The following is a 59,631-nucleotide window of genomic DNA, read 5'->3' as shown; positions in this document are numbered from 1 at the left end:
TTTATAGGAATCCAAATTCGAGCGGGAACATTTGCTCATACATAATAGTTAACGGGTAGTTTTGATTTAGATCTCTCAGACAGGTTTAAACTGAGAATATGCATCTTTGTCAATTTGCATCTGTATGGTGTGTGTCCGTGTTGATGAGATTATCTGTGCTTGCTCCGGTGTCCCTCCCTTGTCAATTTGCATCTGTATGGAGTGTGTTCGTGTTGATGAGATTATCTGTGCTTGCTCTGGTGTCCTTCCCTTCTCTAATGTGTTTCCCATTATCTCCCTGATGTGTCTCCTTAACTAAATCGACCTCCGATGTCTGTGGCTGTGCTATGCTTTTGTTTCTGTGTTTGCTAGATGAGGTGTTAATGTCATCTTTGTCCTGCTGTGTGTGTGGGGGACGCTAATCTAATCTATACATTTCTTTTATTCCTTTTATTCTGGTTTCTTTGCCTGCCTTGGCCATTTTATTAATATATTATTTCATTCTTTCATGAGTCTTTGCAATACAGTTGTGCCATATATCCCACTGCCAGGGCCTTGACTCGCAGATATCCCGATCTCCTGGCCATGGGGCCGTTTTAAGATGCAGCTTTGTGCTATTGCTGGGCAGAACAAGTGTCTTCCATCAGTGCAGAAGGGGATTTAAACGAATGTCCATCCGGGTGTCCCCTTCTGCATTGTGGGCACATTATATTATAAACGGTGCCAAACAGTCCAATAAAACAATCCAATAAATGTTAAACGGTGCCAATCAGTCCAATAAAACAGTTTCATAAATGAAGAATGTTTGATGAAATGAGATAAAAATATGGTCTTGGAAAGTGGCCTACTTCAGAGGTCAGTCATCTCAGTCCCAGGACATCACTGCAGGAGTTCCTCAGGGTAGTGTCCTAGGCCCACCATTCTTCAGCTGGTTCACCAATGACTTTTCCTCCAACATAAGGTCAGATGTGGAGATGTATGCTGATGTTCAGCACCATTGATGACTCCTCAGACACTGAATCAGTCCACGTGCAAATGCAAGAAGACATGGACAGACAAGTGGCAAGTAACATTCGTGCCACACAAGTGTCAAGCAATGACCACCTCCCATAAAGGAGAATCAAACCATCACCGCTTGACATTAAATGGCACTACCATCACTGAATCCCTCACTATCAACATTATGTGGGTTACTATTAACCAGAAACTGAACTGGACTAGCCATATAAAAAATGTTGCTACAAGAGGAGGGCAGAGGCTAGGAATCCTGCGGCAAGTAGTTCACCCCCTGAATCACCAAAGCCTATCCACCACCTACAAGGCACAAGTCAAGATTGTGATGGAATGCTCTCCACTTGCCTGGATAGGTGCAGCTCCAACACTCAAGAAGCTCAACGTCGGCCAGGACAAAGCAGCCCTAATTGGCACCCCTTCCACAAACATTCACACCCTCCACCACCAATGCACAGTAGCAGCAGTGTGTACCATCTACAAGATGCACTGCAGGAACACACCAAAGCTTCTTGGGCAGCACCTTCCAAACTCATGATCACCTTGAAGGACAAGGGTAACAGATACCTGGGAACACCACTCTCTGGAAGTTCCCCTCCAAGTCACTCACCATCCTGACTTGGAAATAAACTGCCATCGTTGAGTCAAAATCCTGGAACTCCCTCCCTAACAGCACTGTGCGTGTACCTACACCTCAGGGACTGCAGTGGTTCAAGAAGGCAGCTCACTGCCACCTTCTCAAGAGAAATTAGGGATGGGCAACCAATGCTGGCCGAGCCACTGAAGCCCACATACCTGTAAATATGTATCCAAAAAGGCTGATTTTGAATCTCATGATGGTAAGAATTATTACTTCGCAGAAGGAGGCCATTCGGCCTATCCTGTCTGCACCGGCTCTCCAAATGAGTAGTTCACTTAGTGTGATGCTCCCCGTAACCCTGCACATTCCTCCTTTTTAGATAATTGTCTTTAATTCCCTTCTGAATACTTGAAATGACTGCCTCCACCACACTCTGGGCAGTGCATTTCCAGACCTTTAACTTCTTTTACCAATTATTTTAAATCTGTGTCCTCTCATTCTCGATCCTTACATGAGCAGGAGCAGTTTCTCCCTCCATATTCTGTCCAGACCCTTCATCATCTTGGATACCTCTAATAAATCTCTCAGCCTTTTTAATCCCAAGAGAAACAATCCTTTTTAAAATAAATTTAGAGTACCCAATACATTTTTTTCCAATTAAGGGGCAATTTAGCGTGGTCTATCCACCTACCCTGCACATCTTTTGGGTTGTGGGGGCGAAACCCATGCAAACACGGGGAGAATGTGCAAATTCCACACGGACAGTAACCCAGAGCCGGGATCGAACCTGGGACTTCGGCGCCGTGAGGCAGCCACCGTGCTGCCCCACAATCCTAACCACTCCAATCTATCTCCACAACTGAAACTCAATCATTGCAGGAACAATTCTTGGGAATTTTTTCCATCCTCTCTCTAATTACTTCACATCCTTCCTAAAGTGCAACACCCAGAGCTGGAAGCAATATTCCATCTGAGATCAAACTAGTGCCTTATACAAGTTCAACATAACCGCCTTGCTCTTATACTTTATGCCCTGATTAATAAACATGTAATTATTTTTTTTAAACATTTTGCCTATTGAACATTTACTATCTATCCTGCTTCTTCCCTTCCCCAGAGAATGGAGAAAGTATAAAAGAAAATATGAGAAATTATTAGACAGCTGAAGAAAAACAAAACTCACTCCCATCCAAGTAGATTGCATCAAACACCTGAATGATAAATGGGAAGTGATGGGGAAATGACTGATATCAGAAAAAATTGCTTATCTTGAGAATTTTGTTGTGGAAGACAAATTGTGAGTTATTGAAAGGAAGTTTTCTCTATTGACGACTGAACCACTTAATAATTGTGTTTTTGTATTTTGTTATTTTCTGATTGCTGCCAATGATGAATTATTTACTAGAATTTTAATTTCCACTGACTGCTTGGAAGCAATGTTACAGCTGGAAATTCCAATTCTCCTATTGCATTGATTCTGCCAATTTTCAGATCCATTCTCTGCATCAAGAATGAGTCAGCTGGTGATGCCGGTGTTATTAGTTTAAGTCCAAATTGAGCACATCAGCAAATTATTTCTTTGGCAGGGAGTTTGGGTCAGGAGGTGAGGGTAATGTGGTGGGTCCCTTGGGGGATTTGTGTGTGTGTGGGGGGCATTTCCTGTGCGAGGCTTGGTCTGTTTTTTATAAATAGTTATTCTGAAGTTAAAAGTGATTTTCTTTTCATCAAACTCTTTCAGAGTAAGTATCAGGGTAAAACTGGCAGAACCAGCCGAAGTTAGCGATTTAAATCGCTTCTGTCGGATAGTTCCCAGCATAGTTGTCCAGAGGAAATTACCACTTCCAGGCAATTGCCGGTTAAACCATTATGCGTGAACTTGCGAGAGGGATTCCCCAGGATATCACTGGGGACCCCCTAAATGCGACTCTGACGAACCAGGAAGTTATGGGCCATAGGAACAACTGCCAGAGGAACTGAACAGCAACGTAAACCAAAATTTCTGCAATCCCTGCCTGTTTTAATGATGGGGATGCGAATAGGGCCCACCAATCTCCGCTGGTTGCCAGAAGCAAGTACTTGCAGAACCTATTCACTGAGGAAGAAGCCACTCCCAGTCAGGAACAAGCGATGGAGGGGCAGCACGGTGGTGCAGTGGTTAGCACTGCTGCCTCATGGCGCCGAGGTCCCAGGTTCGATCCCGGCTCTGGGTCACTGTCCGTGTGGAGTTTGCACATCTTCCCCATGTTTGCGTGGGTTTCGCCCCCACAACCCAAAGATGTGCAGGGTAGATGGATTGGCCATGCTAAATTGCCCCTTAATTGGAAAAAATGAATTGGGTACTCTAAATTTATTTTTAAAAAGGAAGAAGCGATGGAGCTGACAGGTGTACCCATCAGGGAAAATCAAATGCTATAGTAACTATTGTGATGATAGGTAGACTATCATCTGTATATAATATGGGTAGTTCATCATCACTGTAAATTCTATGATCTATGATGAGTGAGTATTCTAAGTTATATGTTTTACTGTTGTAGTTCTACCATCCGACCAGCAGGCGAGTATGGAGTCCCAGGACCCGGGATGCACCATGTGTTCCTACAGAAGGTGTTTGTCAGGTGTTGATTGCAGTCGCAGTTTAAAGTAGCTATGTTGTATCTTAGTGTAAGTTGGTGCTAGACGTTTATTTCCAACTGTATTCATCTTAGACATTTTAGTTATTCATTCATGCAGTGTTCGTAATAAATAGCTTTGTTTATAAAACAAAGCCTAATGTTCTTTGTTCACATCAGCCCGATCAAAGAACATCACAACTATGTAACCAAAATTACTTTCCAGAATTTTAATCTGCTTGTCTTTCCCGTCCCTTTATTCACTGTGCAATAAGAGCCTTTTACCTGTTTTGTTTCTCCTGAAGAACCTCTTATTAGTGTTTTTTTAACTCCCATTTCAGGAAGCACAGTGTGATTTTGCTGTGCTTTTTTTACCATAGTGTGTATCACCCACTGACATTTCTGATGTCCAAATTAGCATCCTGTCCAGTTACAGTAATAAAAATTTATAACCAAAACAAACTTGTTGTGTTGCCTAAAAATTGGCCAATGACTACTTTTGTAAGGGCCACGAAGAATCCAGCACGAGTTTTAAGGATACAAAGTAATAACATTTATTTACTATAACATATATACATAACAGTAGCAGTAACTTCCCTTGCTACATACACATTCCTGCTGGTTCCTGAACTGGCCAGCTTTATTTATACTAGGAGTTTACTAGTGGTTTCTCCGCCCCCCTCATTGGGGAAGCTCATACTCCCACAGGATTGTGGGATAGTCATTAGTCCCCAGCCAATGGTAAGTAGGCAGGTTATAACATCCCTCCCCCCCAAAGTCCAAGGAATCCACCGAAGACCCTGGCAAAGGAGGGCGTCGGACTCGTTTGGCCGCAGGCCGGACACCATTTGCACGCGGCGCTGGATCAGGCGGCGTGTAACGAGACGGAGACCAGCGCTTCCGTGATGAACGGCGCAACGGTTGTACATCCACGGCCCGTGGACCCGAGGATTCCCCCTCTGATGCCTCCTGTGTCTCCATCTCGGAGTCAGAGTCTGCTGCCTCCGTCATGTCAGCGTCTCTATCTCCATTCGGTCCCGTAACGACCTGCGCAGGCTTCGAGTGAGGCACCAGTGGAAGATTGTGAGGACTACCTTCCCTTGTCTCTGGTCTCTGCGGCTGTAGAAATGAGCTCCGGGGGCGGGGAATCTTTTGAGGGGATAGTCTTCTGGACCGAACGTGGTCTACATGCTTTCGCTGGAGACGACCCTGGGCTTGCACTTGGTAAGATATAGGGCCCGTTTGGCGAAAGATTACACCAGGAACCCATTGGGCACTACCAGCAAAATTCCGAACGAACACTGGGTCACCGGGTGCAAACTGCCGAATCGGCCGATGCCGAGAAAATCCCTGTCCCTGCCGTTCTTGTGTGCGGCGTACTTTTGCGCCAATGTCCGGGAAAACCATACTAAGGCGGGTGCGAAGTCTCTGGCCCATTAGGAGTTCTGCGGGAGCTACCCCAGTCACTGCATGGGGGGTGGTCCTGTACGTAAACAAAAAGCGAGCCAGTCTCGTGTCCATTGATCCGGAAGACTGCTTCTTTAGGCCTCTTTTGAATGTCTGCACTGCGCGCTCTGCCAACCCATTTGAAGCCGGGTGGTAAGGGGCAGTGCAGATATGGCGGATGCCGTTCATCTTCGTGAACCTCGCAAACTCCTCACTCGTAAATGGAGTGCCGTTATCCGTGACCAGCACCTCGGGGAGGCCATGCGTACTAAACGATAAACGCATCTTTTCAATTGTTGCGCAGGACGTTGTCCCCTGCATCTTATGCATCTCTAGCCATTTGGACTGGGCGTCAATTAGTAGAAGGAACATGGATCCTTGAAAAGGGCCTGCGAAATCTGCATGCAAGTGTGCCCAAGGCCGCCCTGGCCATTCCCAGTGATGTAGGGGCGCGGCCGGCGGAAGCTTCTGATGCTCCTGGCAAATGGAGCAGTTTTGGGCCACCTTCTCAATGTCGGTGTCGAGGCCTGGCCACCAGACATAACTCCGGGCCAACATTTTCATTTTGGTCACGCCTGGATGCCCATTGTGCAAGTCTGATAGTATCAGCTCCTAGTATCAGCTCCTGGCCTTTTTCCGGGACAATCACACGCGTCCCCCACAAGAGGATGCCGTCTTCCACGCTGAATTCTGACAGCTTGGAGGAAAATGCCCGCAACTCGCCTGGGAGCTGTCTATGCTGCCCAGCATACAGGACTATGTGCCGTACCTTTGACAGGACTGGCTCCGTCTGGGTCCACTCACGGATCTGTGATGCCGTGACAGGCAAGGTGTCCATAAAATTTAGGGTTGCAACCACCTCACCGGTCGTGGGGGGTCGACATGGGGCCGGTCGATAAAGGCAATAGGCTCAGAGCATCGGCATTTGCTATCTGCGTACCTGGTTTGTGCTCCAGAGAATACTCGTATGCAGCAAGCAACAAAGCCCAGCGCTGGATCCGTGCAGAAGCAATGGGCGGTATTGGCTTATCCTCTCTGAAAAGTCCCAGCAGGGGCTTATGATCAGTCACAATAGTGAAATGGTGGCCGTACACGTACTGGTGGAAGCGTTTCACCGCATAAACCACTGCCAGGCCCTCCTTCTCGATCTGCGCGTACTTTTTCTCCGCTGCAGTCAATGTGCAGGAGGCAAAAGCTATCGGTCGCTCGGCCCCGTTCTCCATCTTGTGGGACAGGACGGCCCCAATACCATACGGGGATGCATCAAATGTGACGAGCAAAGGCTTTCCAGGATCATAGTGGGGTAGTAACCCAGACGACGACAATTGTTGCTTTACCCGCCGGAAAGCGGTTTCTTGCGGCTGACCCCAAACCCAGGTGTGATTTTTCTTTAGCAGAAGGTGCAAAGAGGCCAGCGTAGTTGCCAGATTGGGGAGGAACTTCCCGTAATAGTTTACGAGACCGAGAAAAGAACGAAGATGCGAAGTGTCAGTCGGGGCGGGGGCATGTTGAATTGCACGCACCTTCTCTGCGACAGGGTGCAGACCTTCACGGTCCACCCGATAACCTAGATAGACTACTTCCTTTGCCTGAAATACGCACTTTGTGCGACGTAAACGGACTCCAGCCTCCGAAAGGCGTCTAAGGACAGCCTCCAGATTTTCCAAATGTTCCTGCTCCGACGTCCCTGTAATCAAAACGTCATCTAGGTAGACAGCCACACGTGGTAAACCTCTCAAAATGCCCTCCACAACACGTTGAAAAATTGCGCAGGCAGAGGATACTCCAAAGGGCAACCGTGTATATTCATACAGGCCCCGGTGTGTATTAATCGTTACATATGGTCGGGAGGCAGGGTCCAGCTCCAACTGCAGGTAGGCGTGACTCACAGCTAATTTTGTGAACGAGAGTCCACCTGCAAGTTTTGTGTAGAGATCCTCTATGCGAGGCATTGGATATCGGTCGAGTCGGGAAACCGTATTCACTAAGTTTATAGTCGCCACACAAGCGAACTGTGGCATCTGGCTTCATTACAGGTACAATTGGTGCTGCCCAGTCAGCAAAACGGACGGGGCCTGATAATACCCAAACTCTCCAAACGAGTGAGCTCCCCTTCTACCTTCTCGAGCAAGGCATAAGGCACTGGGCGCGCCCGGAAATAGCGCGGCGTGGCTCCTGGTTCAACTTGTATACGGGCTACGGCACCTTTTATTTTCCCCAAACCAGGCTGGAATACATCTGGGTATCGTCCTAGCACCTCAGTCAACCCTTCAGAAACTGTTTGGAGGATGTGCTGCCATTTCAACCGCAAATGGCGCAACCAGTCCCGACCCAACAGGCTGGGCCCATGGCCGCGCACCACGATAAGTGGGAAACGCCCCTCCTGGCGTCCATAGACAACAGGGGTCATTGTAGTTCCTGCAATGTCCAGTGGTTCCCCCGTGTAGGTGGCCAACCTGGCCTGTGAGTCGGTTAATGTAAGGGTCTGTATACCCTGCTTGATGCGGTCGAATGTCCTCTGGGCGATCACGGAGACCGCTGCGCCAGTATCCAACTCCATCTCAAGCGGGTGGCCATTGACCCGTACTGTCACCTTAATGGGGGCCACACGGGGAGCTGCCACACAATGCAGCTGCAGGCAGTCGTCCTCCGTCTCCATGTCCTCAGGAGTAGTCGCCGCAGGTTCATCCACATGGAAGGTACAGCCTCTGGGCTGGTCCCAGTTACAGCCCCTGGGCTGGTCCCAGTTTCGGTCGGAACGACGGCGCCTCTGGCGCCCCCGGGACCGCCGTCCGCGACAAGGTCGGCGCCTACAAGTCTGACACTGGCTCCTCATCCATTGGCTCTGGAGAAGGAGCCCTTCGGGGAGGAATGTCCGACGGCCACTGGCGTCGGTCCGGACGTTGCCTCGCCCAAGGTACCGCAGGAATGCGGGGGGACGTTTTCGGACGGAAGAGGTTGCGCCCCAAGGCATGCACTTCCATTCCCTGTAGCTCCTGTACTCCTCGCTCTGCGCTCTCTCGGGACAAGACTATTTGTATTGCCTGTTGAAAAGTCAATGTTGGCTCCGCTAACAACTTTCTCTGGGTGGCCGCATTGTTAATACCGCAAACCAAACGGTCGCGTAACATTTCTGTCAAGGTCTCACCATAGTCACAGTACTCCGCAATCCTGCGTAGCCTGGATAGAAAATCGGCAAGGGATTCTCCAGGGGTCCTCTCAGTGGTATTAAACCGGTAACGCTGGACTATCGTGGACGGGGTTGGGTTAAAATGTTGCCCCACTATATTCACAAGTTCATCAAACGTTTTGGTGTCCGGCGCAGCTGGGTACGTAAGGCTCCTAATCACCCCAAACGTATGCGGGCCACAGGCGGTGAGCAATATGACCACCTGGCGCTCATTTTCGGTGATATTGTATGCCCGGAAATAGTAACGCATCCGTTGTGTACTGGTTCCAGCTTTCCAGCGCAGCATCAAAAACATCCAAACGTCCGTACAGAGGCATGGTATAATAGAAAACAACTTCCAACCTGTATCCAACAAAAATCCAGGGAGGTGGCTTCAGCAGTGTAGACAGCTATTCACTTTAACCTTCGTCGCCAGTTTTGTAAGGGCCACGAAGAATCCAGCACGAGTTTTAAGGATACAAAGTAATAATATTTATTTACTATAACATATATACATAACAGTAGCAGTAACCTCCCTTGCTACCTACTCCTTCCTGCTGGTTCCTGAACTGGCCAGCTTTATTTATACTAGGAGTTTACTAGTGGTTTCTCCGCCCCCCCCCTCATTGGGGAAGCTCATACTCCCACAGGATTGTGGGATAGTCATTAGTCCCCAGCCAATGGTAAGTAGGCAGGTTATAACAACTACCAAAATGGGAGGGATGTTGTAAACCCTCGCGCACCAGTGTGAAATCATTGAGTGCATGCTGTTCTGTTTGATATTTAAGAGACACCTGTGCCTAAGTGCAGCAATTTATTGAGATCACATAATTGGTGCCCCATGCAGGTGCAGGTTTTATTTTCCTGCCCCACATATACTGCAAGACACTTTCAGAGAGGCCAAGAGGGAACATTAGACTGAATTCCCCAGGTCTTATGCGACTCACCTACTTTTATAGAGGCCTATGTGCTGACTAACCACCCTTCTAGCCACAGTTATTGTAGCGTAAGGAGAGTAATGGAGAAAATGGCTTGCCTGCAAGTGAAGCAACAAAATGTGCTTTAGTTTTGCATGTGGAAAATGTTGTTCATGCAGCTTGATAACCACCAAGTGCACAATGTAATCATTATAAACTTTAAATATGGGCTAGTATTTCAATTTGGGGATTATATTCTCTATGTTTAATATAAAATGGGGGACATGCGGTTTAAAGGTAACAAAATATTTGCCGTGAAATTAGCATCTTAATTGCAACAGTGCTCCTTTAAATCTGTTTACAGAGCCATCCCTCTCATAGCAGTCCACCCCCCTCTTTTTAAAAAACTTTTTTGCACAGTGCTTTGTTTGATGGGGTTGTTCTGCAAAATGCCATTGTTCTGCACCTGTGGGATGGCAAAGGGTCAGCACGGCAGCGCAGTAGTTAGCAGTGCTGCCTCACGCCGCCGAGGACCCGGGTTTGAACCCGGCCCCAGGTCACTGTCCGTGTGGAGTTTGCACATTCTCCCCGTGACTGCCTGGGTCTCACCCCACAACCCAAAAATATGCAGGGTAGGTGGATTGACCACGCTAAATAACAATAAAAAAAAAAAGAGTACCCAATTAATGTTTTTTCCAATTAAGGGGCGATTTAGAGTGGCCAATGCACCTACTCTGCGCATCTTGGGTTGTGGAGGTGAGACCCACGCAAACACAGGGAGAATGTGCAAACTCAGGGCAGCACATTGGTGCAGTGGATAGCACTGGGACTGCGGCGCTGAGGACTCGGGTTCGAATCCCGGCCCTGGGTCACTGTCCGTGCGGAGTTTGCACATTCTCCCCGTGTCTGCATGGGTTTCATCCCGACAACCATAAGATGAGCAGTTTAAGTGGATTGGCCACACTAAATTGCCCCTTAATTGGGAAAAACAAAATTGGGTATTCTAAAACAAAAGAACGTGCAAACTCCACACGGACAGTGACCGGGATCGAACTTGGGGCCTCAGCGCCATTGGCCACACTAAATTGCCGCTTAATTGGAAAATTTGTTTCAAAAAGTACCCAGACAAGACCCACCAAATAATCCCCACTAACAGATGCACCCTTTAAACTGATCAATCAAATCAATCCAAAAAAGGCAACAACTAATTGTTATAGTTTCTTGAACATCTCAGACTGGTTTATATCAAATGTCTTTTTTGACTTCCATAAGACATAGGAGCAGAATTAGGCCACTCGGCCCATCGGGTCTGCTCCGCCATTCAATCATGACTGATATTTTTCTCATCCCCATTCTCCTGCCTTCTCCCCAATAAGACTTCATATGCAGATACATTTTTGTTTCCTTTCAATTTAAAAGCTCAATGTGCAGAATTAGCTTAATCATAGAATCATAGAATTTAGTTCTGAAGGAGATCATTCGGCCCATTGGGTCTGCACCGGACCTTTTAAAGGGCACCCTAGCCCACACCCCCACCCTATCCCCATAACCCAGTTACCCCACCCAGCCTTTTGGACACTAAGGGCAATTTAGCATGGCCAATCCACCTAACCTGCACATGTTTGGACTAAGATTAATCTAAGATTTGAGCAATTAAAAAAATATACATAGGTAGGCATCATTTCATTTTGGTCCAACATGGTCTAAAATGTAAATTTGCTTATAAATTAAATTTGTAAATCAGAAAATTATATTGAATGAGCATAGCTTACGTTATTAAACAAGAGGAAATAGTTCAACTTCCAGGCCATAATTTTGGCTTTATTTTGTAAAAGACACAACTGTTGGAATGTCCTGCTCTTTAACTGCTACCAATACATTCTGGAATGTGATAAAACTATCTCAGTATCATGACCAACATTGTATTTTATAGCAGGCAAAGCAAACAATGCTTCTTAGTCTATTTTTAAAAATAAATTATCTCCAACTGCAAATAACATAACTCTGGTGTTACATGTGTGGTCTGTTTTTGCAAATTTATTTTGAAAGTTTTGACACTTAATAGTTTGTGCGTTTCTAAATAACAAAATGTGAACGTAGTTGCACTCAAAATTGACTTGTTTGTGTATTGCACCGCAGTATTAGTGACTTCCCTAATCAACTCTCAAACATGTCACAACCTCAATAATGACTGGCATATCAACAGTCTTATACGAGGTATGAATTTTGTTTTTCTTTTGTAAAAATGTTTTTTAATCAGGACATTTGGTCCGATATATCTAGTCCATGATATCCTATAAAGTGAAATTCTGTCTTTTAAGTTTGTCTGCATAAATTATCTGTCCATAGTCTGTATTAACTCATGGGAGGGGGGGACAAGACGTCTTGGTTTTGCGGCCATTACTGAAGTCTTGTTAAGATGATTTAGATTTGTTGTAAAATCCTGACTAAGCTGTGGAGGGAGTGGCAAATGGACATATGCAAATTTTCAAGTTGGATTGTGTGCATTTAAAAACAAATTGCTGCTTGCACACGTCTATCTTCTGACCTGTTCTGTTCACAGAAGGGTAAGGGCATTAGAAGCCAGAGAGAGATTCTGTGGGCAAAAGATGGGCAGTAGGAGTACGTGTGCTTAGTTGTCCCAGGTCCATACAGTGGAGCTTGATATCCCTCATCTTGGACTCCCCCTTGCCACTGGATCAAGACCTTGTTCTGTCAAGCCCATATGATTGCTGGGGTGCACAAACATCCCATGTTAAAAGAACTCTCAGACAGCCATCTTCCACCCCTTAAAGTGAAGTACTGGATCTGGAACGTCAGGACCCTCATGGACAATTCCAATAGCAACAGACCGGAACAGCATCCTGCTATCGTTGCCTGGGAGCTCAGGAGCTTAAGTCATCCTCAACTCCTGAGGAAGAGACAAGGGGCGGCAGAGTGTCCATTCCGTCGTAAGAGCCATCGCGTTATACTACGGCGTGAACGGGCCGACTAATTCTGGCCCTACAGGGGGCCAGCACGGCACAGGAGCGGTTCACGCCGCTCCAGCTGCCGATCCCGACGTGAACTGGGTGCCGCGGGATCCGCACATGCACAGTGGCGCTAGCACCAACGCGCGCATGCGCAGTGGCCTCCTTCAACGCGCCTGCCCCGACGCAACATGGCGCAGGGCTACAGAGGCCGGCACGTAGGAAAGGAGGCCCCCAGCCAGAGGGGCCGGCCCCGCGATCAGTGGGCCCCGATCGCGGGCCAGGCCACATCGGAGGCTCCCCTGGGGTCGGACCCCCCCTACCCCACAGGCTGCCTCCCGACTCTTCCACGCCGAGTTCCCGGCGGCTTGAGAGCAGGTGTGGACCGTGCCGGCGGGACTCTGCGTTTTTACAACGGCTGCTCATCCTACCCCGGGCCGAGAATCGGCGGGCCGGCCGTGTTGAGCGGCCCCTGACCGGCGCCGCGCCAACCACGCCGGCGCCAAATCTCTGCTCTGCAGTGAATCACGTGCCGGCGTCGGGGCGGCGTGGCGCGATTCGTGCTAGTCACGGGAATTCTCCGGCCCGGCCCCGGGCTGAGAGAATCCCACCCAAGGTCTTTAGTGAGACTGCATCTGGATAACTATATAGTTTTTCTCTCCTTACCTAAGGAAGAATATACTTGAATTGGAAGTAGTTCAGGGAAGGTTCACTTAGCTGATTTCTGGGATGAAGTGGTTGTCTTGTGAGGAAAAAGTAATCAGATTAGGTCTATAATCATTGGAAGTTTGAAGATTGAAAGGTGATCTTGAAACGTTTAACATTTTCAGGGAACTGACAGGGTGGCTATGCTGGAAGGATGTTTCCCATGTTAGGGAGTCTAGGCACTATGAGGCACAGCTTAAAAGTACGGGGTCTCCCACTGGTAGGAAAAACTAGAACTTGAGGGCACAGCCTCAGACTGAAGGGACTATTCTTTTAAAACTGAGATTTAGCCAGAGGGTGGTTAATCTGTGGAACTCAATGCCGCAGAAGGCTGTGGAGGCCAAATCACTGAGTGTCTTTAAGACAGAGATAGATCGAGTCTGCACCGGCCCTTGGAAAGAACACCCTACTTAAGCCCACCCCTCCACTCTATCCCCGTAACCCCACCTAACCTTTTTAGACACCAAGGGTAATTTAGCATGGCCAATCCACCTAATCTGTGTCATAATATACACCAGTATATCATAGTGCAGATACACACACCTGATGGACACACAGCGGGACCAATCAACATACACACAGCGGGACCAATCAACATACACAACACCGCAGCCAATCACCAGTTAGAGCACACGCACTATAAAGACAGGGGGCATCAGCGTTCCCGCTCATTCGAGCTGCAGTCTCCTAGTAGGACAGAGTTTACAGCACAGATCTTCACCATGTGCTGAGTGTATAGACTGGTTATGCCAAGGCATAGACCTTTAGTTTAATCTAACATCGTGTTAACCCACAGTGAAAGTATGTTCAACGGTTTCTGACTTAATAAAATAGTGTTGCACTATTTTAAGTGTTGGTGGCCTGTATGTGTTCCACGGATCCAGAGCACCCAACACATCAATCTGTACATCTTTGGACTGTGGAAGGAAACCAGAGCACTCAGCGGAAACCCACGCAGACATGGGGAGAACGTGCAAACTCAGCAGTGACACAAGCCAGGAATCGGGGGGAGGATTAAAGTCATGTTTGGGGAGGGAGAAGGAATAAAGTCATGGGGGGGGGGGGGGGGAAGAGAGAAGGAATAAAGTCATGGGGGGGGGGAAGAGAGAAGGAATAAAGTCATGTTTGGGGGGGGGGGGGAGAGAAGGAATAAAGTCATGTTTTGGGGGGTGGGGGGGAGAAGGAATAAAGTCATGTTTTTGGGGGGTGGGGGGGGGGGAGAAGGAATAAAGTCATGTTTTGGGGGGTGGGGGGGGGGAGAAGGAATAAAGTCATGTTTTGGGGGTGGGGGGGGGAGAAGGAATAAAGTCATGTTTTGGGGGGTGGGGGGGGAGAAGGAATAAAGTTCATGTTTTGGGGGGTGGGGGGGAGAAGGAATAAAGTCATGTTGGGAGTTACTATGACACTTTTGGAAGGAGGGGAAGGCACCTTTGAAAAGCCTACTTTTTTTTGGACTGAAACATCCGTGTGTTTACCATAACCTGAGAGGAATGTGAACTTTTACTGTTATCTTTTTGTTTGTGATGGGGGAGGGGGCAGCAAGTTGAGCAGACTCTCATTGCAAACTAGAAGATGCAGTTCACAGATCCGGGCACCCATTGACCCCGGAACGGAATGCGGGGGGCGGGGGGGGGGGGGTCCGGACAGCCGGCCTCTCACCCCCCGGCTCTCCTCCTCCTGCGGGCGGGCGGCCGGCGAGGATGACCAGCGCCGAGAATTATCGGGCCATCGTGCGCTACCTGACCCACAGGAAGCAGCCGTACGCGGCGGGCACGGCCGAGCACACCAAGCGGGCCATCCGCAAGGCGGCCGCCTGCTACGTGTTCCGGGACGGGCGGCTGCTCTACCAGCGGCGGCGAAGGGACAGCGGGCGCCTGGACGAGCTGGAGGTGGTGGTGGAGGAGCCGCGGCGCCGCGACATCTTCCGGCGCTGCCACATCGGCCCGAGCGGCCGCCACTACTCCCGAGAGATCACCGGCATCAATGTCAGCAGCGGCTACTGGTGGCGAGGTGGGCGGGGGTGGGGATTAAATCAGAACAAACCCATCAAGGGGGGCGATCAGGGATCGCCACCTCCACAGGTTCCCCTCATCCTGGCCGCCTCCACCCATCACCCCTGGGTCAAAACCAAGCCCCCCCATGATCTCCCCCCCCTGATCTCCCCCCCCCCATGATCTCCCCCATGATCTTTTCCCCCCCCATGATCTTTTTCCCCCCCATGATCTTTCCCCCCCCATGATCTTTCTCCCCCCCATGATCTTTCTCCCCCCCATGATCTTTCTCCCCCCCCCCATGATCTTTCTCCCCCCCCCCCATGATCTTTCTCCCCCCCCCCATGATCTTTCTCCCCCCCCCCATGATCTTCCCCCCCCCATGATCTTCCCCCCCCCCATGATCTTTCCCCCCCATGATCTTTCCCCCCCCATGATCTTTCCCCCCCCCCCATGATCTTCCCCCCCCCCCCCATGATCTTCCCCCCCCCCCATGATCTTCCCCCCCCCCATGATCTTCCCCCCCCCCCATGATCTTCTCCCCCCCCCATGATCTTTCCCCCCCCCCATGATCTTCCCCCCCCATGATCTTCCCCCCCCCATGATCTCCCCCCCCCATGATCTTCCCCCCCCCCATGATCTTCCCCCCCCCCATGATCTTCCCCCCCATGATCTTTTGCCCCCCCATGATCTTTTACCCCCCCCCATGATCTTTTACCCCCCCCCCCACATGATCTTTTACCTCCCATCCCTCTTTTTATTTATAAATTCAGAGTACCCAATTCTTTTTCTTCCCAATTAAGAGTCAATTTAGCGTGGCCAAGTCACCTACCCTGCACATCTTTGGGTCGTGAGGGTGAGACCCAAAGGATTGTAAAGCAGACCTCCACCAGACATAGCCACAAGCTCCACACAGACGGTGGGCCGGGATCGAACCCGGGTCCTCGGCGCGCGTGATACTCCCCCTCCCTCTTCGATAAGAGTAGCATTAATGACCACCTATGTGGGAGCGTTCACATTTTGGTTTGCAGCCTTTTTTATAAAAGTTTCTTTTGCTTTTTGTCTGAGGCGGTTTCTCTTTGAGGGACTGTCCCTTTAATTCGAACCTCGGTTTATTTGGTTCAGCTTTGCACTCGGTTGTTTGTGTTGACTTAAGATAGCTGGGAGCACTTGATGCAGCCCGAGGGGGCAGATAATGTCACAGGAGCCGAGAGCAAAGTAGAGCTGTACAGAAGGGCAAGAAATATGCATGACCTGAGGAGATCTGTAACAACAGGTACACTGGAGCTGTGTGTGAATTCCCATGAAAGGCTCACAACCAAAACTTGCATTTTCACAGATGCTGACACACCTGCTGCATATTTACAACATTAACAGTTTTAACTTCTGTGTTTTACCGAAAGAAGTATGTTTCCAAAATTTGCGATCTGGTTACTTGTGATGTGCAGGCTGTCTAACAATTTGTTTCCAAGACTGCTATTTGATTGATACTAACTAATCCACTACCAATCTAATTGTGATTTGTTGCTTTCACTGTTGAAAAATACTGGTTGGCCTTGTTTGAAGTATTTGTTTTTACAAAGGAGGTCTTTGTAACGTAATATAGTGTTCAAATACCTCATTGGCTAAATCATTTTCAAATCACCTCAATGCAGTATTTAAAAAAAAAATTTGAGCGCCCAATTCATTTTTTCCAATTACGGGGTAATTTAGTGTGGCCAATCCATCTACCCTGCACATCTTTGGGTTGTGAGGGCGAAACCCGCAGATATAGGGAGAATGTGCAAACTCCACACGGACAGTGACCCAGAGCCGGGATTGAACCTGGATCCTTGGCGCCGTGAGGCTGCAGTGCTAACCACTGTGCTGCCATGCTGCCCGCCATGCTGCCCCCTCAATGCAGTATTAATTGTTTGATAGAAAATATATAATTTTAACTTGAATGTGCAGAGGACCTGGGTTTGAATCCCGACCCTGGGTCACTGTCCGTGTGGACTTTGCACATTCTCCCCATGTCTGCGTGGGTTTCACCCCCACAGCCCAAAGATGTGCAGGTTAGGTGGATTGGCTATGCTAAATTGTCCCTAATATTGGAAAAAAAATAATTGGGTACTCTAAATTTATAAATAAAGAAAAAGGTATCTTGGCTGCATTCTAAAACAGGTGAGGTGAATGGGTGGATTGTTACTTGAATGGCTAACCATGCAATAGTTTTTCTTTTTGCTTAAATTGTAAATATTGTGATAAAATTCTGTTCTTTTAATAGGCATTTTGAGCCAAATCTCACAGTTTGTCAAACAATGCGAAGTGTGCAGGTCGGGTGCTGACAAAATCCGCCATCTGTCAGAAGAGCTGCCCAAAAACTCCGAAATAGACCAAGAGACAGTCAAAGGGGGAAAAGCTCCAGTATTAAGATCGAACCAGAGTAACCTGGAAGACCATGTGGGAGCACAACAAAATCAGGGAAATGAAAAGCACTTTACAACTCAACACTCAAACTGGGTGAGTACAGTTTGGGACAGGTGGTTTAAATCTCTTTCTGGAGGAAGTTTGCTACCTTAATTTTAACAGGGGTGTTTCAGAATTATAAAATGCTCCGGGTTCACATCAGTTTAATCATCTTTCAAGCTGGCGCATTTTATAACAGTGCCAGAGACAGATTTACAATTTGTGGGGTCCCGTAGTCGGCTTCGTCCCCCACCCTTCTCCTTCCTCCTCCTCCCCGTACCTCATCTGCTAATTCCTGGGATCTGAAGGCCAAAGCCCAGCCTTTGCACACACTCTTGTTTCCCTCTCACCCCTCCATTCCCCCTCACCTATTGCACACACTCTTGCTCCCCCCTCACGCACTCTCACTTCCTCCTCATCCCTCGCACGCACTCTCGCTTCACCCCTCGCACACTCTCGCTTTCCCCTCACTCCTCGCACACACTCCTGCTTCCTCCCTCACCTCTCGCTCGCACTCTCGCTCCCTCCTCGCCCCTCGCTCGCACTCTCGCTCACCCCTTGCACACAGTCTCGCTCCCCCCCTCACCCCTCGCACACTCGCTTCCCCCCTCACCCCTCGCACACGCACAAACTCTCTTTCCTCTCCCCTATGAAGCTAGTCAAGCAAAACTATTATCAATGGTCATAAGGGAAGGCCAATGACATAGTAATAATATGTTTAAAACGGTGGGTTTAATATACTCCATTCAAAGACTTCATAGGGTAAATAAGTATTTAGGACAAAAAGTGTGTGACTTGTTCAGTATTGGTTGTTGCTTATCAACTGTTCAAGCTGATATGAAATCAGTTGATAGTGGGATTTGAAGGCACTTTTTCTTATAGTCAAAGCCTAAATGTACACTTGGAAAATCCTTAGGCTGAGCTTCAGAGGATTGTAAAGCAGACCTCCACCAGACACAGCCAAGCCGTGCTAGATCAACTGAATGAGCAGCGGTGTCTAAATAGGTTTTGTGACATTGTCCTGCTTATTGAGGGAGAGGAGTACCGGGCACACAAGTCTGTGCTGGCTGCCAACAGCAAGTACTTCCAGGATCTCTTCACCGAGAAAGGAGCCACTTCCAGTCAGGAAGCAGTCGTGGAGTTGGCAGGTAAAGAAAAAACCTATTCCTGTGATGAGTTTATAATGTTCTTCCTTGTGATTCTTTCAAAAAAAGTTTGGGTAAAAATGCAACTTGATGCACCATCATTTTGATTTTGCACCATCTTTGTGTTGTGTTCGAAGCTGGTTGACGAAGACCTGACGTACTCACAAGTGTTTACAGTACATGCTGGGAGGGAGAGGGCAGGGCTTTCTGTACATAATTCCAATGGTGTACCCAAGCCGCGTGATTGATTCCTAGAGAGAGAAGACTGGGTTGGGGGACAAAAACTGTAGTAACTTGGGCTGTTCAGTCTTGGAAAGGATGTCTCCGACTGGTGATATCAGAGTTCGTTATACAGCACAGTGAATGATATAGAAATTATTAACAGGGCTGCAGGATGGCACAGTAGTGAGCACTACTGCCTCACTGCGCCAGGGACCTGGGTTCAATTCCAGCCTTGGGAGACTGGCTATGTGGAGGTTGCACTTTCTCCCCTTGTCTGCGTGGGTTACCTCCGGGCACTCTGGTTTCCTCCCACAGTCCAAAGATGGGCAGGTTAGGTGGACTAGCCATGCTAAATTGCCCCTTAGTGTCCAAAGATGTGTAGGTGAGGTGGGGTTACGGGGATAGGACGGGGGAGTAGGCCTAGGTAGGGTAGTCTTTCAGAGGGTCAGTGCAGGTTTGATGGGCTGAATGGCCTCCTTCTGCACTGTAGGAATTCTAAGGTTCTAATGCACAACTTCAAATTACATTATGGATAGTAGAACACAGGTGATACAAGCTCAAACTAGCAAAAGACTATTTTAGGACTGATATAAGTGAGATAGACTTTGGATAAAAAGTGATTGACATTTGGGGAATGGAATTTTTGTTTCAGGAAAGCAAAATGCTTGGAATCATTTCTGAACCAGTTGGCTACTGTGATAGAGTGCGTAGGGTCTTTCCAGTTGATGAACTATAAGTTCTTCCTCGTCTCAATCTATATTGTGAAAAGATTAGAATTGGCATTGGCCTGATTGCTTTAGTCGTCTAAAAGAGAAGTGACGTTGGTCGTTCGCTGCCTAGTCTTTTTGTCAGATTAAGTTGCCGGATGCCACGTTAACCCAGTCGCATACTGAGACTGAAATGAGTGTCTATGGAGGGAAAAAAGATTAGTCACACCAGTGAAAAGCTTGCATTTACATGGCTTCTTTCACAGCCTCACAATGCCCCCAAAGTACTTTACAGCAAACAAAGCATTGGTCACTTGTCATGTTGTAAACAATTACTTAATTTAGTTAGTACAATGTGAAGCTGAGATGCTTGTTGCTTTGATTGCAAGCCACAATTACAGGTGCAATTTCTGTTCTTCTTGGTCATGACTTAGTTGGATCGCTTGGGTTTGCACCAGTGGCTTCAGCTCCCAACAAGTTAGGTTTGTCAAGGTTCCTTTACCGGATAAGGGGGAAAAAAGGGATTGGTTATGATACTCTCCACCATAAAAATCATTTACAGATTGGGGTGATAACAGTTTATATTGAATGTTTTTGAATGAAAAAGCAGGAGGTTTACAGTAATGTGAAACAGTCACACTTTTGCTAATGTTTCAAATAATAGGGTGGCACAGTGGCTAACCCTGCGGCCTCACGGCACCAGGGACCCAGGTTCAATTCCGACCTTGGGTGACTGTCTTTGTCGAGTTTGCACGTTCTCCCCTTGTCTGCGTGGGTTTGCTCCAGGTGCTTCGGTTTCCCCCACAGTCCAAAGATGTGCAGGTTCGGGTTGGGTTATGGGGTTACGGGATAGACCAGGGGAGTAGGCCTGGGTAGGGTGCTCTATCAGAGGGTTGGTGTGGACTCCATGGGCTGAATGAGCCTTCTTCTGCACTGTGGGAATTTATAGCTCTATTCTAATATAGTTTTTTTGCCTCTTTGAACATGTTTTTCTTTCCTTTTGTCCTGATGTGGCAGGCTTTACGAAACCAAGTTTTTTACCTTTGTTGGATTTCTGTTACACATCTTGCTTGACAATTGAAATGCTTCACCTGGGTGACATCGTTAGTGTTGCTGAGCATCTCAAGATGGAGGAAGTTATCAGCCTGTGTCAACAAATTCAGCTGGAAATGGAAATTAAGGAAGAAAGCTGTGAAAACAGGCCATGCAATTCAGCCAGCAAAGCCCATGCTTGCTCTTCGAAGCAAATAAATATGACGACCAGCAAAGCTGCAAATAAAAGGGCCTTTGGGAAAGAATCTGCTCTTATCTCTCAACTCTTTGAACCTCCTATCAAAGCAGGCGATAAGTGCAGGATAGTTGGAGGTAATCAGTCGCACAGAGTTGTTGGAAGAGGAGGCATTGTCAACAAAGACCAGGAAAGATTTAGCTGGAGAGATTCAGAAAATGGAGATGCTTTGCGGGCAACTGATGGTGAAGTCTATTGTGCGACAATGAGTGATGGTGTAGATGCAAAAATGACTGTGGAAAACCAGTATGACAACAGTGCTCAAAGTCCAGAGGTAGAAGTTACGCTGGGGGTGGACTGCATCTCAGCAAATGACGACAACTTCATTACTGGCAGCCTGAAAAGATCGGGAGTGATCAGATCTATAAACCAGAAGGTGGGTGAGGCTAACTCTTTGATTCGGCAGTGGTGGGTACAGAGTCACCGGGCTATGTAAAGTTATAGTGAGTGTTAACATTAAAAGTGGTCACTGGCTGAGGGCGGCGCAGTGGTTAGCACTGCTGCCTCATGGCACCGAGGACCCGGGTTCGATCCTGGCCCCAGGTCACTGTCTGTGTGGAGTTTGCACATTCTCCCCATGTCTACGTGGGTCTCGCCCCCAGAACCCAAAGATGTGAAGGGGAGGTGGATTGGCCACGCTAAATTGCCCCTTAATTGGGAAAAATGGAGTTCTTTAAACTTAAAAAAAAAAGTGGTCACTGGCTGAAAAATAGAAAATAGAAATCATTGAGCAGCATAACTTGGCTTTCCTGCCGCATAAGGCCCTGACAGTGTTGTAGGTTGGGCAAAAAAGTAATCAGAATAGTGGAATTTGAAATCTTAATTTGAACATGGAAATGTTATTTTTGTAATATGGTGCCCACTACTAGTTTAGATTGTTTGTGCATCAAAAATATTGATTGATCAGAGCTAGTAGAATGTAGTTATTTGTCCTATGGAAGTAGGGTTGTCCCAAGATAGAAGAATATTCTTATTAGATCTTCGGTAATTGTAAATGAGCAGCCTACTGGTGAGGGATGATGGCCTGTTGCTTCTTGTTTTATTTATCCATTTTGTTATATGTGATCCGGTTTAACAATTGGATGTTTTAATACAGTATTTTATGCTGGATTTACAGAACCTGTAAGCTTCTGTCTTTGCTTGATTTCACTGTCATATTATGGAATCTATAATACATATTCTTGAGGAATTTCTATTTGCCTGTTCCTTTTATTAGGCTCATCAAAAACGACTAAAGCGATGGAAAAATATTGCCATCCAGTCACTTACCAAGTTAAAGGATGGAAGCAATGCCAGTTTTACCTGCACCGAGTGCGGTGAACCATTCCAGTCAGCATGGAACCTACAAAAGCATGTAGAAATACATGGGAAAACAAAAGGATTCAAGTGTGCAGTAAGTCCACCCTAAGAATTGTGACCCTATTCTTAGCAATGATCCACTGGTTGGTTTAGCACACTGGTTTAGCACACTGGGCTAAATCGCTGGCTTTGAAAGCAGACCAAGGCAGGCCAGCAGGACGGTTCAATTCCCGTACCAGCCTCCCCGAACAGGTGTCGGAATGTGGCGACTAGGGGCTTTTCACAGTAACTTCGTTTGAAGCCTACTTGTGACAATAAGCGATTTTCATTTCATTTTTCCCTGTGCTCCATTGTAGATCACTAATCGTCGGGTCAAGTGACCAAACGTGACCTGACATCTTGCACATTTCCACGTTAACTTCAAAAGGCATGAGGCAGTGTCAATGTGTAGACACTAACAAACAAGTGAAGAAGGCACTCAGAAGTGGTTTTTTTAACTCAATGTTATTACAATGAAGCAATAGGGTGTGTGTGTGTCCCCGGTGATGCTCTGCAACTGCAAAAGCTGGGGGAAAAAATATTTTCATTAAGAGCTTCCCTCACACTGAAGAAGCTTCAGGGCAATCAACATCAACAGCCTGCTTGGAAAACTCTGCTCACATTTTGACAGCTGTGACAAATTGCACCCACAGCAGCTGAGACAATCCACAACATTCAAAATAAAATAAACCATAACATTCTTAAGTCAATTCACCCTATCTCACATTATTAACAGATCCTTTAGGATCTGGACCGGATCCAGATCTCTGCGAAAAGCTAATCGGTTCTTCCTTCAGCTATAGCCGATCTGTGTACCAAGTTTCATGAAATCCATCCAGTACTTTTTACAGATAAACACATCTTCAGTGGCGGAGGTAATGACTTGTCCTACAGCTCCACCTACTGTGTTAGATTTCTCTTCTTCTTTGCAGTTGTATACAGTTTTGTCACTTGTGTCGCTACTTCGGTGGCCTAGGGTTGCCAGAATACCAGTCCAGCTGTGTAATTGCAGACACTCGGAGCCTGCAGAGTTATAATTTTTAAAATTTCAGTGACAATCTTTAATGAATAACTGTTCTCCGGTAACGTGGGAGAAATTTGGCCTATGACTTGGAGTGTGGAATCAACCATTATCCACATCTTTATTTTTCTTCTTCAGCAAGACCCCTAGGGCCGGCCATTGCATGTTCTAAACCCAGACTGCTGCAAATTCCTGGAAGAGACTGGACTCCTGTCTTGTATTAAATCAGTGACACTGGAAGTGGAGTCGGGCTGATATCTTGGGAGTGGGCTGAAGTTAATGCTGTCCAAATTCTGGTGCAGCTTCCAAGTAGAAAGTGCGACCCTTTGTGTGTAATGTTGAATCTTAAATCATCCTTCCCTATTGTACCGTGAAGAATATTCTTTTAAGCTGTTTGGACTGCCTCCCATATATTAGCATTTTCAGAATTTTGCATTTGCTTATAACGTGACCTAAAGATTGAAAATATATTGTTCCAAGTGTTTCTTAGCCAAACTGATGACTTGATCTTTGAATGTACTGCTGTGTCTGTTGACTAGGCACTTCCCCCGCTACCTGAAGTAACATATCATTCAGTTGATGTTATCCCCTGGCTAACAGTGCCCTGGCATGACAGTCAAATATTTTGTCAGATTGCTTTCTGCAGATTTAAGGATCAGAGAGTGGCAAAGCATTTATTGTACGCAGTCAATTGAAGCAGTGATTTCACAGGATGGAGATTGTGCTGGTTGAGATGGCTGATTCTGTTGAGAATGGTACAGAATGTTAGCAAATGTTTTGCCTCTGATTTGATCCCTTCTCTCGTTCCTCTTCCTATGAGAAACATCCCACTTTTATTTTATGCCTCCCCTCGTGGCACAGCCCGAGATCAGAAATGTCTAATCCCACTGCGTCTCTGTGACAATGAACAGATTATTTGCTGCTTTTAAAAAAAAAAGTTGAACACTATGATTTCACTCGATTTTGTTTTCAGATCTGCAGTAAGGAATTTTCTTACACCTCTTCATTGAAGACTCATTTGAAGAGACATGTCCCTGACAGACGCAGGTCCATCTCCGGTGCTGTGAAGCATGAGCAGCAGAAATTTATATGTACAACATGTGGGAAACTGAACCGCAGCCTTTATGAACTTGAAGTGCACGAGCTGAAACATGGTGGGAAGAAAACACATAAATGCATGGTATAGTTGTGTCTTTCTCTTTATCCCCAAAATATAATTTAATGTCATGTCTATTGAAGCTGTTTCCATTACTACTACCACTAATAATAACAATAACCTTTTTTTGTCATAAGTATGAGGTTACTGTGAAAAGCCCCTAGTCGCCACATTCCGGCGCCTGTTCGCGTAAACATATGGGAATTGAACCTGCGCTGCTGGCCTTGTTCTGCATCACAAACCAGCTGTCTAGCCTACTGAGCTAAACCAGCCCTAATAGCTAGATCATTGTTTGCCTCACCTGAAAAGATACTTATTTATATACACAGGTCTCTAAAATGGTTGCTACGGTGTTTATCTGTGGTGCTGGGATCCAGTTGGTCACTGGCAAGCACGTGATGGATAATCCAACGTGGCTACTTTGATCGAATCAGAAAATCGGGAGGGGCATTCGGTTTAGACGCCAAAGGTTTTGTTGATGAGATTAGACCAGATGCCGTGACATCTCTGTTCACAGAAGTCAGCCAGAAAATATAACTTGTGAATATTTTACGTTTTGTGATTCCCATTGCAGTTTACATTATTTTGTTGTTGGAACACTGGAAATGTGATTTTTGTTTCCTTCCTGCCCATTGTGATGAGATGTTGCCCTCCCCCACCTCCACCACTCTCTGGGGAACAAAGACTAATCCTCATCTCCATTTTAATGGGAGACAAATTCTTTTTAAACTGTGTTCCCTGGTTCTAGTCTCTCCCACACAGGGGGACCTTTATGCATCCACCTAGTTAAGTACCCTCAGGCTCTTGTGTTTGAATAAGATCACCCCTCATTTTTCTGAACTTCAATGGACACAGGCCCAGCCTGTTCAATCTTTCCTCATAAGATTCACCTCCCACCCCCAGCCCAATTACCCGTTGAGTGAACCTTCTCTGAACTGCTAATGCATTTATATTTTCTTTAAGGAGACCAAAAAAGGGAATAGTGTAGATGGGCTTTAGAGTGGTTTCACAGGTCGGCGCAACATCGAGGGCTGAAGGGCCTGTACTGCGCTGTAATGTTCTATGTTCTATTCTGTCAACTCTGGAGGCAGCACGGTGGCACAGTGCTTAGCACTGCTGCCTCATGGGTGACGAGGATCCGGGTTCAATCCCGGGTCACTGTCGCTGTGGAGATTGCACATTCTTCCCGTGTCTGTGTGGGTCTCAACTCCACGACACAAAAATGTGCAGGGTGGGTGGATTGGCCACGCTAAATTGCCCTTTAATTGGCAAAAGAAAATATATGCATTGCCTGCTTTTTATATGCCGCATACTCCATCCTTCTCATTATTTATAAATTTATATTTAAAAAAAAAGACAAAACTTTGAATTTCAGTTATGACATTTACTTTTAAGTGGGGCACTATCGGTACAAACACACATGAATTCTGCATTTGCAATCAAATCTCACCGTGTAAAGGATTCTAGGTGTAGATTTTCGACATGGCAGCTTGAGAGCACTTCACCGTGTGCTATTTTTCTACTTCATTCTCATTTATAAATACGTCATTGCTGAAACAGTTTGATTCTGCTCCCTGAAGTTGCACCTCGAATCACTCAAGTGTTACGTTTTCACGGCGCCAAGGTCCCAGGTTCCATCCTGGCTCTGGGTCACTGTCAGTGTGGAGTTTGCACATTCTCCCCGTGTTTGTGTGGGTTTTGCCCCCACAGCCCAAAGATGTGCAGGCTAGGTGTATTGGCTACATTAAATTGCTCCTTAATTAGAAAAAATGAATTGGGTACTCTAAATTTATTTTTAAAAATGTGCTTTAATGTCTTACCTAATATCCAGATTCATGACCAATGCGTTCCAGTCGAGCCATGCATATTCTTGAATGGCCTAGTCCTATTTCTTACATTAATTTTGTTACATCAAGAGTAAACTTCAGCCTATTCACTGCACCCTGCTGTTGCGAAGTCATTTACGACGCACAGGATGGCTCCCATTGGCGGGAGCATTGCTGTTGAGTAGTAAAAATCTGCCAAATGTGTTCATCATGAAAATGAAGCAGAATCGTAAAATCATACGGCACGGAAGGAGGCCACCGTGTCCATCATTCCTGTGCTGGCTCTTTGAAAGAGCTATCCTCTTCCCCTTAGCCCTGCAATTTAGTTTTCCCTCTTCAAGTATATATCCGGTTCTCTTTTGAAGGTTTCCTATTGAATCTGCTTCCAACACCCATTTGGGTCATGCATTCCAGTCTCGAATAATTTTCACTTCCAAAGTTGGCTTTTTAATCTCATCCATGCCTCAGTGTGGATTGCACCTTTTGAAACACACTCCACTGTGAAATGCACTTGTGCAATTCTTTATGACTTAAATACTTAGTGTTTATGATTGGTTTTGTTCTGGTACCCTTTTTATTACTTGTAGCAGACAGCAACAGATTACAGGCACTATGCATTGAGCCATGAGCTAAGCTACATGATGTTACATTATTGCAAAATATTAGTGAACAGTATACCCTATACTGCCTGAAACTCTTATCTAGATAAGGTGTATAATGGAACAATTTTCCATTTTGGGCATGTAGTATTTGCATTAAACACTACTAAATCATATACAGAACAGCCAGATGCACCATAAATGTCCTCTTTTCTCTAATCTAACAAAATGGTTTAATTCTAACCTCAACACTTCAGCACAATGGTGAATTTTTCTATTGCACACCAGCCATCCTTTTACTGGAACAATGTTCTGCTGTGGGCTCTTGATGCTGGAACCCTTGATCTACCAATATTATTTCACCAGGGACCTGTACAGCCAGTAAACTGAGAGGAAACTTTCATCTTGCTGTTTTGGGCCGAATTCTGAATCATATCCAGGAGCTGAACAAACTGGTTCTCTCTCACTGCGCTATCTGGCCCCTGGCCGCACACCCTTCGTATTATATCATGTTTCATTGTGTGCAGCTGCTGAAATGATCCACCTTGGAACAGAGAGCAGTAGGAGCAATGGCATGTGCCATTTTCAAAAATTAATTAATTAATGAAATTCAATCCAATGTCAGAGTTTTGCAAATGTGAAAATCCTAGGTTGACTTCATCTGAAAATTTGCAAGTAAACGTGGAAGGTTAACGAGAATAGAGTATTTGGGAGAGGTTTGCGACAGGAATAATTGGCTAATGACTGTGATGGTATCAAATCTCAGAACCTTCCTGGCTGCTTCAGTGGCAGATCATGACTGCGTATTTTGTTTCAAAGTTATTAAAATATATCTGCAATATGAGAAATGATTATTAGGTTTTATTAATCATCTATAAAAATTAACCTAGACCGTGTGAGACAACCGTGTGAGACAACCTTCTAAGTATATTAAGTCCATGCAGTTTGTCACAATGTGATATCCTATGATAAACACCATTAATTTCTACACTTGCTATGTATTGTGCGGCTTATTGCCCAAGCACTCTTTTTTTTTCAAAGATAATTCTGGAGACATGTTTATAAGTGAACTTGATAATGAATAATCCTAACTATAATATGTGGGAAGACTGGATGTGAGGAAGTGAAGTTGAGGTAGTTGTGGGAGTGGCTAGGCTTATAACAAATATTAGTAGACAACTGTGCCCAGAAATAGAAAAAGAGAAGCCAAGGGACGGAAGCAAAATGTCAGAGAAATCATGTGAAGGGAAGAGCAGGGTGGAAGAAAAGTTGAAGAACGAAAGCCGCCAATACAGTCATCAATGTACTGGAAAAAATGATGGATGGAATGAACTACAATTCTTAAATCTCTATTTTGATATTTAAACTTTCCATTTCTTTCGCTGAAACTAAATTTAACTGAGTTAGATATTTTAGCAAAGATTAACTGAGGGCTGCTGGTACTGCAGAATGGTGGCACAGAATGAGGATAAGACAGACCTTTGTCCTTCTGTACAAGGAAAGGAGGTTGAATGAAGGTCAGGCTTCGTAAACAAGGAGATAAGAGGATAATGGAAAGCAAGTCGTTTGTTCCCTGTTCCTGTACATTCTCCTAGCAACCAACTCAAAGAGTACATTTGATGTAAGCTAAATGGTCATTTACTTGCTCGCCAACTGAGTACAAATAGCTCAATTCTGGATAAATGCCAGTTTTGATAAACTTTCTAATGTTTCTATTTGTGTGCTGTTGAAGAAACCTTTTTTATTCATACATGGGATTTGGGTGTCACTGGCTAGGCCAGCATTTATTGCCCATCTCTAATTGCCCTTGAGAAAGTAGTGGTCAGCTGCCTTCTTGGACCATTGCAGTCCAGATGAGTTCCCCTACTGGATTTTACAAATAGTTTGCTGGTCAGTTAGTCCCACTTCTGCTGGATGTATTTAATGATTCTGTGTCTCGGAGCGTGTTGCCGGCCACGCTGACGCAGGCGTCGATCTCCTTGATCCTCAAGAAGTAGAAGGATCCCATGGAATGTGGGTTGTATCGACCTATTTCATTGTTTATTAAAAATAAATTTAGACCACCCAATTATTTTTTTCCCCAATTAAGGGGCAATTCAGCGTGGCCAATCCACTTACCCTGCACATCTTTGAGTTGTGGGGGTGAGACCCACGCAGACATGGGGAGAATGTGCAAACTCCACACGGACAGTGACCCGGAGCCGGGATCGAACCTGGGACTTCAGCACCATGAGGCAGCAGTGCTATGCTAACCATTGCACCACCATGCTGCCCTCTACCTATTTCGCTGACGCTAAATTTTGGCTACGGTGTTGGCAATGAAGTTGAGCCCTGCCTACCGGGGGTGATTTTGGAGGAGCAGACTGGATTTTTTTCAGAGCCGGCAGATGTCGCCCAATATTAGGATATTGTTAAATGTTGTGTTGTCGCCGCCCTTGGAGACCAAATCAAAGGCGATTATCTCGATGGATGCCGAGAAGGCGTTCAATAGGGTTGAGTGGGAGTACTACCTCTTTGAGATCCTAGGGCTAATTGGCTTTGGACCAAAATATATTTAGTGGATTAGGCTTTTGTACAGGGCCCCCAACTTAAGTGTAACTACTAATACTCTGAGCTCGGGTTATTTCCAACTGAACAGGGGTGCCTGTTGTTTGCTTTACAATTCCAGCCACTGGCCATTGCATTGAGGTCATCTATTGGATGGAGGGGGATGAAGTGTGGGGGGAGGGAGCATAGGGTGTCTTTATATGCGGACAATCTATTACGATATATCACGGATTCACTCTCCAATGTGGGGGAGATAATGGAGCTGCTCAGGAAGTTTGTCTCCTTTTTGGGGCATAAGCTAAATCTGGGTAAGAGTGAATTTTTCCCAGTGAACCCCCCAGATAGGGGAGCTGATCTGGGGAGGTTGCCGTTACGCCTAGTCAAGACTAGCTTCCAGTATCTGGGAGGCCCAAGATTGGGCTACGCTTCATAAAATTAACTTTTCTAGTCTGGTGGATCAGATGAAGGCCAATTTGAAACGGTGGGATGCCCTCCTTCTGACCTTAGTGGGAAGGGTACAGATGGTGAAGATGAATATTCTCCCAAGGTTTTTATTTTTATTCCAGTGTCCCCCAGCCTTTCTTACCAAGGCTTTCTTTCGCAGGGTTAATAAATTGATTTCTACTTTTTTTGGACTGTTAAGACTCCTCCGGGATGGTGGTGTTGGCATTCCCCAATGTTCTACTGTTAGTTTTTTAAAACAATATTTTTATTCACCTCCTTTTTCACATTTTCATCCAAATTTAAACTCACCAACAAACAATCAACAATAACAAATACAATGTCAAACCCCTGGTCAACAATCCCCTCCTCCCACCAACCCCCAAACTGCCCCCAACATTTTAAATACAAACATCAAAGAAAAGGAATCAGGAATCCACCATCCACCCGTACATAGTAATCAACAACATACACAATCCAACCGCGCCCCCCCCCCCTAACTGTTCAATGTCATCCAATTCTTGAAAGTGCATAATGAACAAAGCCCATGAATTGTAGAACCCTTCAATCCAGATCTAGGACCGCTTGTTCCCTCGTAGGTTCCATTACATACTGTTCTAGGAAACTATCGCAGATACATTCTATAAACTCCTCCTCAAGGCTGCCTTGACCGACCTGGTTAAACCAATCAACATGTAGATTAAAATCCCCCATGATAACTGCTGTACCATTTCTACATGCATCTGTTATTTCTTTGTTTACTGCCTGCCCCACCATAATGTTACTATTTGGTGGCCTATAGATTACTCATATCAGTGACTTTTTCGCCTTACTATTCCTGATTTCCACCCAAATGGATTCAACCTTATCCTCCATAGCACCGATGTCATCCCTTACTGTTGCCCGGATGTCATCCTTAAATAACGGAACTCATTAAATGTTTTTAAGATAAAGATTGATAGTTTTTTGAAGAATAAAGGGATTAAGGGTTATGGTGTTCGGGCCGGAAAGTGGAGCTGAGTCCACAAAAGATCAGCCATGGTCTCATTGAATGGCGGAGCAGGCTCGAGGGGCCAGATGGCCTACTCCTGCTCCTAGTTCTTATGTTCTTCCCCTCAACTCAAACTTCACTTTCTCAGTGTTAAAAACTCCAACAGATCCCCCCCGCCACGCCAGGGCACAGGGTGGAGAGACTGACCTCCACCCCAACAGGATCTGCCTACAGGCGATCAGCGAGGCGAAGGTTAAAACATCTGCTTCCGCACTTGCTTCCAATCCTGGCCAATCCGATACCCCGATTATGGCCTCCAGAGGACCCGGCTCAAGTCTTACATGTCCCACCTTCGAAATTATGTAACACCGTCGAAATTAAATGTTATGCTATTAGTGGGCGGCGAATATTGATATGGTGCATATGGGGGTGGATGGAGGAGGTTTCAAGCATAGGATCGAGTTTGAGGGTGCTGGTTACAGCGCCACTCCCTTTTTCCCCTGCTAGAGTCTTCTAGCCCGGTGGTGATTGCCACTTTGAGGATTTGGAATCAGTTTAGGTAACATTTTAAACTGGGTTCCATGTCTCTTTTGGCTCCGATTTGCTGAAATCATAGGTTTGTGCCGTCTGGATTAGATTCGTCGTTGAGGGAAGGAGAGGGAGAGTAGAGACATGTTTCTAGAAGGTAGGTTCGCCAGTCTAGACAACTTGTTCGAAAAGTTCCAGCTTCCGAGAAATAATGTATTCAGGTACTTTCAGATGCGTGATTTTTTTTACACAAGGAGCTTCCTTCATTTCCCCTGGTCTTGTCGCCTTTGCTTATCATAGAAAATACAGTGCAGAAGGAGGCCATTCGGCCCATCGAGTCTGCACCCTACCCAAGGTCAACACCTCCACCCTATCCCCATAACCCAGTAACCCCACCCAACACTAAGGGCAATTTTGGACACTAAGGGCAATTTATCATGGCCAATCCACCTAACCTGCACATCTTTGGACTGAGGGAGGAAACCGGAGCGCCCAGAGGAAACCCACGCACACACGGGGAGGATGTGCAGACTCCGCACAGACAGTGACCCAGCGGGGAATCAAACCTGGGACCCTGGAGCTGTGAAGCAATTGTGCTATCCACAATGCTACCATGCTGCCCGTTATGCACAGGGTCCTGTCATTGGCTGAGGTGGGGGAGGATCAGATTTCTGATGTCTATGGGCAGATGTTGACGACGGAGCAGGCATCACTGGAGGAAGCCAAGAGGAGGTGGGATGGTGAGCTGGGTTTGGTCCTTGAGGGGCGAGTGTGGAGTGAGGCTCTTCAGAGGGGCCAACTTCACATCCTCATGTGCTAGGCTAAGGTTGATCCAGTTAAGGTGGTGCACAGGATGCACCTGACTAGGCCGCGTATGAGTGGGTTTTTCTCGGGAGTGGGGAATAGTTGAGTGGTGCATTAGGGGGCTGGCGAATCACATACACATATGGTCTTGCCCCATGCTTGTTAGTTTCTGGGTCTCCTTTTTTGATAGATTGTCAGGGATTTGGGGCGTTCAGCTGGAGCCGTGCATGCCCATTGGTGGCCCATAGAGTGTCGGACTGGCCGGTGTTGCAATCCGGGATGAAGGCCAGAGGCGAGTTCTGTTTGGGTGGAAGTCTCGGTGCCACCTAGGGCGTCGGCTTGGTTGGGGTACCTGATAGAATTTTTGCACCTAGAGAAGACCAAGTGTACCATGAAGAGATCGGTGGATAGATTCTACCCGAGGTGGCAGCCTTTTATCTTCTTTTTCAGGGAACTGGTTACCATCAGCTGTTGGGGGGGGTGAGGTTGTTTTTTCAGTTGGGTTAAGGTTTTTTTAAATAGGGTGGTGAGGGGGAGGAGGAATTGGGCTGGATGGGTGCATTTTGGGAATGAGATGGGATTGGGGTTGGTTGTAATGAAAATTTTGTTTGAATAAAAATATATATTTTAATATACTGCAAAAAATATTGTTATATATATATATATATTTTAAAATCTGACCTTCCAGTCATGACTTTTTCTTGTACCATTAGCAACATGCTATTTCCAAAGTTGCTAAAAATCACTCAACTTTAGGTTAAAGAAATAAAATGAATAACCGCTGTTCATCCCATAGAACATGTAGCAGGAGAGATGAAAGATCAACATGTGACCTTCTGACTTGTGCCTGCAAGTCAGCATATCCACTAACCTTGCAGGAGGTTGCTGAGTCGTCGTGGCAGTCTTTAAATCATTTTTCAAGAATCATCTTCAGTTTAGTGGCTTTATTGATACACGAGTCCGTCCCATGAGTATTTGCACCCGAGACATTTACTGTCCTGTCACAAGAATTTTTCCTAAGTTTGCGGTTATTATCAAAGCAAAATAGATAGCCTGCGACTTTAATGTTGAGTCACTACAAAGCATATCTTAACATCTTTGCACATAGGATTGCTGCCTGTGGTTTGAATCAACACAAAGAGCTGTTGTAATTAATCAGGATTCCATATATACTCCCATTGTGATACCCGTAACCTACAATTTGACATTGTTCATGATTTCCTCCTTTTTACATCCCGAGTATAATTTTGAACACTCCATTCAGATTTGTGATCGTTTTGACAATGTCATAATTACACCACAGAATCTGCACCATCATGTTTCATTCAGCATCCTGTTCTGTTACGATTTACAAAGCTTGCCTAGCTCTTGATTTCTGTTGTATTCTTTCAGACGTATGTATTGTGTCGCACCTTTGCCGCAACGCTAGACAAAAGCTTGAAGCTATTTGTACCTCTTGTAAGCATGTTCAAAATGGGCTGAACACTCTTAATTACTTTGGCAGATCTGTGACAAGTCTTTTGCCTACACCCACAACTTGAAGCTTCACTTGAAATTTCACCAAGAAGCAAAAGACTACCGTTGTGAATTGTGTGGAAAAGAATGTGTCAATGCCAGTTCTTTGTGGTACCACAAACTTACACACTCGGGTATGTTTTCTAGAATGTTCATTTTCTTTTTTTTTTCGTGGAGTTCCTCGTTCACAGAAGTTGATGAGCCTCCTGTTCTTCAGTACTGTGCAGTATTAACAGTGCTTTAATTTAGTGGTAACCAGTGTGGTCAAACTGATGATGACACCAGAATAATATACTAACTTTAAAGTTTATTTTGTAATCAAGTTATAATTATTTTTTAAAGAATGAGCTTGCATTTATATCGTGTCTATAAATAATGTCCCAAAGAATGTCACAATTAAACACCTGCTTTTGAAGTGCAGAAAGAGATGTTTTATAAACAAATATTTCAGCCACTTTGTGCATAATAAAGCCACACAAATGAAAAATGTGAACTATAACTAGTTAATCTGTTTTAAGGTCATAGTTTTACAGCACAGAAAGTGTCCCTTTTGGCCCATTGTGTCTGCGCTGGCCATCAACCTATATTCTAATCCCATTTTCCAGAACTTTGTTTGTAGCTTTGTCTGCTATGGCTTCTCAAGTGCTCATCTAAAAGCTTCTTAAATGTTGTGGGGGTTCCTGCCTCTGCCACCCTTTCAGGCAGTGAGTTCCAGATTTCCACCCCCTCTGGGTCCTCTCATTCGCTCTAAATCTCATGCCCCTTACCTTAAACCTATGACCCCTCTACGAAGGATAAAAGGTTATTCCTATCTACCCCCATAAGATATAGGAGCAGAATTAGGTCATTTAATACGTTGAGTCTGCTCTGCCATTCAATCATGGCTGATATGTTTCTCATCCCCATTCTCCTGCTCCCCCCCCCCCATAACCCCTGATCCCTTTCATTTGTGCACCTCAATCAGGTTTCCCCCTCAGTCTTCTCTGCTTTAAAGAAAAGTTAATCCTACTCCGCCTCTCTTAATAACTGAAACATTCCAACCCAGGCAACATCTTGGTGAATCTCCTTTCACCCTCTCTCGTTCAATCATATTCTTCCTGCAGTGTGCCAGCCAGAAAGGCAAGAAAGTACTCTAGCTGTGTTCTAACAAGTGTTTTATACAGCTCCATCATACCCTCCCAGCTCTTGTATTCTAAATGCCTCGGCTAGTAAAAGCAAGTGTCCCATATTCCTCCTTAAACACCTTGCCTTCCTGTCCTGCTGCCTTTCACGGATCTTTGGACATGCACCAAGGTCCCTCTCTGTTCTTCCTAGCATCTTACAGTTCATTGTGTATTCCCTTACATTGTTAGTGCTCCCAAACTGGATCACCTCTCATTTTTCCGTGTTAAATCCCATTTGCAACTGTTCTGCCTATCTGACCAGCCTGTGGTGGTATTTAAGAGAGAGCGAGAGGTTGATTGATTTACATAGGATAAGCTTCCCACAAAAGTAATTGAGAGCATTCTAAATCCACTTGAATAGTCAGTTGAGGCTTCAGTTTGACACCTCATTGGAACAATGGCAATTCAACACTCCCTCAGCACCTCACTGAAACGCATGTGCTCGAGTTCAGGAATGGGGCTTGTACCCAGGATCTTCTCGCTCTGAGGTAAAAGTATTACCAATTGAGCGAAACTGCAGCTGGGTTTCTAATCTAGTTTAAATTCATATCTAATTTCAAAGTGTGCATTTACATTGAGTTCTCTCTTTGGACAGATGAACTGCAGTATTGCTGTATCCTGTGTGGAAAGAGATTTAAAACGCCTTCAGGTTATAATCGGCATAAGAAAAAGCATCATTTATCAGAAGCGACGTTCCCCTATAATCAGTTGAGTATTGTTGTTTTAAATATTATGCGAATGTACATGTGCCCTTCAAGTGTTGTGTCACTTTTGGCACTCTATACTTCAAATTATTTAAAACAAACCTTTTTGTTTTCTCTCTTCTTTAAGCCATTAAAAAAAAATGATATTGCTGTTAATTTCTTACCCAACAGCCAGCCACTTTTCAGTTCTTAAGCCTTTTAGTTTGATATAAAGGTGAAAGTATTTTGGAAATTAGTACAACTATGTTTCCGGTATCACATGCAATCTGCAAAGTCATTGACTTGAAAGCTTTTTCAGTTAATGGCAAGTGTCGACCTTCCTGGCAGTCAATCAGATGACTATGTCATTGCGGTTTGAACATTAAACAGGCATTGAGAAATTGCCAGTGGTGCAAATGTTGACTGATTCCCAGCCACTGCTCTTGAGGAGTTGGAGAGTGGACATGATGAGATGATTCAATGAAAAAAAGGCAGTGGTGTCTTCAGATGCAATGCAAGAATGTGTGATTTTGTGTTCCCTGCCGGGGAATGGAATGCTTTCTATGAGTGGCACTTATTAGCAGCAGGAGGGAACTGCCAAGTTGGTTTTGGGCCAAATAGAGAGGATCCTCCACCCTATCCTACTTATTGATCTTTTGTAGCATGGAAGCAAAATTTTCCATTTCTGGGCCAGTTTCCTTTCAATATTTGTGGGAAATTGGCAATTATACCAGAAGTCAGGCAGGTTTTTTTTTGCTGTGGCTCTGCATCCACTGGGAAGTGGATTGTGACAGCTCGAACTAACTTCATTTAGGACCCTTTAAACTGGCAGAAAGAGAAGTCTTTCAATCCATGTCTGGGCTGGATTGGATCCAAGTATTCGAGGTGAAAATACAGTGCATTAAACCAATACCAGCCATCCTCCTGGAGTAACTAATTCATTTACTGCTGCAGTTGAAGGTGATACCTGCATTCATTATCACTGTCACAGCAAACCTGTCCTTTTTTAAAAAAATGAAAATGAAACACAATTCTTACATACCTGCTTATTAAATAGATTCTGCTAACGTTGCAGAATATGGGCATATGCATGTTTTTTAAGGATGCTTCTGATGCCTGTATTGCCAATTGCCGTCTCTTATTTTGAAATCAAGTGTATTTCTGATTCATTTCTTCTCTCTCATTACTTAGTCCACCGGTTCCACTGTTCCTACACATTATTGCAGGATGTGATTTGTACCTGTGATTTCTCACACTGAGTAATATTGCTGATGGTTGCTTCCTGGTGACCCTGTTATGTATGTCAGTTGAGCGACTCCTTTTTTGCCTTTGATAATCAAAATGGTAAAGTTCATTCATGGGGGATGTTCTAACAGATAGGAGAGATGTAACTGCTCCTTTCTCTCCAGTTCTCCCATCATAGGTGTGTCTCACAACCTCCACCTAGCAGTAGCTGGCTGCTGATTCTGCTTATTCCAGTTACAATCCAACTCTTCCCCCGCCCCCCCCTCCCTGAGGAAGATGTCTGACCATCATTCAGCACCTTGCTGCACTTGAGAGGGGCGGCCATCTCATAGAATCATAGAATTTGCAGTGCAGAAGGAGGCCATTCGGCCCATTGAGTCTGCACTGGCACTTGGAAAGAGCACCCCACTTAAGCCCACACCTCCACCCTATCACAGTAACCCAGCAACCCCACCTAACCTTTTTGGACACTTAAGGGCAATTTATCAAGGCCAATCCACCTAACCTGCACATCTTTGGACTGTGGGAGGAAACCGGAGCACCCGGAGGAAACCCACGCAGACACTGGGAGAACGTACAGACTCCGCACAGACAGTGACCCAAGCCGGGAATCGAACTGCTAACCATTGTGCTACCGTGCTGCCCTGGAGGGAATCTTCAGTTCCATAATAGAGCACAATGATGTAGCGTCCTACTCTATCCATGTCGAGGCAGAATTGACAGGTCACATGTTGCGCAGGCAAGAAGCTGTCAGGTATATTTCCCTGTCTAATGAATTAGCTGATCAGCATTGGGCCAGCAGGTCCAGTGCTGAATGAACAGTTGTATTAATAACGCATAGATGGATTTAAGGGGAAGCTCGGTAAACACAAATGGAAGAAGTGAATAGAAGAATATGCTGATGTAGGGTTAGATGAAGAGGGAGTGGGAGGAGGCTCATGTGGAACATAAATGCCATGGTGCAGTTGGGCTAAATGGCTGTATTTGTGCTGTAGAGTGTATGAAACTCCTATTGACCGTGGTACTTTTAAGCTAGGGAGGTAGGGTGCAGTGGACAAAATCAATCAGGACTTTTCTCCTGATCTCTATCCAGTGTGTTCTTTTGGAAACTGTTCATTTATGGAGAGTGGGTGAAGCTCCAGGCAGTTGAATAGATCAATGACACCTCATTTTTAGGGTTGTATTCAGATTGGAGGGGGAAAGATTGGTAAAAGGAACGTATATCGGTCACTCTCTGGAGAATTGAGACCAAGTGTAGCCTTCAGGTGAACTGGAGATTTAGAGGTCAGGAATAATTGGAGCAAATGTAATTCGGTCTGCATTTCAAAATCATTGCAGTGTTTCCTAATTTTTAATTTGTGTATTGATTTTATATTATTATGTAATTAAATAGCCAAACGTCCAACATTTCAGGAAGCAGAAAAGTAGTAAAGTTTTTGGAGCATTGGAATTTCTCTGCAGGGCTGGCTGAGGACCCTGAAAATGATCAACTTTGATCACCAGGGTTGATTAATGGATTGATTGATTTATTGTCACATGTACTGAAGTACAGTGAAAAGTATTTTTCTGCGGCCAAGGGAACGTACACAGTACTTACATAGTAGACAAAAGAATAATCGACAGAGTACATTGACAAATGGTACATCAACAAATAGTGATTGGTTACAGTGCGGAACAAGGGCCAAACAAAGCAAATACATGAGCAAGAGCTGCATAGCATGTCATGAATAGTGTTCTTACAGGAAACAGATCAGTCCGAGGGAGAGTCATTGAGTCTAGTAGCTACAAAGTGACCAGTTTCCATCCTAAATATGGATGTAGGAATTTATAATGGGAAAAAAATTACAAAGATTTGACAACAAGAAATACATGCAAATGTAAGAATTAATATAAAGGCTATTATTATTAAATAGTTAATCAGGGTTCGGCATACATTTAAAACATATTATTGAAGAATGTTACACAATTATGTGCATTTTTAAAAATGGTATTGTTGTGGCACAGTAATGTGGTGCCTGAATGCATTGTGGTGAGGATGTTAATAGAGATGGACTTCTGCTACAAATTCTTGATTTAGGTTGTGCAAATGAAGGGAGACAGACTCTAGTCTCAGTGAACGAGCAAATTAAAGGTCACGTCAATAGGGAAAGACCCGGAGTGGATCACTCCAGAGAAATCATTTAGGTTCTTGAGCCTGTACAGTCGCTCCTGTCATTAACTATTACAAAAAGAAAAATTGGAGTGTTTTATTTAGGTGTAAAGCATGCGGCAAGGTGTTTTGTGACTGCAAACAGGCAAGAAGAACACATTGTGAAGACAGACCACGAATCAATCGAACCGTGGAGCACATTTGTGAGCATTGCGACAAGATATTCAACCAAATCGAGGACTATCGTAAACACATGACTCAACACACAGGTACAATCTGAGTTCAACAAATGGCCAGATTCTAAAGATAATTTACATCTCCACCTCTTGGTGTACAATTGTGTTATCAGCCAGAATGAAAGACAGTTTGTTAATATATATGATTCACTGAGGTGTAAGACCATGTTATAAAGAATGCTAATTTTTCAAGATAAGTTGTAAACTCTCTTATCTACAAGAAGTCAGATCCTCTGCTGGGCAATTGACTTTTGACGCAGCCCTACTGTGTCTCCGTCATTTCACTGCTGTTAAATACATTGATTTGCGGGCGGCACGGTGGCGCAGTGGTTAGCACTGCTGCCTCGCGGGGCTGAGGACCCGGGTTCGATCCCGGTACCGGGTCACTGTCCGTGTGGAGTTTGCACATTCTTCCCGTGTCTGCGTGGGTCTCGCCCCCACAAACCAAAAAGATGTGCAAGGTAGGTGGATTGGCCACGGTAAATTGCCCCTCAATTGGGAAAATAATAATTGGGTACTCTCAGTTTATATTTAAAAAACGATACATTGGTTTGCATACAAATCTCGTTGCAAATATTTGACCCTTTGACAGAGTATGTTGTCTTTTCTGTATTTGTTTTGATGCAGGCCTAAAACCATTCCAGTGCCTGACTTGTGGTTTGTCCTGGGCGGATCCCCGCTCACTACGGCACCATATTCGTGAGCACACCGGCGAAAAACCTTACATCTGTGCCATCTGTCGGGATCCTCACATTGATGCGCGGAGTTTGCGGCTACACATGAAAAAGCTGCATGGAAGCGCCGTTCCAAAGCGTATTACGCTTAAAAGGGAACCACTGCCTCTACACAGATACTCAACACACTTGACCCATGATATGTTTATGTCACCAGGAACAGAGCAGGAGGATGATGATTCAGTGAATGAGTCAAAGCAATAGGATATGATACTGCGGGAGAATGAAAAGCAGTCCAACCATTTCTCATGAGCACTCCCAAAAATCTTCCCATCCTGTCTATTCAAATTTTCTAACTTTCTTGAATGAGCCAAGTACTGCCTCTGTTTTAGAATGGAGAAGTGAAAAATCCAGGTATTGAATTGTCTGCAGGATCACTTGAGCAGCGAGTGGCTTGCGCAAAGTTAAACTTTTTTTTTCAAAGCCTGTGAAAAGAGAACTTTTTCTGTGATGCAAATAGTTTTTGACATTTATTAATATACCTTGTTAAAAAACTTTTAAGTAGTGAGAACATGTTAAGACATCGTAAATATAGTAAGAAAGTTCAGAAGTGTAACTACTACACTCTTTCCACCTCCCCCACCCGCCCCAAATGTTGACAATAGAAATCCACTATTAATTTAAACAGTACTGAGATGGAACAAGGCGTTCCGTGATTTGCAATTTTGAACTAGTATATTACAGAGGGAAGCAGCTTTATTTTTTTCATTTTGTTGTCCTGGTTCACATACTCCGTTTTAGCATCCCGAATTATCGATGAGATTGGCATTATTCATAAAATGCTGATGATCCACGTGTGGTTGCCTTTGATGACTTCATGACTTTTAATGATAATTAGCATACGGTGTAGAGGGCACATGAGGAGACGCTTTTAAAATGTACCTGGATCTGCACCTTAAGTGCTGTAAGCTACAGGGCAATGGACTGGGTGCAGGAAGGTGGGGTTAGAAAGGGCACTTGGGTGTCCTTGGTCTGGCATGTACAAGATGGGTTGAACTCCTTCTGTGCTGCAACTTTTCTACGGTTCTATGACTTAACATTTTTTTTCATAATTATGATTGGCTCTCGTGAGCTAAATTTTTTAAATATACATCTGTGTTAAATAAGGAAACAATAAGTTCTGACTTTTCATTGAGAAGGACGTAGCATGTTAGGTGATTTATAACTGCAGATTTTGGTTCTTTCCCATGAGCAGTTGGAGCTAGTTGTGATTTTTTTTTTTGATGAACAGATTTGGCTATTTTAATGCGTTAATTGAAGCGAATGTCCCAAAGCCCAGTGGAACGTGGTCCTGAGGCAACAGAAGCCATGTCTGGACAATGTCAGTGTTTGGGCTGATGGCCAAAGGAATGTAGATCTGGTACACTGCCAGGGATTCCTGCAGGCACTCTAAAGGAAGTATATACCTCAGCAATTTGAGAGAGGTTAAAGTGTTTTTTTTTCCAAGGACTAAGCAGGATTTATTTTTTAATAGGGAATTTTTTGACCTTTTTTTCTGGATGTACCATGTACTTTCTTCCATGCCGTCAAACTTTCGGTATCTTCATTTAATCGTTGCTTCAATAAGGTTGAATAGTGGACATTTTTAAATGCTGTTTCATCTTGTACTGCAACCCATGAAAATGGCAGAATTGCCAGCTGCTAAAATGATAAAGTATCTGTTATATTTAATGGTACCTTTCAGGAACTTATGGCCATTTCATCTTCTTTAAAGTATTTGTGAGCTCTGGAATTTATGTTTACCAGATGCACTGCTATTGAGTTATGTTGACAACTCTTCCAGAAACATACATCGAGGCTGGGGCTGCCCTGATCAGTCTGACTAAACTAACTTCTGGAATCTAGCACTCTGTCCTACAGGTGATAGAACTGCACTCATGTAAATGAGCATGTAGCACTACTGAGGTGGTTTAGTGCTCCTGTTCGCTGCTTTGTGGCAACTACTTCTTTACAGAAACATTTATAAAATCTGTCAGAAGGCTGATAATAGATGAGACAACAGCAGATTGTACACATCACACACTAAAAATGAGAAAGGTGGGAGTTTGTACATTAATGCAGCGAGTATTGAAGCGCGAGTATTGAAGCAAGTACTGCTGTCAACAAGTTGTGTTGAAAATTTGCCCAATGTAACTAAATTGAAATGCTGTCCTTTAACTGTTCTCTTCCCCTCGTCTGTCATTCTCTTCCCCCTCGTCCCCTTTGGCTGCATATTAAACATGTCTCGTACATAGCTAAATCCAATAAAATTAATATTTTTAGATGTGTATTTACTTGTTTTACATGATTTTTATCTTTACTACAAAACCTTAAAAGATAAAAGCACACCTATTCATTCTAACAAGCCTGGAATATTAACAGAGTTAACACAACTAACTTGTTTACACTAGCTATGTGCAAACTCCACACAGACGGTGACCCAAGACCAGGGTCGAACCTGGGTCCTCGGCGCCATGGGCAGCAGTGCTAACCACTACGCCCCCTGCCGCCCAACCTGCAGCTTTGTTATTCCTTCTATTAAAATACACCGCCTCATATTTGTCTTCACTGAAGTTCATTTACTTGCCTGTTCTGTTGCAACCTTCCTCAGTATTAACTGCATTCCCCAATTTGGTGTTATCCACAAATTTTGAAATTGTGCAGCTGATTACGGAGTCCAGATTAGGTATGCATATGGTGAGCAACACAGATCCTTGTGGAACATCACTTTCCACCTACCTGAGTAACTATGTTTAACACCTACTCTGTTTTCTGTAGTCAGCTTGCTAGCCAGTCTACTACTTGTCCCCTGAGGCGGGATTCTCCCCTACCCAGCGGGGCGGGGGATCCCGGCGTGATGGAGTGGCGGGAACCACTCCGGCGTCGGGCCGCCCCAAAGGTGCGGAGACATCCGCACCTTCAGGGCCCAAGCCCTCACCTTGAGGGGCTAGGCCCGCGCCGGAGTGGTTTCCGCTCCACCGGCTGGCGTGGAAGGCCTTTGGCGCCACGCCAGTCAGGGCCGAAAGGACTTTGCCGGCCTGCGTAAGTCCACGCATGTGCGGGAGCGTCAGCGGCTGCTGATGTCATACCCGCGCATGCGCAGGGGAGGGGGTCTCATCCGCTTCCACCATGGTGAAGACCATGGCGAAGGCGGAAGAAAAAGAGTGCCCCCACGGCACAGGCCCGCCCGCGGATCGGTGGGCCCCGATCGCGAGCCAGGCCACAGTGGGGGCACCTCCCGGGGCCAGATCGCCCCCCCCCCCCCCCAGGACCTCACCGGTAAGGTAGGTGGTTTAATCCATGCCGACGGGAGAGGGTTGACAGCGGCGGGACTTCGGCTCATCGCGGGCCGGGGGTGAGCCCGCCGACCGGCGGGGCGCGATTCCCGCCCCCGCCGAATCTCTGGTGGCGGAGAATTCGGGACACGGCGGGGGCGGGATTCACGCCAGCCCCCGGCGATTCTCCGACCCGGCGGGGGGTCGGAGAATCCCGCCCCTGACTCCATATATTCTGACCTTCATCATGAGGCTACCTTTATCAAAGAACTGATGGCTCCACGTGTAGCTTTGAGACAGCATCATCTTATGAATGAGCCAAAATTACAGTGATCTTGTTGGGCTAGAAGTGGATTCATGAATAATTAAAGAGTTCAACTAAGTCCCTTGATATTGGTGATGTAAGACAGAGACCGTGTTGCTCACAGTGTGCTGTTCTTGCACTGGAGTTTTTACAATGTGTATTTTGAAAGTATTTTATTTTGTCCTGCCAACTGTATGACAAAGGAGAATCTTAAAATTTGAAAATAAAAATTTGACACTGCAATAAGGTTTTTTTTCTGCTAATTTTATCAATATTTGATTGCACAAATTGATCAAAGGCACTCGCCAATTTTTACAGATGCACCATACACAGAAAGCTCCATCACAACCTGATATGCCAACTGCGGCACAAGACCGTAAAAATCTACAGAGAGTCATGAACACAGCCCAGTCCATCACTCAAAACCACTGATAAATGCACTGAGGGGATCAAATCCGAGTAAAATAAAGAACGAGGTTCATGTTGCAGAATACACACGACTAAACAAATTCCTGTCTTGTAAAAGGCACAGTGGCTGCAAATAACAGCCGGATTTTCATCACAGCTAATAAAATTACTTCCAGAGGCGACCTTTAAAATTATATTTCTTCAATATTGTTAAGAATTTATTAATCCCAACAAAATAGAGGCATTTCTTACATTTTTCAATAAGAGCTAAAATGTTGTTCCATATATTTCGTAATTGATTTTTTATTTTAAAAATAAATTAGAATTTATTTGCTCTCTGACACATCATGGTCACCTGCTTTTGTGGTGGAAGTGTTGCCTTTAAACTGATTTTAGAGGCCTAAAATCCTGATTGCAACTCTTACTGGGGGAAGTGAATTTTACAACCAAATTAGACATGCCGATCAGTTAAACTGGTATCTTTAATAATTATTTTTTTATAAACATTTTATTGAGGTATTTATGGTTTTATAACAATAACAGAAGAAACCGTGTACATATAAATATAGTGCAAAAACCGTCTTCCTCCCTCATAGGTCCCACCTTTTCTAACACCCTACTCTAAACTAAACGAAACCCCAACCAACCAACCCGCCCCCCCCCCCCCCCCTTCTGCTGACGGTTAATTTTTCCCAAAGAAGTCCACGAACGGCTGCCACCTCCGGACGAACCCTAACATTGACCCTCTCAGGGCGAACTTGGTTTCCTCCAGACAGAGAAAGCTAGCCATGTCAGTTAGCCATGTCTCTGACTTCTGGGGCTCTGAGTCCCTCCAAGCTAATAATATCCTACTCCGGGTTACCAGAGAGGCAAAGGCCAGAACGTCTCCTCCAGGATTCCCGGGTCTTCCAACACCCTGAAAATCGCCACCTCTGGACTCGGCGCCACCCTTGTTTTCAACACCTTGGACATGACATCCGTACACACCTGCCAGAATCCCTAAGCTTTGGACATGCCCAGAACATATTGACATGGTTCGCTGGTCCTCCCGCACACCTTGCACACCTATCTTCTATCCCAAAGACCTCCCAGCCAGTGACAGCGGGAACACGTCCCACCTACGGAAATCCTCCTTCATTTGGTCTGCTAGTTGGGCCAGATTTAGCTTGTGCAGCCGTTCCCATTCCTGCGCCACCTGGATGCCTAGGCACCGGAAAGCTTTCCCCCACCACTCTAAACGGCAGCTTCCCCAATCGCCTCTCCTACCCCCTTGCCTGGATCACGAACATCTCACTTTTCCCCATGTTCAATTTATAACCCCAAAACCGGGGTCACGTGAGCCCGTTGAACGACCTTGAACTGTGTCAGGCTGAGGCTGGCACATGATGTGGACGCGTTGACTCCTCAACACGTCCACCCAGAGACCGTCCTCTATCTCTCCTCCTAACTCCTCTTCCCATTTGTGTTTCAGCTCCTCGGTCTGCATTTCCTGACCCCATGGGTTCCTTATCAATGTCCGAAACCCTTCCTTCTCCCACCCACATTCTGGAAACTACCCTATCCTGTATCCCCCTGGGTGGTAGGAGCGGGAAGGTTGAGACCTGCTTGCGTAGGAAGTCCCGCGCCAGCAGGTACCTAAACTCGTTCCCTCCCGTCAATTCAAATTTCTCCTCCAACTCCCTCAGGCTGGAAAGCTCCCCTCTATAAACATATCTCCCATCCCTAAATCCCTGCTCTCTGCCATCTCCGAACCCTCCATCCAGCCTCCCCGGGGCAAACCAGTTATTATTGCAGATTGGAGTCCAGAGCTCCCACTGCTCCCACATGTCTCCTCCATTGCCCCCAAACTTTCAGGGCCGCAACCACCACGGGGGTGGTGGAGTACCGTGCTGGCGGGAACGGCAGAGGCGCCGTTACCAACGCCCCCAAACTAGTGCCCTTACATGATGCCGCCTTTACTCGCTCCCACATCGACCCCCCCCACAACCCACTTATGGCTATATTCACCGCTCAAAAATAATTACTAATGTTCGGCAGCGCCAGCCCACCCTCCAGCATCCCTTTTTTAACTCGCAGGGTCTTAACCGCCCATACAAAACCAGAGATCACCTTGTTGACCCATTTAAAAAAGAACCGTGGAATAAAGATGGGGAGACAACGAAACACAAACCGGAATCTCGGGAGAACCGTCATTTTCACTGTCTGTACCCTCCCAGCCAGTGACAGCAGGAGCACGTCCCACCTACAGAAATCCTCCTTCATTTGGTCTACTAGTCGGGCGAGATTTAGCTTGTGCAGCCGTTCCCATTCCTGTGCCACCTGGATGCCTAGGCACCGGAAACTTCCCCCCACCACTCTAAATGGCAGCTCCCCCAATCGCCTCTCCTGCCCCCTTGCCTGGATCGCGAACATCTCACTTTTCCCCATGTTCAATTTATAACCTGAAAAACGGCCAAAATCCCCCAGAATCCTCATAATTTCTTCCATCCCTTCCAGTGGGTCCGCCACATATAAGAGCAGGTCGTCTGTGTATAGTGACTCTGTTCCACACACCCCCGGACCCTCGAGGCCCTCAACGCAATTGCCAGCGGCTCTATGGCCAGTGCGAACAACAGTGGGGAGAGGGGGCATCCCTGCCTCGCCCCCGGTGCAGCCTAAAATAGCCCGATGTCAACCTGTTCATTCGAACACTCGCCACGGGCGCCTGATACGGCAGCCTGACCCAGTCAATGAAGCCCCGCCCAAATCCAAACCACCCCAGTAACTCCCACAGATAATGCCATTCCACCCGGTCAAATGCCTTCTCTGCGTCCATTGCGACAACTACCTCTATGTCCCTACCCTCTGGGGGCATCATAATTACATTTAGCAGCCTTCTTCCGTTGGCCGCCAATTGCCTCCCCTTAACAAATCCCGTCTGGTCCTCCCCAATCATGTCCGGAACACAGTCTTCAATCCTTGAGGACAAGATCTTAGCCAACAGTTTGGCATCTACATTTAGTAGGGAGATCGGTCTGTAGGACCCGCATAGCTCCGGGTCCTTATCCCGCTTCAGGATCAACGAGATAGTGGCCTGTGACATAGTCGGGGGAAGCCCCCCTCTCTCCCTTGCCTCATTAAATGTCCTCATCAGCAATGACCTCAGTATCCCAGAGAACTTTTTACAAAACTCCACTGGGTACCCGTCCGATCCCGGGGCTTTACCCGACTGCATGGCCTTCAGCCCTTCTGCTATCTCTTCCAACCCGATCGGGAGCCCCAGCCCTTCTACCAACTCTTCATCAACCTTCGGGAACCGCAGCATCCCCTCCGGCCCAGCTGGGGGTTCCGACTCATACAGCCTGCTGTATAATTTCTTAAACGCCTTATTGACCCCAGCTGAATCTCCAACCAGGTTCCCATCCCTGTCTCTTACTTTCCCAATCTCCCTGGCTGCCTCCCGCTTTCTAAGCTGCTGCGCAAGCATTCTACTGGCCTTCTCCCCATAATTCATAAATCACCCCCCTCGCCTTCCTCAGCTGCTCCACCGCCTTCCCTGTAGTTAACAAGCCAAACTCTGCCTGCAGCCTCCGTCGTTCCCTCAGAAGCCCTGCCTCTGGGGCCTCCGCATATCTCCTGTCGACCTGAAGTATTTCCTTTATCAGTCGGTCTGTCTCTGCTCTGTCCACCTTCTCCCTATGGGCCCGTATCGAGATCAGCTCCCCTCTAACCACCGCCTTCAGCGCCTCCCAGACCACTGCAGCCGAAACTTCCCCCGTGTCAGTGACTTCCAGATAGTCCTGGATACATTTCCTCAGCCGCCCACACACCTCCTCATCCGCTAAAAGTCCCACATCCAGCCTCCAGTGCGGGCGTTGGCCACCCTCCTTTCTCACCTGTAGGTCAACCCAGTTCGGGGCATAATCTGAGATCGTGATCACTGAATACTCAGTGTCCACTACCCCCGTCAGTAAAGCCTTATTCAGGATTTAAAAAGTCAATCTGGGAGTACACTTTATGCATGTGCGAGTAGAAGGAAACCTCCTTCACTCTCGGCCACCCAAATCTCCATAGGTCCACCACCCCCACCTACTCCATAAACCCCTTTAGCTACTTTGCCATTGCTAGTACCCTGCCTGTCCTTGAGCTGGACCGGTCTAGCCCTGGGTTAATAACTGTGTTGAAGTCCCCCCCCCATGACCAGCTTATGCGAATCCAGGTCCGGGATCTTCCCCAACATCCTCCTTATGAACTCCACATCATCACAATTTGGCGCATACACATTCACAAGCACTACCAGCAACCCCTCCAGCTTCCCACTGACCATGATGTACCGACCTCCCACATCCGCAACTATTCTTCTCGCTTGTTGATCAGGATCGCGACCCCTCTAGTCTTAAGAGTCCAGCCCCGAGTGGAAAACCTGCCCGACCCATCCCTTCCTTAATCTGACCTGGTCAGTTACTCTAAGGTGCGTCTCCTGCAACATTGCCACATCCGCCTTCAGTCCCCTCAAATGCGCGAACACGCGTGCCCCCATAACCGGCCCATTAACCCTCTTACGTTCCATGTGATCAGCCTGGTTGGGGGGATTCTTGCACCCGCCCCCCCGCCAATCAACCATCACCTTTCTTGGGCCAGTCTCCAGCCCGCACCCCACGCATCCACAGGCCGCCCAAGACAGCCTCGGTCCCCGACCTTCCTACTGTCCCACAGCAAAAGTCCCTCCCCGTCAGCAGAACATTTCCCCCCCTCCCCGCCCCCAGTAATAGCACGATACGAACAGCCCCCTTCAACAAGCATAACATCTGCTCACCCCCCACTGCGCCTCCATGAGCTAGCCCGCCCAGCTAGCTTGGTGGCCCCCGCCCATGGCGCCAGCCAGACATTTTCCCACCCATTGTTCCCTCCCCCCTTCACCCTTCTTCTTGAAAAGGGTCGATTTTATCTGGTTGAACCCCGCTCTTCTCCTGGCCACGTCCGCGCTCAGATCCTGATATATACGCAGGATGCTGTTCTCCCATTTTCTGGTTGAACCCCGCTCTTCTCCTGGCCACGTCCACACTCAGATCCTGATATATACGCAGGATGCTGTTCTCCCATTTACTGCTCCGTGTCTGTCTGGCCCAAGATATGCTCCTTGTCCAGGTCAGGTACATGTGGTATCTCACCACCATTGCTCTCGGGGGTGGAGGGGTCACCTACACACGGCTTCCTCGCTAGCGTTCCGTGCACCCTGTCCACCTCCAAGGGTCGGGTGAATGTCCCCTCCCCCAGTAGCTTCTCGAACATACCCGCTATGTATGCCCCTGCGTCCGTTCCTTCGGATCCCTCCGGGAGACCCACGATTCTCAAGTTCTGCCGGCGGGACCTATTCTCTACATCCTCCACCTTCTCCTGAAGCCTTTTCTATTGGTCTCTCAACATCCCCACCTCCAACTCCACTGCAGCTTGGTATTCCTCCTGCTCAGTCAGTGCCTTCTCCACTTTCTGGATCGCCCGGTCTTGAGCTTCTGGTCTGAGTTCCAGCCGCGCAATCGATTCCTTAATCGGGTCCAAGCATTCCTGTTTCTGCTTGGCGAAGCCCTCCTGTATGAACTGCAGCAGCTGCTCCGTCGACCGCCTGGTCGTCGAGCCAGAACTCCGGTCGTCCGCCATGCTTTCTCCCACTGCAGCCTCAGCCCAAGCCTTCTCTGTTCGCCTATTTCTTCCTTTGCGAGCACTCCGGGTCCGCCTCTCCATGCACTGATGTTGGTTTCCTCGTCACAGTTGCGTCCAACATCAATTTTCCAAATCAGATCCGACAAAAAATCGGGGAAAAAAGATCCAAAGTTCTGACCCGAGCGCGAGCCACCAAATGTGCGACCTACTCCTTCATAGCCACCACTGGAATTGGTATCTTTAATAATTAAGGGAATATATGAACTTGGGCTAAACTAGTATCTTTCAGAATTAATGGAATATATGATCTTGGGCACAGTTTAACCAAAATATTTCTAAGTGACATTTTGGGTGGTTTGGCGGGGTGTTTCTTGTCGGCTTTTTTGGGTGAGATCTACACAGGTATTTACCCACACTTAAGTCGTTTTTTGGCCTTGAGGCGTTTCTTCCCGGTCTAGCCCGCACTTAGAAATTTTTTCGGCAGTGGGGAGCTGAACCCGCTGGTGGGACCAGCTCCTCAGTGATCGGTTCTCCATTTTGAAAGGGAGCCCCGATCTCTAAATGAGCTTGAGGGGCTCCCACCCAAGGGCAATTTGGCAACCCCCCCCCCTTTCAGGACACCCATCCGTCACCCACCCCAACCCTTTATGAGGCCCCTTCATACCCCCCCATCACCCCTTTTATAGGTATGGCCCTCAGGCCCTGGCCCTTGATAATGCCACCTGGGCAGTACAAGGGTGGCACTGCCATGCTGCCCAAGAACCAGAGGGACAGCCAGGGTGCTATCCTGCACTGAACCTGACCACCCAGTGGTTTCCAATGGCTTGGGAGATGCCCTCTAGGTGTTGTAACTCCTGGTTGTGTGGACCAGTGCTAAACGGCACCATGGCGATGTCTCCCAGGCACGGGCATTGGTTCCCGGGCCAATGGAGAATCGGGCCATCCATATTTAAATTAACCTAAATAATTGGGCAGCACGGTAGTGCAAGTGGATAGCACTGTGGCTTCACAGCGCCAGGGTCCCAGGTTCGATTCCCCGCTGGGTCACTGACTGTGCGGAGTCCGCAGGTTCTCCCCGTGTCTGCGTGGGTTTCCTCCGGGTGCTCCGGTTTCCTCCCACAGTCCAAAGACATGCAGGTTAGGTGGATTGGCCATGATAAATTGCCCTTAGTGACCAAAAAGGTTAGGAGGGATTATTGGGTTACGGGGATAGGGAGGAAGTGAGGGCTTTAGTGGGTCGGTGCAGACTCGATGGGCTGAATGGCCTCCTTCTGCACTGTATGCTCTATGTTCTACGTTCTATGGACACCTGGATCTCGCCCACTGAGGGCGATATCCAGATTGCGAGATCTTGTTAAATCTTGCAAGGCATTCTGAGCGCCGCAAATCTTGCGAGTCTCACAAGATTTAACGGCCTTGCCACATCACTGAGTTGAGCGTGACAAGGCCTCTGATTGTGCCCCTTGTTTCAGATGCTTCCAATGAGGACTCTGGCATGTGAATCTGGGAGGAACTCAGGCTTCCAGAGAACAGCACAGCAGTTTTACCCCTTTAACCAGCATAAGGAGGAAATCAGATAGTCTGTTGGCTAATTACATTGTCCAGACAGGATCTGGTGGTTGTCAACTTCCTAGTTCATAACAAAGTTCTGCATTTCTCAATCCATGAAATTTAATGATAGTTATCTCAAGCTTTGTCTCAAAATTAAGTGATCCAGGCTTGTGCAAATCTCCAGTAATCTTCATCAAATCTGAATTAGGTGGGTGTTAATAATGTTCATGAAAATAAAATAATTTACCTGGACTTTCCCAACACAACCAGTGAACCTGACACTATGTTTCCTCCTTCACATACCTCTGAGGTATTTTAGGTTCCTCTGTGTCACGCACGATTTCTTGACCAAGTGCTGTGCTTCCGCCCATTATCAATCTTCCTGTTTTGAGTAAAGGACTGTCCTCCTTCATGCTGGGCCTCTCTGCCTCCATTGTCCATCCTCTGGCAGCCTAGCTGCGATCCAGAACTCCCAACAGGAGACTTCTGGTGGCAGCCATGAGCTGAGCGGTCCCACAGAACCTCTTCTTGGACCTTTTTGACCCGAGGAACAGGCACCAAACCTGCAAAAAGCCAAGCCAATCGGACCCCATCAACAGCTCAACCGTTTTGGGATACTGGCGGACCACCAGACAGGTCGCAGGGAGAGAAAAACCCCAACATCGGGGCCAGGGGACCAGCGTGGCGATGTGAATCCTGACATGGCGGCCCCAGCAGAGTCACTAACTCTGCCCCAGTCGTCGACGGAGAGGCTGATGGAGTTCATCTCAAGAACTCCAAAAGCAAAGGGAGGCAGTAAAGGAGGACGTAATGTCGGCGATGGAGACGGCAATCGAGGCCCCCATACGTGGGTCAATGGACAGGGTGGAACGACAGCTGGAGGCCCAAGGAGTGACGATCTGGGACGTGGAGAAGGCGGTCACAGAGCATGACTGACGAATCGCCTCACTCGAGACTGAAATAACGACGTTAGCAATGAGCCAAAAGACTGAAGGCCAAGCTAGATGACCAAGAGAACAGGTCTCTGCGCCAAAACCTCTGGATCATTGGGCTACCAGAGGGCACGGAAGGTAGGAGCCCAACCGAGTTCATGTCAAGGATGCTCAGGAAGCTCGTCGGGGACGGGGGCTTCGCTAGACCTCCAGAGGTTAGACCGGGCCCACAGGTCGCTCCGCCAGAAGCTGCGCCGGGGGAACCACCACAGGCAATAATCGTCAGGCTGCACAAAAGCCAAGGCAAAGAACGTATCCTGAGTTGGGCGAGAAACACACGGTCTTGCAAATGGGAAGGACTGGCCATCCTTGTCAACCAGGGTATAGGGGCCGTCTGGCCAAGTGATGCGCGGCACATTTCTACAACTAGGGGCAATTCAGCATGCTATACCCGGTGAGGCTCAGGGTCACATACAAGGACAGGGCAAACTATTTTGTGCCAAGCAACAGACTGGGCAAGAACTGAGTGGGATGGCGCAAAATCATGGACCTCTATGAACGGTGGTGGTGGTGGTGGTGGGGGTGTATACATTGTCTGCGGGTGTCCTTTTTTGTTATCCTTTGGTCTTCTTCACGTTCTCCTCTGTGGTCTTTGCCCCAGAGGGAGGGTAGCCCTTCTATGTCTCTTTCCACGATTGTCTCGTGGGGAATCAGCACATGTATTGGCAATGCAAACTATCCTACAGAGTTCCTGGGTTACCGGGGTTTAGGATTACAGGGCAGGACCCTACACGCAGGAGAGCCAGGCCAATGGGGCGAGGAGGGGTCTGGCACTCCCCCTTGCGCATCGAGGTCAACCCTCCACCAGTCCTAAACAGGGCAACATGAAATAGGGAAGGTAAAGAGCTGGGGCCAGAGGGGGACCTGATGGGTCAGGGTTATTGGGCTCCTTTTCCAGGGGGGTCCACCATACTAGCAAGCATGCTGGCAAATGGGAGTAACGAGAGGGGATGGCCACAGCGGGTCTCCTGAAAGGAAGGGAAGGTCTGGCAGCGGTGGGGGTACATTAGCGGGCTGGGTGGGGGGGCAAAGTTTGAAGGGTACAAGAGGGGAGGGTGGAGAGGGAGGGGGCCGGTAGAGGAGAGGATAGGTTGCTCGATTGAGGGGATAGGGCAGGAGGGGAGGGGGGTGGAGGGTAAATGCTGGTTACACAAGGATATTGATGGAAAGAGGAAAGTGGTGGCCACCTTGAACGGGCCAAGAGCAAAGGCAAACCTGGGCATGGTGTGGCATGTCCACGAGGCAAGCATTGCTGACCCCTAAAGGTTGGGTGGGTGGGGGGTAACCTCCTGTCAAATTAGTTTCCTGGAAGGGCAGCATGTGAAATTAAATTAAATGAAAATCGCGTATTGTCACAAGTAGGCTTCAAATGAAGTTACTGTGAAAAGCCCCTAGTCGCCACATTCCGGCGCCTGATCAGGGAGGCTGGTACGGGAATTGAACCCGCGCTGCTGGGCTTGTTCTGCTTTACAAGCCATCTGTTTAGCCCACTGTGCTAAGCCAGCCCATGTGGCGCAGTGGATAGCACTGGGACTGCGGCGCAGAGGATCCGGGTTCGAATCCCGACCCTGGGTCACAGTCCATGTGGAGTTTGCACATTCTCCCCATGACTGCATGGGTTTCACCCCCACAACCCAAAGATGTGCTGGTTAAGTGGATTGGCTATGCTAAATTGCCCCTTAATTGGAAAAATAAATAAATAAATAATTGGGTACTCTAGATTTATTTTTTAAAATAGTTACCTGGAATGTGAGGGGACTTAATGGCCCAATGAAAAGACTCCGAGTCTTCGCCCACCTGAAAAACCTGAGGATCAATATAATCTTTCTCCAGGAGACGTACCTAAGAACTAAAGACCAGATGAAATAAGGAAGACCTTGGTGGAGAGACATACCAAGCGAGCTTCAACACGAGGGCAAAGGTGGTGGCAATTCTATTTAGCAAGAGCCTTCACGTAGCCTTCATGGCAAACAACACGGCGATGGATCCGGGGGGGCGGTTGCAGCTGGGTTCTGAATGGGATCCCGCTGATACTTGTAAATGCGTATGCCCAAATTAGGACAACGCCGAATTCATCAAAAAGAAAATAGCTGAGATCCCCGACCTCAACTCCCACCAATTAATCATGGGGGGAGACTTCAATTGCATCCTGGACCTGAAAGTAGATAGGTCTAGCCCCAAATCAGGGGCAGAATCGGGAATGGCTAAGGAACTGACTATCTTGATGGAATAGATGGGGGGGGGACGGGACGGGGGGGACCACAGGAGGTTCAGCCACCTGAGGGAGAAGGAGTTCTCCTTCTTCCACATCCACAAGGCCTATTCTCAAATAGACCTCTGTGGTTGGGAAATCAGTGCTTCTAGGAGTAGTATTCTGCAATTGTTATCTCGGACGACGCACCATACTACGTTGATGTGAAGTTGGAGACAAGTCGGATCCAGCACCCCCCATGGAGGCTGGACACGGCCCTCTTCGCTGACAAGGCTTTTTGTGAAAGGATGCCACTAGCCATCCACAGGTACTTGAGCTGCAATCAAAACGGGGTGATTTCTCCTTCCACATTCTCGGCAGCAATAAAGGCAGTGATCAGGAGGGAGATAATAGCATACAGGGCTCATAGGGACAGGGTAGAGAAAGCAACAGTTGATTAACTCCATACTGGAAGTGCATTGGCTGTACTCTGCCAATGGTCAAGAGGTCAAGGGTGCTTGCGCATCTTACAAGTTTGAAAGCCGATGTAGCAATGCTGCAGGAGACTCACTTGAGGGTGAAGGACCAGGTGAGACTTAAAAAGGGCTGGGTTAGTCAGGTGTTTCACTCTGGATTTGACGGAAGGGCACGAGGGGTAGCGGTGTTTATCAGCAAAAGAGTACACTTCTAGATGGAGAAGGTGGTGGCAGATCAGGGGGTAGATATGTGATTGCGACAGGGGCGCTGGAGGGGAGGTTAGTGGCACTGTTAAGTGTATACGGTCCCAATTGGGACGATGTGGGATTCGCAAAGAAGGTGTTTGGGGCCTTCCCTGACTTGGACACACACAAACTGATAGTGGGGGGGGGGGGGGGGGGGGGGGGGGGAGAGAGACTGGAACTTGGTGCAGGAGCCAAGGTTGGACAGGTCACGGCTGCGCTTGCTGCTCCCATCAGTGGGGGGGGCGAAGGCGTTGGCTGGGCTTATGGTGGAAATGGGAAGGGTGGATCCTTGGAGGTTTCTGCACCCGAGGGAACGGGAGTACTTGTTTATCTCAGCAGTCCGTAAGGTATACTCGCGGATTGACCTTTCCGTGGTTGGGAAGGCTTTGCTGGCTGGGGTTAAGGGGTTGGAATACTCGGCAATTGCAGTGTCAGATCATGCTCCGCATTGGGTGGATATGGTACTGGAGAAGGGGGTAGCGCAGAGGCTGGGGTGGAAATTAGATGTGGGACTTTTGGGGAACCAAGTGTTCTGTGAGAAAATTGAAAAGGTAATTGAGGAATATGTAGGTTTCAACTGTACGGGTGAGGTGTCGAAGGCAGTGGTCTGGGAGGCTCTAAAGGCGGTGGTGAGGGGTGAGGTGATTTTGTTTAAGGCCAGGGTGGACAAAGAGGAGAGGTTGGAGCGGCAGAGGGTAATAGATGAGATGTTGGAGGTAGATAGGAGTTATGCAGAAGATGGGGACCCAGCGAAGCTGGAAAAGAGAAAGGAACTACTGGCGAGCTTTGACCGACTATCTACTAGGAAGGCGGTGCGCCACCTGAGAAAGGGTGCAGTTTACGAGCATGGAGATAAGGCGGGATAGGGTGTATGTTAGCAGGTCAGCTCTGGAGGGAGGCAAGGGAAATTGTTCAGGTGAGGGATCGGGCGGGGAAGTTGGTGGTGGCTCCGGATCTGATTAACAAGGTTTTTGAGGCATTTTATGAGAGGTTGCACAGGTCAGAGCCACCTGTGGGAGACCGAGAGATGCAGGAATTTCTCGATGGATTGGAGTACTTGAGGTTAGGGGAGGGGGACAGGGCTACATTAGAAGGAGCAACAGTGGCGCAGGAGATAAAGGATGCGATTGGGAGGATGCAGTTGGGGAGGTGGCAGGGCTGGATGGGTTTCCGATGGAATATTATAAAAAAATCAAGAATAAGTTGGCAGCCCTGATGGTGGGGATGTTTGAAGAAGCGATAGGGAAGGGGGTGTTGCCACAAACTTTGGGGCAGGCATCGATTTCCCTGCTGCTAAAAAAAGATAAGGTTCCTACGGAGTGTGGGTCGTATAGGCCCATATCACTTCTGAATGTGGACGCAAATGTATTGGCGAAGGTACTGGTGGGTAGGCTGGAGGAGTGCCTCCCGAAGGTGATAGGTGAAGATCAGACGGGGTTTGTGAGATGGAGGCAGCTCTTTTCAAACATTAGAAGGGTATTGAATGTTGTTATGGCACCGGCAGAGGGGAAGGAAGCGTTGCGCTGGTCAAGGAGACACAGCCTGAGTGAGTGAGACACAGACAGAGTGAGAATTTGGTAATTTGGTGCAGTGAGGTAATTCGGTGAAGAGTGGGAGAAGGTGCTTTTTCCCGACTGTTTTGTTCTCTCTCTTTCTTCGGGCCTAATTTTGGGAGCCTTACCTGGACACTGTTTCAGGAGGCAGTCACACCTGTCAGAGTAAGTAGTTTAAATCCTGCCAGTGGCCAGGGACAGCAGGGTGTGACTGCAAGTCAGGCAGGTAAAGGGAACCAGCAGTCAGGAACTCAGGAGCCTCAGCCCTTGACCCTGTCCAACAGATATGAGGCACTTGCTCCCTGTGTGAATGGCGAACAGGGCTGCAGGAAGGATGAGTCAGCTGTCCAAGGCACCATGGTTCAGCAGGCCATTCAAGGGGAGGGAGTAAATAGGCAAGTTGTAGTTGTAGGGGATTCTATTATCAGGGGGATAGATAGTATCCTTTGTGAGCAGGATAAAGAGTCCTGCATGGTATGTTGCCTGCCCAGTGCTAGGGTGCGGGACATCTCTGACCGGCTTGAAAGGATACTGGAGAGGGAGGGGAAGGATCCAGTTGTTGTGGTCCATGTCGGTACCAACAACATAGGCAAGTCTAGAAAAGAAGACCTGTTTAGAGATTATAAAGAGCTAGGATTCAAATTAAAGAACAGGTCCTCAAGGGAAATAATCTCCGGATTACTGCCCGAGCCACGTGCAAATTGGCATAGGGAGGCAAGAATAAGGGAAATTAACACGTGGCTGAAAGAGTGGTGTGGGAAAGAGGGGTTCCTTTTCATGGGACACTGGCATCAGTTTTGGGACAGGGGGGGACCTATACCGTTGGGATGGTCTCCACCTGAACCGAGCTGGGACCAGTGTTCTGGCAAAAAGAGTAAATAGGGTGGTCAATAGGACTTTAAACTAGAGATTGGGGGGGAAGGGAAAGTCAGGAAACCAAGAGGTGAAGTAATCAGTGGGAAGTGTAGCTGCTTAGGAATACAAAAAAGCACGAAAAGACAGAACTCAGGAGAGGTTACGATAGTCCCCATCCCACAAAATATGACACAGTGTATGGAAAGGCTCAGTAAACCAAGGTCCACCACACTAAGAAAACAAAAAGGGACAGTCAATATAGAATTAAAGGTGCTATATTTAAATGGGCGCAGTGTACGGAACAAGGTAGGTGAGCTTGTGGCCCAGATTGTGACTGGCAGGTATGATGTGGTAGGCATCACAGAGACGTGGTTGCAGGGGGTTCAGGACTGGCATTTAAACATCCAGGGATTCACAACCTATCGAAAAGACAGAGAGGTGGGCAGAGGGGGCGGGGTTGCCTTGTTAATTAGGAATGAAATTAAATCAATAGCACTAAACGACATAGAGTCAGATGACGTGGAGTCTGTGTGGGTAGAGTTGAGGAACCACAAAGGCAAAAGAACCATAATGGGAGTTATGTACAGGCCTCCTAACAGTGGTCAGGACCAGGGACACAAAATGCACCACGAAATAGAAAGTGCATGTCAGAAAGGCAAGGTCACAGTGATCATGGGGGACTTCAATATGCAGGTGGACTGGGTAAATAATGCTGCCAGTGGACCCGAGGAAAGGGAATTAATTGAATGTTTACAGGAGGGCTTTTTGGAACAGCTTGTGATGGAGCCCACGAAGGGACAGGCCATTCTGGACTTAGTGTTATGTAATGAGCCAGACTTGATTAAAGATCTTAAAGTAAGGGATCACTTAGGAGGCAGTGATCATAATATGGTAGAATTCAATCTCCAATTTGAAAGAAAGAAGGTAGAATCAGATGTAAAGGTGTTGCAGTTAAATAAAGGTAACTACAGGGGCATGAGGGAGGAACTGACAAAAATCGACTGGGAGCAGAGCCTAGTGGGAAAGACAGTAGAACAGCAATGGCAGGAGTTTCTGGGAGTAATTGAGGACACAGTACAGAGGTTCATCCCAAAGAAAAGAAAGGTTATCAGAGGGGGGATTAGGCAGCCATGGCTGACAAAGGAAGTTAGGGAATGCATCAAAGCAAAAGAGAAAGCCTATAATGTGGCAAAGAGTAGTGGGAAGTGAGAAGATTGGGAAGGCTACAAAAACAAACAGAGGATAACAAAGAGAGAAATAAGGAAAGAGATGATCAATTATGAAGGTAGGCTAGCCAGTAACATTAGGAATGATAATAAAAGTTTATTTAAATACATTGAAAACAAACGGGAGGCAAAAGTAGACATTGGCCGCTCCAAAATGACGCGGGGGACTTCAATATGCAGGTGGACTGGGTAAATAATGCTGCCAGTGGACCCGAGGAAAGGGAATTAATTGAATGTTTACAGGAGGGCTTTTTGGAACAGCTTGTGATGGAGCCCACGAAGGGACAGGCCATTCTGGACTTAGTGTTATGTAATGAGCCAGACTTGATTAAAGATCTTAAAGTAAGGGATCACTTAGGAGGCAGTGATCATAATATGGTAGAATTCAATCTCCAATTTGAAAGAAAGAAGGTAGAATCAGATGTAAAGGTGTTGCAGTTAAATAAAGGTAACTACAGGGGCATGAGGGAGGAACTGACAAAAATCGACTGGGAGCAGAGCCTAGTGGGAAAGACAGTAGAACAGCAATGGCAGGAGTTTCTGGGAGTAATTGAGGACACAGTACAGAGGTTCATCCCAAAGAAAAGAAAGGTTATCAGAGGGGGGATTAGGCAGCCATGGCTGACAAAGGAAGTTAGGGAATGCATCAAAGCAAAAGAGAAAGCCTATAATGTGGCAAAGAGTAGTGGGAAGTGAGAAGATTGGGAAGGCTACAAAAACAAACAGAGGATAACAAAGAGAGAAATAAGGAAAGAGATGATCAATTATGAAGG

At 46.9% G+C, this 59,631-nt stretch overlaps 1 protein-coding gene across 3 annotated transcripts; it reads left to right on the top strand.

The window, feature by feature from the left end:
- Nucleotides 1-14,989: 14,989 nt before the first annotated feature.
- On the top strand, nucleotides 14,990-43,966 carry LOC140386836 (zinc finger and BTB domain-containing protein 11-like). Of its 3 annotated transcripts, none has more exons than XM_072469572.1 (10): nucleotides 14,992-15,395; nucleotides 17,643-17,878; nucleotides 18,741-18,972; nucleotides 20,916-21,562; nucleotides 22,403-22,579; nucleotides 24,519-24,725; nucleotides 33,942-34,086; nucleotides 35,711-35,822; nucleotides 39,298-39,461; nucleotides 40,056-43,966. In XM_072469572.1, the coding sequence occupies exons 1-10, from the start codon at nucleotides 15,086-15,088 to the stop codon at nucleotides 40,364-40,366; spliced, it is 2,541 nt and encodes an 846-aa protein (XP_072325673.1). In that variant the 5' UTR covers nucleotides 14,992-15,085; the 3' UTR covers nucleotides 40,367-43,966. The 3 variants fall into 3 exon arrangements, with proteins under 3 accessions (XP_072325677.1, XP_072325673.1, XP_072325674.1); XM_072469573.1 differs by lacking the exon at nucleotides 14,992-15,395 and adding an exon at nucleotides 16,258-16,652; XM_072469576.1 differs by lacking the exon at nucleotides 24,519-24,725 and having other exon boundaries at nucleotides 14,990-15,395.
- The last annotated feature ends 15,665 nt before the right edge of the window (nucleotides 43,967-59,631 follow it).

This window comes from Scyliorhinus torazame, chromosome 12, assembly GCF_047496885.1.
Source record: "Scyliorhinus torazame isolate Kashiwa2021f chromosome 12, sScyTor2.1, whole genome shotgun sequence".
NCBI classification, from domain to species: domain Eukaryota; kingdom Metazoa; phylum Chordata; class Chondrichthyes; order Carcharhiniformes; family Scyliorhinidae; genus Scyliorhinus; species Scyliorhinus torazame.
This window is presented reverse-complemented; position numbering and strand designations above follow the sequence as displayed.

What these genes read in the sequence shown, in the direction of transcription:
- LOC140386836 (XM_072469572.1), top strand. Translation starts at nt 15,086, where the DNA reads ATGACCAGCGCCGAGAATTATCGGGCCATCGTGCGCTACCTGACCCAC. An exon ending in CAGCGGCTACTGGTGGCGAG is followed by an intron (nt 15,396 to 17,642) that starts GTGGGCGGGGGT and finishes TTCTTTTAATAG; the next exon opens with GCATTTTGAGCCAAATCTCA. An exon ending in GCGACGTTCCCCTATAATCA is followed by an intron (nt 35,823 to 39,297) that starts GTTGAGTATTGT and finishes TGTTTTATTTAG; the next exon opens with GTGTAAAGCATGCGGCAAGG.